Source organism: Podarcis raffonei, chromosome 11, assembly GCF_027172205.1.
Source record: "Podarcis raffonei isolate rPodRaf1 chromosome 11, rPodRaf1.pri, whole genome shotgun sequence".
In the NCBI taxonomy this organism is placed as follows: domain Eukaryota; kingdom Metazoa; phylum Chordata; class Lepidosauria; order Squamata; family Lacertidae; genus Podarcis; species Podarcis raffonei.
Genome location: NC_070612.1, coordinates 27,693,095 through 27,764,976, shown reverse-complemented (window position 1 = coordinate 27,764,976; position 71,882 = coordinate 27,693,095). Strand labels below are relative to the sequence as shown.

Below are 71,882 nucleotides of genomic sequence, written 5' to 3'. Positions count from 1 at the left end.
AAGACAGGCATTTGTTTTTTAAAAAGTAAAGTTCAGCATTTGTGACTACTGAGATGTTAACTTTGTCACTTGTGCATATTGTCACAGACTTAATCTGTTCATCCACATCTTTTTAAAAGAGAGAGCAAGCTGATATGTATTAAAAATGGTAGTTTGAGAATGGTCCATGGATATCTCCGATTGCTTTAAAGTTGTCTATGCTGTACGTCTTTTAAAAAATATGCAGTGGCTCAGTTTGCATGTAGTACTAAGTATTCGCACCTCACTGGCCATATCTAGCTAAGACAATCACCGTATCTAGCTAAGCCCAAACATTGCTACCACGACCACAACAGGAAGGAGCCAGCTGTCATTTTCAGACAATAGATAAATAGATTGATGCACAACATATGATCTTAGAAACAAAGCTTTATAAACTTGGAGCATGTATATGAGGGGTTTTATGTCGAAATCCAGCATGGAGGAATTGTTTTTACATTTCTTATTTCGTAGAAACCAGTTATGTAAAAAAACCATATTAGGCCTTGAAATAAGAGCCAGTGTGATTCAGAGTACTTGTATAGAAGGAACATGTTGTAATTCCCTTATGTTTAAAATTCTGCCTTTCCTATTTGGTAATATAGGGGTGGGAAGAAGGTGAGATTTTATTGTTTGCCTTGCTCCGATTTCATAGTGGCATGATGACAGAAAATAAAGTATGCATGTCCTCAGGAAAGCTGAGGGCTGAGCCATTTCAATGAGAATTCCAGATACACTGTGTGATGCTAGAAAAATATATATTGCCTTTCAGGTTTAAAGGCTGCAAGCAGCATTTTTAAGTCTGGATTTTCTTTCAGCTCCCTTGGTTTTATCGACATAACACTCCATGGAAAAAATTCCAAGGTGACCAAGACTTGGGGATGGAGCCATGAGGAGTTTCAGCTTCAATATATCCCATTCCTTGGTCACAAGAGCAGATGTCTGAATCCCGAAATGTGCTTTGATTGTAAACCAGGCCGGCAGTTAACTGTGGTGTTTGTTCCAGTCACCACAAAGCATTACAATGTCAATGACAGAGAGTGCTTGCTTTTTTAAAGGCTGTCGGAAAAGATGGCATTGGCCATAATTCTAGACTCAGATGCTAGAGCTTTAAATGATATCAAGATTAATATTGAGCTGGGTTACAAAAGGATATTTAGAGGAGACCACCGCAAGGCAGGAAGGGCTACTGTTTTAATAATAAACCTTATTTTTAATGGTTTCAGTTCAAAACAATGGTAAAAAGATTCTGTTCTGGTCAAACCACAGATCATGTTAAGACTTTAACAAATTACAGTCTTTCCCCATGGTTATTTAGAAAAGTGATACTGGATCTTAAGTAAAAATGTTTAGGGATTCTGCTGCCTATATGAAATGTTTCAGTTTAATAGGTTAGAACAGAAGTACAGAAATATCTACTAATGTTAATGAAACTTTTATTTAAACCATACAGAAACAAGAAAAAAAATAATTGTGCTTTATTCCAAGTTGGCTAGACTCAGTTAAAGAAATGAAAAAACCACAAACATTCTGTTGCTCTAGGGATGTTTTTTCTCTAAAGCACCTAGCATCTATTTTATTTTCTCAGATATATATCAGAGCACCTAAATAGTGCAATTGTATGCATGTCTACTGAGTTAAATGGGACTTACTCCCAAGTCGCAGGTATGGGTATATAGGATTACAGCCTAAATCTAAAATGTTCCCTTGACATTCCCCCAAGTGAAGACACTGTAAAGGTCAATGGAACATTAGGATTTAGATTCTACATTATATACTAGCTGCTTAGAAAACACAAAACAAAGCAATGGCATTATGAGTTGGGGCCGAGAATGGGATTGAGAGGAACAAATGTGTACAGAGCAAAACTTTAGAAAAGGGCTTGAGTAGAGCACCTGGAGCTTGGATGTGGGCAGTAAGGAGCCCTGGCCTGCAGCAATGTTTTAGCAAGACAATCTTAAACAGTGTTGTGGGTTTTACAAGCACAGAAATCATCCTATCAAGTGAATTGTGAAACCCAGCATGAACGAGCCCAGTCTGTGTTGTTGAGAAGTCCACCCCACATTTTCCCTGCAGTTCTAGCATATTAGAACCTGGAGGAGTACTGATTCAGGGGACATCCTTTTTATTCTGCATCCATGATTATTTGTGCTCATGATGCTATCGGGTCAGTCATACACGATTCTGTTTCAAAGATGGTTTGCCCCTACAAAAAGTTTGGAGAGATTCATTTCCAATCGGTGCCTATCCCATCACTTCCTGCTGAAATCCCACTTCTTTTTGTACCACAAATGTTCAGGTTTTTGTCCCACTTTTGCTGCGCCATAGCCCTTCCAGACACTGGCAGCATTGGGGAAGCACTGCAGAACAAACTAAAGCAGACTATATCCACCACCAACACACTACCATTGTGGCAGGAATATGGTACAGAACACATCCACGATAAGACATCAGTCTAGACCTGGTCAGGCAGCTGTGAAAGAATATTGAAGGCCTCAGTCCAAGTACTTATTTGATCCCAAAGTTCTTATAATAAAACTGCACTTTGTTTCAAACCACTTCTCTGCAATTCCCTGGGTCCGTGAAGTATCTTTTATAGCCCTAATCATGTTTATTCAGACTGCCACCTAGGATTACAATCTTAATAAACTGTTTTATTAAAAATGCTTTTAAAACAGTGGTTTTTTTTAATAGAGAAATCAAGTAAAAGCCAACTAAATAAAACCAGGTCTAGCCCTTGAACCTTATCAAAATCCATTTAATTTCCTAGAACTACAAATTCTGCGTAAGTCCTTTTAAAAAATCATATACAGGCACGCAATACATGTAAAACCTATTATATTCGCCACCTACTATCTTAAAAATATCTTAACACTGTTTATTCTAGGCCTGTTTGTTTCCTTATTGAAATACCAAGCAGCCCCATTTATACTGGCATTCCATCAGCTTTTGAAGATGCACACTGCGCATTAAAAAATACTCTCAAGAATCCTGGGAACTGTAGTTTGTGAAGTGATGGGAACTGTAGCTTCCCAGGATTCTTCTAGGTTTGTGTATGGAGGCTTTAAATGTATTGTGTGTACGCAGCCACAGTTATACACATATTCCCTTGATTTCTTGATCCAAGTCTCTTGTTTTTAATTTTCTATGTTGTTTTAATGGTATTGCTTTATTATGTATTTTAATTATGGATATTTCCACTTTAATGGTTTGTGTAACTTCATTTTTATACTCTGTAAACTGTAGCAAAGCCTATTTGGGCATTAAGTGTTACATAAATAAATGAATAAGAATACGAAAAGGTGGTTATAGGTCCGCCTGAGGGGGTTGGAAATGTAAAAGGGCTCCCACCTCTTTTCAAGCGCCGACTATAGATAGAGCTTTCACAGCACTTCAAAACACAATGGAAAAACTTCCCACACTTGGCTGTGAGTCATCAGGTACCGAGCAATATATTAAGAGATGCATGTGTGTGAGAGCTAGACTGTGGTCAGCAAAGCTAAACATGGCACAGTCGGATGTTTATCTCAGTATTCTCACCTCAAAAACCTCTTCAGAATATAAGTGAAAGGGTGAGAGGTAGACAGACATCTCAAAGTTCAGCACAAGCGGTGTCAACACATGCTCTCTGCCCTGAATTATGGGACTGAATGAACCTTGATTGCTCTGATGTGTTATCTTTTTCTGGAACAGGACGAAGGAGGGTGGGTGTGTGACTCTGTTATCCTTACCTGATCTCTCGGTGGCTGTTGATCCCATTGACAGTGGTATCTGTTATGTACTGAAGTTCTCACCCTGGGCCAGCAGGGGGATACTGTAGATAGTTTTCAGTCAGGTCCACATATGCAAATAAGGGATTGAAAGTGACGCTCAGTGATTAGTTACAGAAAGTTGTTACAGTTGCGTTCTAGTGGAGCTCTATATAAGCAGGCTGGCTGACTTCAGTTCAGTTCTGTTCTGGCCTGTGAATAAACAAGAGCTGTTTGAAGAATCGCTGTGTCATCTGATATGTTCACCCACAATTTAACAGTATCTTTCTGAGCTGACTGAATGGAATGGGTATTGGAACTACTGTTTTACAGTAGTTTCCATCCCATCTCCAGGGTCAGTTTCAGAGAACAGCATTGGCTGATGGTATTTTGGCCCCCTGCAGTTCAGTGGGCTATAAATGCAATAAAGAACAAAAAATAATAATTTGTGGTAAAAGAAATAAATAACATGTTTTGGGCTACAACTCCCACCAGCCCTAGCCAGCCGGGGCCAATGAGAGTTTTAGTTCAACACATCTGTAGGGCACCAGGTTGGAGAAGCCTGGTGTACTCCTGCCTTGAGACAGCCCTGTAAATCACCATAGAGCAGTAGTAGGAATAAGAGGTGCAGCACACATCTGTTGCGTTTTAGCTAAAGTAGTATTTAAGAGGGAGGCTTACAGCATAGCAAATATAAACACAACAATCATGGATTAAAACAAACTCTAACAAACAAGGTTTTTTTTAAAAAAAAAGCAAAGGAAAAGATTATCTTTATTAACTGTAAAAAGGAAAATGAGTATCAGCTGTAGGCTTCAAGGAGTAATTCATTTAATTTCCTGTTTTCTGTGTTGCTTGACTGTGTTAGCACGATTTTTAAGAGGAAAAGAAGGCATCTACTGTTTTGCTTTGAAGATGGTAAGGAAATTTGGGGAACTTGCATTTTTTTATATAAAAAAAAATCTGCACGTTTACAGGATGAATATATTTTGTAAAGCATGTGTCCGTTCCAAACAGTGAACTGGTTTTCAGTAGAAAGACAGGGCCAAGCAGCCTGCCTCTGGCTGTTTCTTTCTTTCTTTCCTTCCCCCTTTCCCTTCTTTGCAAGATTAAATAAAATTGTTTGTGTCCATATGCTACGCAGCAGATTCAAAATGCTACGTGGAGAGGACTTCTTGTTTGTTTAACAAGAATATTTCCAAATCTTACAGCAATCAGGATAGCAAAACCCAAATAAAGATTCAAAACCAATTATAAAACAGCAGTAAGACCAATGAAGTTTTTTTAAAAAAACAAAACATACAGGAATAAGGCAGCAGATAAAACTTAGCATGTAATGACTTTCAGCAAACATTAAAAGGCCAAGGGAAATAAAAAGGTCTTTACCTGGTACTAGAAAAGACATGGAATTGGGCAGCTGGATAGCTTACCTAGAACTCGGAGTAGTATTCCACAGGGATGAGGTGCCATGACTGAAAAGCCCATCACCTTAGCTCCCACCTGCCTCACTTCAATTAGTGGGGGCACTAGGAGGAAGCAGGTTTCTAAGGCTGACCTCAGTGAGGAGGCAGGTTTATGTGGGAAGTGATTGCTCAGGTTCCAAGCCATTCATCTGGTATCCTTCCCTGACAACTGTGGTTTTCATGCTCACCACAAAGTGGATGGGTGACAGGACCCAGCAGGGAACAGGCAGAAGAGCCTTGGCTGCCTTCAGGAGATCAAAAGATGTGTCTAGTGTTCTGGTTGCAACCATGCTTTTGCCTTGTCACTCACTCTCAACTTAACCTACATGAGCTATGTATTTTGGTCTTGTTCATTCATACCCCTTCCTCCTTTGCACACCATGAGAAAAAAGAGTTAAAGTCCCAGTTACCTGTTAGATCCAAACTCAGGAAACAGTGGTTTAGCTTAACTGTGGTTGGCAAACTAAGTTCAAACTGTGGTTTCAGATCCTGGTTTTTGTGCGATTAACTAACCTGAGTTACAATCATCCAGTCTCTTGAGTTCATACTTTACTAGAAACAGGAGCTAATTCAAAACTGAAAGTGGTTGCTTTCAGTCTTGTTCCCTCCTGTGCAAAGGAAGAGGCAAAGGCATATAAGCCCAAGGCTCATCACCACTTATTCTCATAAAACTAAATGAAAGCTTAGAGGTACATCTAAACTGGGCCTAAGAGAAAGCCAGGGACGCAGGTGGCGCTGTGGGTTAAACCACAGAGCCTAGGGCTTGCTGATCAGAAGGTTGGCGGTTCGAATCCCCGCGTCAGGGCGAGCTCCCGTTGCTCGGTCCCTGCTCCTGTCAACCTAGCAGTTTGAAAGCACGTCAAAGTGCAAGTAGATAAATGGGTAACGCTCCAGCGGGAAGGTAAACGGCGCTTCCGTGCGCTGCTCTGGTTTGCCAGAAGCAGCTTAGTCATGCTGGCCACATGACCCGCAAGCTGTATGCCGGCTCCCTCGGCCAGTAAAGCGAGATGAGCACCGCAACCCCGGAGTCGGCCATGACTGGACCTAATGGTCAGGGGTCCCTTTACCTTTGCCTTTAAGAGAAAGCCACAGACACAGAAATTGCACAATAGCCACAGGTGTGAAAGAAACCTGCTGCCCCACCTTTGCATCTGGCTCCTGGAAAAACTCACTATTTTTCAGAACTAAGTTGTGTTCCTGGAGAAAGCATATGGAGATAGGAAAGAGGCTGTCAGAAGCTGAAGAATTTCTTAAGACATGTAGGCCAACTCTTCCTTGGAGGATGGGCAGGATATTTATGTAACCGAGAGTAATAACAAATGAAAGAGGCCTGATTAACCTATCTTTTTTCTTCATAGCCAAAATCAGATTAATTTACAAGCTGTTTTACCAAAATGCTGATCACAAATATCAAATAAAGTATTAGACGTAAACCTCCCTGTGCCAAAGTATTAAAACATTAAAGAAAAACACATGTATAATAGATATAGAATTACACACTATAAATCCGTTAGATCAAAGGCTTTGGGTCTCAGTGGGGCTTGAAACCACATACTCTGGCCTCCTACATGGATCTCTGCCCACACTTATCCTGGTCAAACATACCCCTGACGATCCTTGTGAGGTTGCTACTTTACCCTGCTCTCATTATCCCTGTTTCTTTTTATAAGAAACATCCAAGCCCCCCTTTTCCAATAAGTAATCTAAGTCATTTAAAAAAACAATTACACTGAGGTGGGTGGGTTGTGGGGGTGGCAGTGGTTAGGAGAACACACATGACGAAAGCACATGTTTTTCTAATCACGAAGCGTAGCTATTGTGGAAACTGCTATTTTGGCCTTTGCAGCTGAAATGAAGGTCAAAGTTAACGTCTAACCAGCATGTTATTTGCCTAGCTGCAATTAGAAATTTAAAAAAACAAACCAGAATACAGCAAATTTGATACACAATTCTGGGTAGTGCTATACACATTTAATCTGTTCTTATTGAAAATTCCCCTTAATGCTCTATACACAAACACACACTCAATATAGGATGCCAACACCACTTTTCAGACAGGCATAACTGATATGGTGCAACCATCTCCCTTCTCCCATTTTAGAAATATGGTCACGGGTCATAGCTGTAGTAGAGCATCTAGGTCCTATAGTGGGGTAGGAGAGCTTTAAAAAAAATCAGATCTGGCAACCAACGTGCCCCTTGAGTTTCAGATAGTACATGGATAGGCAAGTCTAAAAAGCTTGGGACACCAATTTTCATGGCCCTCTACCGGCTACGATGGCTCATTTACCAGAAGTAATGTATTTAGCATCAACTCTGAAAGTGTATACTCGGTTCTGACCAAACTAAGCCTCCTTGGATGCTTTTGCTGTAGGAGTTAACGCTAAATATATAACTTCTGGTAAATGAGCCACCATAGCCACTCAAGGGCAGTGAAAAATTGTGCCCTAGGCTTTTTAGACTCGTCTACCCATGTACTATTTGAAACAAAAGAAGTGCATTGGTTGCTGGATGTGAAATGTATGGTCATTATTTTCAGCTCTCCTAACCCATTACCAGGTTCACAATCCACAGCATCTCCAGGCGGACCTGGCAGTGCCCCCTGTCTGAAAGCTTACAACACAGCTGTTAGTCAAGGCAGATAATATTGAGCTAAATAGACTAATGGTCTGACATGGTACAAGGCAGCTTCCTATGTTCCTAATTGTGCCACTTCCTTCAAAACCATCCCACTCTGGGCACTTGCTATGTGGGAGATTTTGGAAGCAGAAACTAAGCTCCCCTACCAAAAAAAGATGATGCTTCAAGGTACTGTTCACCTAAATAGGATAGTCTTGTCTTCTAATATTCCCCGGCATACAGTCATACTTTGGAAGTCAAACGGAATCTGTTCCGGAAGTCTGTTTGACTTCCAAAACATTTGAAAACCAAAGCGCGGCTTCCAACTGGCTGCAGGAAGTTCCTGCAGCCAATAAGAAGCTGTGGAAGCCCTGCTGGATGTTCAGCTTCCAAAAAGTTCGTAAACCAGAACACTCACTTCTGGGTTTGCGACGTTCAGGAGCCAAAACATTGGAGAACTAAGCTGTACGAAAATCAAGGTATGACTGTATTAGGATATTGAAATCACAAAGGCCCAAAGTTTGTGATAGTTTTTAGTTTCCCCTTACGGGTCTTTTCTTTATTTCAAAGCAGCAGCTGAGGTGGGTGTTCAGGTCTAGGACTGTGGTGTGTGTGTGTGGGGGGGGAGTTTAACTCTTTCTGCATTGCAGTCTTGACAAAAATCCCCCTCCTGAAGCTGTCATTTAGCATTGGAGAAGAGGTACCATTGTCATCAGAACATCATGACGTTAGTCCTGAACATATCCTGACTTTCTTCACTGAACATTACAGGGAGTTTAATTGATTTTCTTGTTTTGTTTTACATTGGAGACATGAGCCGAGACAGGATTGTCACTCTTTGTCATACTAAAGGCCTGTAGAGGCAAGCATTTGGCACGATAGCTGGGCAATGTTGAAAAGCTGGTATGTCATGGCTCCCACTTTGTGACAAACTGAAAATACACAGTTGCCAAAAGGCAGAAATTCAGCATGCACCTCCCTTACCACCCATATATACTTCCCAGCTCAAAAAAGCAGTAATACTACACAACTACCTGTCCTCAGATACCACAATGTAGAAAAGCATGCAGTTTAGAAGATCGAAAGGAGGGGAACAAGAAATTAATAGGTACATAACCACAGCAGGATGAATAAAACCTGTCTGGCATAGAGCATTTAAATGGAGGGGGTTATGGAAATATGAAGTTAAACTGCACAACAGCTTTTGTTGCTTCTTAGAATGTGTGCCATTTACAGTATTTTTCAAAGCCCTGGCTCCTAAAATGGTTTCCTAAAGGCATGGCAGAAGAAGGCTCTTTTTAAAGTAGAAACTATGGGAGTTTATATCCGAAAATGCCAAGCATCTCTGCAAAAATAAACTTTTCAGATGCCACATCTGTTTTCTCTCAACCCTGGCAGCGATGCGGTCATAAAGCAACATCTTGCCCTCAGAAATGTTCAGCACTTTAGAGCCAGAAGCCTGACTATGGTTCAGAAGTGTAAGGAAATTATCATAGTGACATAAGTAAACTTTGCAAAATCTGCACCCTGACCCCAAAAGCTTTTTTTAGAGCTAATTTTTTCTCCAGTTCCTTTCAGATTTTAAAGCCCTCAAACAAGTCGACAGCAGAATTATTAAAGAATTCTGATGCAAATAAATAAAAATACATGTGCAGCTAAACTATGTGATTTATTGGAGGTATCCTTGTAGCCTTCTCCATATGTATATTTACTTAGAAGCAAGTACCCATGAATTCTGTCTTTAGCCCAAAAAGTGGCTCCATATGACACTATCAGGAAATTTTGACTGTGAATTTTTTTTTAAAATAATATTTATTAAAAGTTTAAAGATTACAGAAAGAAGGAAAAAAGAGAAAGATTAAACAAAACAAATCAATACATTACAATACATAAAAAACAAAAAACAATACATCAAAACAAAAGCAAAAGCAAAAGCAATTAAAAACACATCCAATATTTCCATATCTTTGTCTTTCATTTACTTGTTTCATCGACCTCCTCACACCTCCCTTTTTTGTATTCTAGTTATTAATTATTTCAGCAAATCCTTTCCATCTTTCTCTGTTTTCTGTCATATAATTATCTTAATTTATTTTAACCTTATCTTACCATTAATACCATAAAACTTATTTGTACTTAACTCCTTATAACATTTCTACTAAAGCCATGTAATTTCATTCCAACATTTTTCTAACACTCATTAATTTTACAATATTTCTATAAATAAATTTTAAACTTTTTTCCAATCTTCTTCCACCTTCTCCCTGGTCTCGGATTCTGCCAGTCCTTTCTATCAATTCCATATGGTCCATCAACCTGGTGATCTTCTGTCCGAGGCTCTTAACTCTTTTCCATGTCCTTTCTGCAGATCTTCTTCATATTTATATATACACTTTACTTTATCTTCTGCTGATCTTGTTCTTAATTTCCTTCCTTTGGCGCTGAGGAGTAGATCTCGGGGAACCTAACAATGTCTTTATTCCTTCTCGACAGGTCAGCCCATTCTCCATAGTCAAAACTAAAGTCCAAAAGATATTTCAAGACGTGTTTCAAAATCCCTCCAAAACTGAAGGCCCCCACAACTCCAATCTCCTCCTAACCCAAATCCAGGTCCCATGTGAAAATTAGAATAATTAATTTTTTTTTAAAAAAACATCCTAATCAAGTAGTTAGGTAACTTTCCCTATGGATTTCTGGATTCTGAGTCCAAAAAGCATTCTGGTTCTTTAAGAACTGGAAGTACTCAGCTGAACTGAGACCAATAACAAGAGAGGATCGACAACTTGGATAGCAGGAATTCAGTATGTCACATCTCGTTGCATTTGTTTTGCACCAAAAAGATCTTTAAAAGCCTAGCTGTGAAAGCTCACATATTCAGTAAAGGGTTAGAGAAACAGCATGTAAGTAGTTCTCTCTGCACTGCCAAAAGCAATAAAAATGCAGTAACTGAAGATACATACCTTAATATATCTGGAAAACCACTTTAACTATAAGCAACTTCAACAATATTTTTAAAGCAATTAAATTCTAGTGAGTATGCTGCAACTTTGTAAGAATACAAGCTCACATGCTCGTTCCCAAATTTCTTTCTTGAAAAAAGCAACAGAATTAAAGCTTGTCCTTGAAGATGCTTAGGAATTCCATTTTTATATATCAAGGTAAAAATATTTCCCTGCCTATGTCTAAACCACATTTCACCACCCCGCCCCACCCAATGAAACCATTAGGCTTAATAGCTAGGCTATTTTACTAAGCAAACTAGTGAAAGATTAAGGAACAAAAGTAGGAATGTATGCTGGCTTCAGTCAAGTAGGTTATCATAAAAGTGCCTTAAGCAGCCATGGTTTTTTGTTCATGTGTCTTTCCTCTCAGCTAAGTGCATGCCCAGATTCTGCATCAATTAAGCAACAAATGGACAGCCTCTGGGGGCAACCATCCAATGATGGGCAAAGCCACAGACAAAAGTCTTAATAATTTTTCTGCCTGTTGTAGCAATTGTAATTTATTTTTATTTTATTTGTTAAATCTGTATACCGCCCTTCATGCATAAATCTCAGGGTGGTTTACAGCACAAAAATACAATATAAAAACACAAAATATATAATAAAAACAAGAACCAACCAACCACCCCCTTCCCTTCCCTTGAACACATTTAAAAGGGTATAGGATGTTAATCAGCCAAATAGGGTGAAGGTATTACAATGGTACCTCGGGTTAAGTACTTAATTCATTCCGGAGGCCCATTCTCAACCTGAAACTGTTCTTAACCTGAAGCACCACTTTAGCTAATGGGGCCTCCCGCTGCTGCTGCACCATCGGAGCACGATTTCTGTTCTCACCCTGAAGCAAAGTTCTTAACCCGAGGTACTATTTCTGGGTTAGCAGAGTCTGTAACCTGAAGCAAATGTAACCTGAAGCGTATGTAACCCGAGGTACTGCTGTATTGTATATGCAGCTAAGATGTACAAAGAACTGTCATGGGATGTTGGGTGGGAAGTCCAAAGGAATTACTTTAAGTGTATATGAATGGAAAATGAGATGAGTTTACAACAGAAAACCTATAACTAAAATGTTTTTTTAAAGGATGTTAATCAGCCAAAGGCCTGGTTGCTGGGAGGGATAGCTCAGTTGGTAGAGCATGAGCCTCTTAATCTCAGAGTCGTAGGTTCGAGCCCCATATTAGGCAAAAGATTCCTGCACTGCAGGGGGTTGTACTAGATGACCCTTGTGACCTCTTCCAACTTTAAATTCTATGGTTCTACGATTCTATGAAGAGGAAGGTTTTGGCCTGGCAGCTAAAGGTGTATAATGAAGGCACCAGGCGAACTTCCCTCGGGAGAGTACTCCACAAATGAGGAGCCCCTGCGACAAATATGCTGTGCTCTAGATGCTATAAGGGTTTCGCTTGTACTTTTACAGACATGCTGTGGACCATTAGAATAAAGCTAACAGGTCACTGGTGGTCTGTGGACCACAGTCTGGAAACCCTTGTGCTACAGCATTTCCTATTAAATAAAACATGACATTTCTTTGAAACAGAAACACATTTTACTAATCTATGACCTACCTCTGAACTGGCTAAAATTTCTGCTAAAATCTACATGTCTCTTCCTTGGTGATCATCCACAGATTTTGCTCTTTCAACCAGGACACCCAAAAATAGAAACAATACTTCACAATGCATTTCCCTCATAACTGAACTTCCTGTCTTCTCCCACAAATGAGATTACTTTTTCTAAAAAGAAATGCAACGCGTATTTTCTATTGTATTAGACAAGAACAATACTTTGCAGTAAAATGTTATGTACTAGGGAATCTGAGTAATCATTTTACTTTTCTCTCCATCACAGTCTTTAAGGGCCAGCTCTTCTATAGAAAACACTGCTCCAAATATGAAACATTTAAAATGGTGTGGTGACTTTTTCATTGGCACAAAAGAGTGCACCATTTGTGCAGTCTGATCCTATGTGTGTTTAACTTGGAAGTAAATCACACTTTCAAGTCATTTGCCCTGCAGGTAAATATTCCTAGGACTGTAGCAATACAAATACACAATTTTCTTGATCAGTCACAAATGCTTACAAAGCAGACAAAACCATGTTTGTGTTATGAATGTTGTATAAACCAAGTAATATTATCTCATCTGATGTCCCTTGCAAGATTAGACACAAATAGTTTTTGCTTTAACATATATCCTTATGATTATCATGATTTGGTGTGTGACATCTCCAGCTTTAAATAACCAAAGCAAACATTCAGGAAGTAACATGAAACTTAAATTTATTCTTGTTAGACATCCAAAATTATTGTTATAAACAACAAGATACATTAAGGATCTTTACATTCCTTAGGTTTATAAATACTCTGCAAATACATGTATATACATTATTTACAGGTTTGTTTGTACAGCTATTTGTCTACATATACAGAATACTGGAGGTAATTTAGAGAAAAATATCAGATTTGTTTGACTTGGCAAAACGAAGTCAGATGAAAAGAAAACTATCTTATATACATATGAAAACTGTTTCTTGGGAATCAGATACCATAAGATACATTGGTTAATGGCAGTTGCCATTTTGGCCAAGTAGCTTTTCAAAAATATTGTTGATATATTGGAAATTTTGAGTCAGTCCTTAGAATAGGGGACGGCAACTGATGGCCCATGGCCCTTAACCCAGTTTTGCACAGCCTATATTTCATCTAGCGTGCTGAGACCTCAAACAGGCTTCTGCGGTGTGTTGCCACTTTGTGGCACCTGGAAGCAGTGCATAAAGAGCTGCTTCGAACCTGGCAGGTACCCCACACCACGGAGGCCTCTGCAACAGCACAGAGATCAACGCTGTTTTCAAAATGCACAGCTTGCTGTAAAATACTCCCAAAGCACCTGTTTTTTTAGGCACTCACCCCCAGTCCAATAGTTGCAAACCTTGATTTATTAATGGAACTTTTGGACCAGTTGATAGCAGCTGCTCATAATTTGAAATTACAATTACTATCACCATAAAAAATTGCCAGCCTGATCTAGTAACAATTGGTGTAGTGGGGCACCATTGCTCACCTGGCTTCCCAGCATAGCAGGTCTCTGGTGCTTTCCAAGAGGGAGAGGGGAGGGGTGAGTTGCAGGCAGCTTGGTCCAGTGCAGCATGCGATAATGGAGTCAATATGACATTCCCCCTCCCACATACTGGGCCAGGCTCCCTGTGCCTCCCCCTCCCTTCTCAGCAAGCCAGTGGCCTGCTGTGTTGGGCAGCTAGAAGAGCAACAGTGCAACCTCTGCTGCTACTGGCTTGATCTAGGGCTTCCCACGCATGTAGAAGTTCCAATGTATGTACAGTGTATGTGCTTGCTTACTTACTTACTACAGTGTCAGTATGCATTGGTAACAAATGGTGGGGTGTCCCTGTTGTTTCAGTGCACTGGGCAGTTTAGTTTGAGCTTTATGCCAGGGCAATATCTCTTTATACCCAACAATGAAAGTTACTAATCTAGGGAAAAATCTAGATTATTTGGGGGTTTGATATTGAATAAATATATAAAAACAAGAAGCTAATGAAACTGCAGGGGCAGACAAAGTAAAGCGAGACAATGTCAATACTACATATTCAGTCTTGGCCTGCAGCAGGGTTTCTAACTTGACCTCTTACATGCATTGATTGATACTGTCAATCTATGTACTGACATTTTGAATGTAGGCATACTATCACAGAAGTTGGTCAAGCTTATTCTTTTCCTGATTAAGACCAAATCTGAAAATAAATTCTAATTAATGTTCCCAAGTGATCAGTTTAGTTTTTCAACTCTATAGTCATTTAAAAATGGCCAACATACACTGATCATTACCTGAAAAAACAAAATGGCAAATACCTTCTAACTGCTTGTCAGCTTACCTGTCACAAAAGACCGACATTTTCATTTTCTCTCTGTATTTGAACCACATTGGAAATCTATACAAATGCTTAAGTAGCTACTTCACATGCAACAACCAAGTTGAGCTATAACATGATTGCAGCCAAAATCAAAAGCGTCTAGCAGAAAATGGTGATGCATTTGCATATTCCAAAGTGGAATCTTAGCTTTCGGTCAACTAACCCTAAAAGGCAAGCATTATGCAGCACTTATGGTGACCTCATACGGCATTGTACAATTACTCAACAATTCTGTCTGTGCTTAACTTAGACTTTTACTGGTTCCTTATGTGACAAAAATAGCATTGGTTAAATGAATGCGCTTGTGCCTATTTGCCAATTCACATTTTTACCTCGCTTCATGTACCTACAGAATTAGTGCAAAGATTGTTCAGATTTGATGTCAGCTTCTAATCACACACATAAATATGACAACTAAAACTCTCAGGGTGATAAGCGGTTTGGTGAGCTATTTCCTTCCCCACCTGTAGAAAGTTTGAGAGTTGTCAGCTTACGCGGAGGGTGCTGAGGACTCTTACGAAGGTTATCATCCATCTGCAGAAACAACATAAACAGCAATTCATATATCTAAAGAAGATATCTATAACAAAATCTTCACAAAGATTCAGAAATGTGCTCTACAAAGCTGTTTTCTAGATATGCACTAGTGTGGTCTAACTGAGATCAAGGAGACCAGACCAATGTGAATGTTCAATAGAACTCCTCATGGATGTGATTCATCATTCCTTGATATTTTAGCTTTCAGACTGCACTTAGCAAGCCTAGTTCTTGCTTATCCATAAATGTATTTATCATATTGTGTACTACTTGACCTATCATACGTACATAAACAAGAGTCAGGACCCCTTAAATGTTACTGCGGATATGTAGGAGATGCATTTTTTGTAAAGGCGGAGACACAACTGGCATGATGTTTAACTGACTTAATCACATGGGAAGGGTCCAATGCATGGGTCTTTCTCATAGGAACTGCCTTCCCCTCTTCCAGCACAATGCCACTTCCATGGGTGAGACGCACAAAATTGGCCCCCACCTGTCTGACTGGAACATTTAAATGCTACTCTAGCTGCACAGAAGCCACTCATTGAAAAGAAGATCTCACATGACTCTAGGATAACACTTCAAAATAACTTCTTCAACACTCCTGGCAAAATCTAGCAAGGTTATCTAGCTTTAGAAAATGAGTTTAATCTGAACACAGATTAAAAGTAAAATTACAGCAATAATGAGTTGCCAGTATTTTCCAACATTATGTGAAGATGGCAACCATCTAAAAAGAGTCCATTAGGCAAGGACTGGTAAGACAGTAGTGGCTGGTGGAGCAGGATGGAGCAGTCCTCCTGACACTGGTGTTACTGCATTTCCTTGAACAGGGCTGGGGTAGTGCAGAGCAGAGGGAGAGTTGGAGCTGTGTGGATGCACAAGTGGAACCAATCCAGCACTCTTTCTGATGCACTTGCTCAGTCCTGACCTCACTGCCACCATGCCCCACCCCCGCCCGCCCAGGTAAGCTGCAGCAACACCATGCCCCACCACACGAGTTGTTACAGCTGAGAAAAATGCATTCAAGAAAACAAGGCGCTTCAGAAGCAATTGATGTAGGAATGCAAATGAATTAATTTCTGATGGAAGAAATAGAACCTGAAACAATCAAAACAAAATGTAGCCATATTATTTTTATTTGCAGGATTTTTTCAGATTATTATAGGTGGTCACATTCAAAAAGCACATTATGAACTGATGTGATGCGTGCCAATGTCCTTAAGTATCATTCATATGCTTTTGCACCTGGTAATACATTCCATGTTCCAACTCTGTACATGAGTGTTGAAATCCAGGGTTCATTCTTGATACTCCTACTGAAGTAAATATAAGCGACTTGTGTACTGCTGTCTAGCTCACCTTTGAAGAAAATGAATTTTCTAAGGTATGCAATATAATATGCATACCCTGAAACAAGTATTTCAGAGTATGTAATTGCTAAAATTAACCTGAAAATTACATGACAGTGACTAGGAAGAGGGGCCCTGATTTTAAAGCAAATGGAACCTAATGGGGAGAAATGCAGAATTATCCTTCATCCAGTGCAACCCTGCTCCTCAAATGCTTTCCTTCAAGTTAAGCCAAGGGCAACTTCAGCATCACAGCTTGGCAGAGGGAGAAAGCACTTGGGCTGACAAGCTATCGGAAAGCTGGACAGGTTTTACTCTCTTCACTCATGTGTCCCTTTTCTGATTTCCATCCTCTCTTTCAACTTGATTAGACAGAAATGGTCCAAACACATTGAACTGCCATGGTCATGCCTAATTTGATCCCTAGTTATCAACAAGAAAATCAGAAAAATACAAAAAGACAGAAACAAAAATGACCTTTTCAATTAAGTTGGATTCTTTGTTTACAAGCTGTGTGAGTTTCTGTAGATTTGCATCAACTGTGTCTTGACCTGCTGGAGTGGCACCTAAATAAGCAATGCACACAGAAACAGAAAGTTAGGAGGGACTGAAACTACATTTAGAAAGCATTTCCTTATTTTCATCAGGGAACAGAACATAAGAAGGGTCTGCTGAATCAGGTCAATGGCCCACCTAGTCCAGCAACCTGTTCTCACAGTGGCCAACCAAGTGCCAATGGGTAAGTCTGAAAAATCAATTTCACCTCCCCACCACAAACCAAATCCTCGGCTACTTCCATTCCACAGCAGAGAAAATTTTAAATGGTAAGACTTCCAGAGCCATACAGATTCAGTGCAAATATAGATATACCTCGTATGAAAATGTAACACATGTTGAAAGAGAAGCATATGGCTTACCTGACAAGTTTGATCTGAAGTAGCAAATCAGAATGTCATCACAGAAGTGACATAAATTGGGAAGCTGCTTCAAATGATCTTGTAGCTGGGTTTTGGGGAACGGTACTTTATAAAGAGGAGCAAGAAAACCAAACACAAAGGCATCAAGAGTTGTAGGCCTAGGGGTAACAAACATGGGATACGGATATCTCAAATTCTGTAAGACACTTTCTAAACAGAGAAAAATATCAAGCAAAGTGTAGCTCGTATTTAGCAAAATAACATGAGTGCTAATGTGGAATTAAACCCATGATGGAAGATTAAAAACATGTTTGACTCAACATATGGTATAGTCTTATTTTCACAACAGTTTAGTAAGATTGCGTTTTGTCATAAAATATCTCCATTAATGGGATAAAAGAGAAAGATATTCATGGCATGGCATTTTAATAGACAATGAACAAGATTCAACTGCCTGCAGGCTGCACATATAATTACAAAACAGCAGCTGCTGTCATGTCCCAAGTCTGTTTAGAGACATTAATGTTGAACACTGTCATAGTTTCAGCTGCTCCCTTGGTACAGATATACAAGAGCTGATAAATGGAATATCTGGTGATCACATGCCATCAACAAAACTCAGATTTGGTTCACAGATTACTCCAACATCTGCATTGGGATAGATTTTTATTTATTTTTTGCTTATTTGGAGCATTTGTACCCCTTTCTTCTGCCAAATAGTTCCATGCTGTTCCAGCAACATTTTGACTGAAAAACTGCACAGGCAGGTCAAATCACGTAATTATTTCCTGTGCCAGCATTACTGACTGAGCCACACTTGAAGTGGCTTCTACGACCACCACTGTGGTAATTTTTTAAAAAGAATATAAGACGAGTTCTTAGAAGGAAAACAGTGTTTGGCATGAAAGGTCAGAATCGCAGCAACAATTGAGGTGATTGACTCCTCTCTTCTGTCTGAAGTGCAGGTGGTACACAGACTGAAACAATTCAAAAATGGGTATCCTGTGGAACAGGAAGGTTGACTGCAGTACAGTATATCCAATGAGGATAAGACTCTCCCCAAAACAATGTGCCAATGTGCTCTTAGAAATAAAAATCTGTAAATAGGGCAGGCATGGTCTGGTTTTCATTATCCAAGTTTTTTTAAACAAAATAACAGTCACCAACTGTGCAGGGAACAGATCACATGGAACGAAGACATACCATGTATAGGGCAGTTAAGTTAGGTTGTTCAGCTGCAACCTATCTATTCCTCTGTAGGGTCAAGCTCCAAAAAGTCCTGATTCTTCAAGGCTGCAACAGAGGCAAGCTTTGCACAGGACTGATTGGCTGGCACCTGCGTATCTGTCACTATACCACCCGCAACGTGGGGAAAAAATGCACTTCAAACGGGGTTTTTTTTAAAAAAATTAAGCAAAAAATGATAAATAGATAAACAAACAGGGATGTGCTTTTAATTAAAAAGAAAAGAGAACAGAAATCACACTGCCTGCCTGAGGCACAAGGGAAGACTGATGGCTGATGGCTGAGCCAGCAATCAATTCCCTAGCATGCAAATGTGTCATTTCACTTGCATAGCCAGGAGCAAGCCAAGTTCACCGCTGGTGAGCTCTTGTTCATATTTTTATTTGCCTCTAGTACATTTAATTGGTCACCCTGTGGTTTGACAAGCACTAGAAGAATGACATCTGATTTTAAAACTTGAATACATACCAAAAATCTATGTTTCGTTCACAAGGAAAAAGAAAACCGGAAAGCATACACAAGTATTTTGGCATTAACACCGCATATGTTGCAAACACTGTAAACATTCTGTACTCACATGTTTCCAAAGAAAAATGGAGACGTCCCCAGTCTGTTTGATAGAAGATTCAGGCATTCCTTGGCATCTCTGTAGATCTAAAACAAACAAACATCAAAGTTTATTTGCATACCACCTTTTCTAGGAGCTCATCTCAAATTAATTTAGTACATGGATGATGCATAGCTAAGAATCTCTGTGGCACAACCCAGATTAAAAAAGGCCCAAAGCATACTACTTCAATTTAGAGTCTGAAAGATATGCACACACATAACCCCCAAATAATGAGTTCTAGCCAACAAAGTTTTATTCAAAGTAGATTCACTGAAAATTAATGGACCCAAATTAATATTGTCCATTATAGTCATACCTTGGATCCTGAACGCCCTGGAACCTGGACATTTTGGCTCCCGAATGCCGCAAACCCAGAAGTGATTGTTCCGGTTTGTGAACGTTCTTTTGAAACCCAAATGTCCGGCGGGGCTTCCGCGGCTTCTGATTGGCTGCAGGAGCTTCCTGCAGCCAATCAGAAGCCACAATTTGGTTTCTGAACGTTTTGGAAGTCAAACGGACTTCCAGAACAGATTCCGTACGACTTCCAAGGTACAACTGTAATTTCAATGGGAGTACTCTGAGTAAAATGTAGTGGCTATAACCCAATATTTGAGAAATTGTTATGTGTCCTTGGGCACACATATACATAACATGCCTGTGGCCACTCCTTTGTATGCTGGCTTATTTTTTTACTTGTTTGCAAGAGTGTCTCCCTCCAACCACCAGCATGTTCCCTATGTGACTGCGTTATTCCTGTACCCTGCTGGAATATGAGCGTCTTATGTTTGCTATCCATGTCTTGATCATCTTGTGGATTAGTTACTGCGATCTGCAATATGTGAGCTTGTCTTTGAAAACTGTTCAAAAGCTTCAGCTAGTAACAAAATGTCTTTATTTATTTATTTGTTTGTTTGTTTGTTTGTTTGTTTGTTTATTATGCCACCCTTCATTGGTTAAGATCCAGAGTAGTTTACAAAATACAGTTAAAACAATGTATTCAATTTTTAAAAACTTCATTATAACATAAAACTAATATTCAATCCATCAGAGCACTACAGCAGAAGAAGGCAGAATCAGTCCACCTGGCATAAAACACACCAGTCCCTCCCCAAAACATGAGTGAAGAGATGCCAGGCAGAAAGAATGCAAAACACTAGTTCTTTCCATCTGCATGGGTTGACAAATTTGTTAACCAGAACAATAACATAAGGCATGGGAAATTTCAAGTGGCAACTAAAATGAAGGAGAATCACGAAAGCCCTCTCCCGAAACTTCTTTTGAACCACTGGTTGATCAAGGAAGTTGTTGGACCAGTAAACTTCACTGATCCTTCCAACATTACCTTGAAGAAATCTATTGTCTCAAAAAGTATTAAAACAAGCACCATCATATTTAGCCTCCAATTCTAGTACATCTGCATCGATTATAGGCCTAAATTACTCATAAAGCAAAATATACCTGTGCTTCCACTTCAGTGAGACTGTAGAGCGGAGGCCCTCCCTTTGTCAGCAAGATCCTATTAAGGGCTTCCCCAGACATCTTTCTAGGCAGATACCAACTCAATGGAAATGGAATCCTTGAAGCAAACCATGGTTTTGTCACATTGTAGTAATTATCAGCTTCAACCCAGAAAGTGTGCAGCTATATCATGATGACAAAGAATGTTAACATTCGATAATGAACATCAGCCTCCCTGTTACTAAAAAAAATCAAACCTGTTTTTGTTTACCAATAGATTTTGGGGGATCTAATAAGCCTGTCTCAGTGTTCAAGAACCAAGTTATTTTCTCAGCAGAGTGGAAATAAAGTTAAGACTATTACAGATATGCAAACACATTTTAAATAATTAATTTTTTACATGAAAATAAGTCCCAATGAACTCAATGGGGCCTTCTTCTGAGTAGACATGAATAGGACTGCACTATACAGGTAATAAGAAAAGTCAAATTATACCAAGCATATTATTTTTAAAGAAGCAATTTATATTCAATTTAAATTATTCCTACCATGTCAGCAGTGTTTCAGAACAGTGAAAAGTAACTTGTTTAAAAAACACACATACTCTATCCATTACTCCTCTATCCATTACCTGAACTTCTGTGACATTACTGGCCTAGTCTTTACAAATAGCAGACTGCAAACTTCGCATAAAAACCTAGCACATTATGGGTAAGTCAAGGTCTAAGAAAGTCTGTGGCTGTTCTTCTCCTGCCATTTTGTATCTAGTGCAAGATCTACCCAGAAAACATTTGGTAATGAGCTATTGTACAGTGGTGCCTCGCAAGACGAAATTAATCCGTTCCACGAGTCTCTTCGTCTTGCGGTTTTTTCGTCTTGCAAAGCACGGCTATTAGCGGCTTAGCGGCTATTAGCGGCTTAGCGGCTATTAATGGCTTAGCGGCTTTAAGAAAAAGGAAACAAACTCGCAAGAACTCGCAAGACGTTTCGTCTTGCGAAGCAAGCCCATAGGGAAATTCGTCTTGCGGAACGACTCAAAAAACGGAAAACTCTTTCGTCTTGCGCGTTTTTCGTCTTGCGAGGCATTCGTCTTGCGAGGTACCACTGTATATTGCATCTGCTTGATTAGTTTAACTTTGTTTTTAGGATTTTGTGCTTTTTATATGAGCAATAGAAGCTTATCACATACAACTTTCATTAAAACCACACTAGAACTCATCTATTTCTAGGTTTCTTTGCGGAAAGAATTTCTGTATAGGAAAAATTTAGTTATGTAAGTCTTCATCTACAGAGTGAAGTAATAAAACCCAGACAGATGTTTACCACCATGTCTACTGTTTGTGAGAACAAAGCCACAGAGCAGGGGTGGGAAATCTGTGGCCTTCCTGATGATGTTGCACTCCAGCTCCTCTCAGTTCCAGCCAGCATAGCCAATAGTCAGGGATGATGGGACTGGGAGTCCAACAATGTCTGGAAGGCCCACACAGCTGTCCAAACTCTTGCTTTCAGTTTACTGAACTAACCCTATTGTCACTGAGCTCTTTAATATGAAAGCTGATTTTAAAGAGATCTGATTTTAATGGTGATTACTGACTCCTAAGACGTCTCATGGGAACACACAAGAAGTTCAAGACACATTAATTTCAATGAACTGAATAAGCATGTTATTGACTTTGGGTGGGTGGCACTGCAAAACTTTGGTCACAAACAATAACTGTATCTTACCACAGCAGGAAGTAATTTTTCTTCGAGTAGTGCAATGTACGCCAGTGTGTCTGCTCCTTCTTTTGTAGACAACTCATAATCAGCATTATATTTCTGCCAATGAAAAAGGCAATACATTAATGCAGCAAGCAGTCATATGAAACTTTCCAAAGAGAAAATAAAGCCAACAATTGAAGGTTCCTGTAAAAAGTGAATTATATATTGTTTCAAAAAACAGAAAAGCAATAAATAATAAAATTAAACACTTAACTTTTCCTCCAAGTTAATGGTTTCAATGTTTAACAATAGTGTTGACTGCTGAAGTTACAGAGGCACTTAATTCTAAGATCAATTTGCCTGAAGTCAAACTAATGGGGATATTTTAACAAAATCAACTTGCACTTTAGTTAAGGTGTGCATGCCCTTTCTATTTAAACGGCATTTAGTCATGGTGAATCCTGAAAAATGGAGTTTAAAAATGCATCTCTATTCCCCTAAAATATAAAATTTACTTGTGCTCCTGTTTGGCTCTTTTATTGTACAAACAGAATCTGAAAGAGTTGGGAATTTATGAGCTACAGTAGTGATCTCCTAGTGAATATATAGACAAGAGATCTTGTGGAATGACTCTCTATGGGATCCAAGGAGAACCTTTTCATCCTGTCCCTGATGTTGGAGCATCAGTCAAGTTGCAGCAGTGCCTGAAAGCTCTATCAGCCAAGCATTTCACCTTACACAGAAGTCTTTCTGTGCATTGCATAGGGCGCTCCATAGGAAAATCCAGCCGTCAGTTTATCGCCTGATCTTGCCTATGCAGGGTGCTGTCAACAGAAGCTGAAATTTTGCCATATTCAGGGTGAAAAGACAAGTAGCCTGTGGGATTATTTTGCAAAAAGCATTAGCTCCTGCCTGGCTATGATAGAGGGTACAGGCACTGCTGTGGCTTGTGTGGCACAACAAAGTTCTGCTTCACTGAGGTGGGGATCCACTTTACAGGTTGATTTCCAGGCACTCACATATGCTAGAAGAGAATGATTGCAGTGAGTTTTATTTATTATTTTATTTCACACTATTTATATACTGCTTGATTGTAAAAAAAAAACCAAAAACCCTCAAAGAGTTCAAGTAGTATTGAGTCTGGCTGGCAGAGTCAATTGACTGGTAGACTATAGATTTCTTGGGACACATTTTGTTTGTTCTCATACCTTAACAGGAGAGGGAGAGGTGGCAGTCAAACCCTAGCAAAGGTGTCCTCTCTCCAGAATGTTCCTTAGTCTTTGGAAACAGTTTTAAGAATTCTGCCTCAATATCCTGATTTTTCAGCTGTCATTTCCTTGATTTTCCAGTCTTCAGTGAAACTTCCAGGCTAGCCAGCAACTGAATTTCTAATGTTAAAATTAAGGAAGGGGAAAAAATTCCTTAATCAAGTGAAAGAAACATTTTATTCCCTTTTTGTAAATAAAGAAGCAAACAAAAGCACAAGTAATTTGCCCTCAAATCTCACAAAGCTTTTGAAATGAAAGTTAGAAATTCGAGAATCTTTAAAGATTTAACTTACCAGATATGAGATACTATTTATGGAAACTCACCTGCTTTCTTAAGAAGTTTAGTATTTTTGCTGGCTGAGAAATAACGGTGTCATTCAATATCAGTACTGGTACACTCCCTAAAAATAAATGATCAATCAAGATAATGCAATCAAAACAACTCTATTAGTGCTAACATAACAGGTGTTTAAATTTGCTCATGTAAGAATTCTGATCAGCTCAATATCAAGGATTGGTGCATATAAGCTTTCACTTTTGCCACTCATTTTTAAAAATTGCCTTATTTTGTAGCTTCAACATAAGAAGGCTAGGGGTGATCCTTCATCCTGCTGACATAGTTCAGATGATGCTAAGCACTGTTACTTCAGAATCATTCTGCTACACCCACATTTGATTCATAAAAGGCCTTTCACAATGCAACTGCACTCCCTTAAGCTGTTCCCTGTTCAAACATCCTAGGTCTTTCTCTGCACTAGTGCAACAAATAGCTTGGAATGTAATGCTCACTTTGAACTGACTTTCATCTGATATGATCCACTCTTGGCTTTGCACAACAGAAAGTAAAACTGGGTTCTAAGCCAGGGCTGAGGATCTTCCTATTTGTACATAGTTATGTATGTCTGTAAGGGACGCGGGTGGCACTGTGGGTAAAACCACAGAGCCTAGGACTTGCCGATCAGAAGGACGGCGGTTCGAATCCCCACGACGGGGTGAGCTCCCATTGCTCAGTCCCTACTCCTGCCAACCTAGCAGTTCGAAAGCACGTCAAAGTGCAAGTAGATAAATAGGTACTGCTCTGGTGGGAAGGAAAACGGCGTTTCCATGCGCTGCTCTGGTTCGCCAGAAGTGGCTTAGTCATGCTGGCCACATGACCCGGAAGCTGTACGCCGGCTCCCTCAGCCAGTAAAGCGAGATGAGCACCACAACCCCAGAGTCGGTCACGACTGGACCTAATGGTCAGGGGTCCCTTTACCCTTTACCTTTATGTATGTATGTAACCCAAAATTGCTGTGCAGGGAGGTAGGGGTGCTGCATACCCAGATGGTGTGACAGTGGGGCAGGGTTGGTTTGGGCACACTGGCAGGAGCACTGGACTGGAATTGTCACTGTGCCACACCACCCTCGCCACTGCCCCTTGTCCATCCCAGTACATAGCAGTGAAGCCAGATCTGTGGCACCACCCTGTCCCAGTGGCTGCTTCTAATGTAACCACTGCTTAAGATGCGACTTAAAATGCAAATATATACACGTAAAATGTTAAAGCAATACCTCTTGGTGCTCTCCACAAATGATCTATAACATTCACTTTCATTGGTGCACCACAAAACCTGGCATAAGCCTGCAATGAAAGTTACAAAATAATTAAACTCAATGTTTTATTCTTCAGAATTTTGACAACCTACCGGTAAATGTTAGGTAAATAAGCTACTTATTTGATTTATAACCTGACTCATCTCAAAAGCTCAGGGTGCACAGTCATATTATGCCACTGCCATAATCAACATTAAATGCAACACTCAACTGTCACAATTAATGGACAATTTACTATGGACTTCAATGGGATGTCAGTTGGCTATGGGGCCAAGAGGAGCTAAGACAGTGCTGGGGGAAAATCGTGCCTCTCCTGGGGTTGCTGGATTTCAACTTATGTTATCTATGATGAATAGGCTATGTTGGCTGGGACTGAAGGAAACTGGAATCCAACAACATCTTGAAGGTCACAGGTTTCTCAGTAGGAATTATGGGAAAGCATTACTAGTTTTAAAATACACTGACCTAGTTCCACCCAAGGAAATCCTTTCCACCCCCGCAGCTCATGGGTATGTAAGGTTGTTGTTGCTATTTAGTCGTTTAGTTGTGTCCGACTCTTCATGACCCCATGGACCAGAGCACGCCAGGCTCTGTACATGCAACTATTTATCTGTAAAATGCTTTTGTTTTAGCTGGATGTGACCACTAGCTGTTACATTCCACTACATGCACACAGAGCTGGAATTGGGCTGAGATCAACCTATATTGTTAATATATGCCACAAGCCCAAGTTCACACTTCATACTCAGCAAAACTATGATTTCGCTCTAAATAGTGTGGCGGCAGAAGGACCCAGTGAGGTGCGAATACTTAGTACTACATGCAAACTGAGCCACTGCATATTTTTTAAAAGACGTACAGCATAGACAACTTTAAAGCAATCGGAGATATCCATGGACCATTCTCAAACTACCATTTTTAATACATATCAGCTTGCTCTCTCTTTTAAAAAGATGTGGATGAACAGATTAAGTCTGTGACAATATGCACAAGTGACAAAGTTAACATCTCAGTAGTCACAAATGCTGAACTTTACTTTTTAAAAAACAAATGCCTGTCTTGAAGTGTTGCTGTAAGAGTGGACTCTGAAAGGAGACACAACCTATATTCATTTTCTATTCCTCCTACTCATGAAGATATGTGAAACCCAAGTGCTTAAAAAAAGATTTTAAGGATTTAAATGAAATTGTCCTTTTAGACAATATGTAAAGGTTTTCTGATGGGACATTTCTATATTATCTTTTTGGTGCTCGGTTGCACATTGGAGTACGTCCTACTTTCAAATTCCAGGGACAGGTGCATTACAGCACAATCCTATGGATTTTCACTCAGAAGCCTCACTCTGTCCAATGGAGTGACTCACGGGTAAATGTGCAACACTGCTGCAGCCACAGTCCGCTACAGCAAGCACATACACCTCCAGGATTAATTTTTTTACTGTGACATTAACTCTCGTGTACTAGCATCGACACCGTATCGGATCCATCCCATGAAGTGGGCTCTCTGATCCACAACGTTTCATACCACAGTTAAGTGCCGGATATTGCTTATTTCCAGAAAGTATACACCACTTTTGAAAGGCTCTTTAAAAAGCGGGATGGAGACTCCTTTATATATTAAAATAAAAATAAAAATGCATAAATATATATAGGTGGAAGCTTTCCCCCTTCAGCACTGGAAATGTTTGAGGCTTTCCTCCCCAGGTGCAATCCATTGTGGCGGCTCTTCACAAGCATCTCTCCGTCTCCCCCTCACACCCGAATCTGGGCCTTCGCCCGCAAACCCGTCAAACCCGCCGTTACCATGACAACGAGGCATTCCGCGTGCACGGACGGCAACCCCCAATCACCGCCCCAGCAGCTCAGCTCCATGGCGGGCGCCATATTGGACGCAGCAAACCCTTTGCCCCCACGAAGCTCCGCCCACGGCCCCGCCCTTCCCCTCCTCGCGGAGTGTTCGCCCTTCGGCATGGGCGGGGCGAAAAAGAGGCCCGAGCGGGATGCTCCGCCCTTTTTACGTTTTCTACGTGTTCCAGCGGCTGCACCGAGCGCCTCTCGCTGACTGCGCGGCCTCAGGGCTAGAGCAGCGGCGCAGATACCCAGCCCTACAACGGCTTTGATATATTTTCTTGTGGTGGTTGTGGGGCAAAGTGCAGCAGCTACAGTAGTCATATTTATTTATAATTTATCAGGGCAAAGCATTGGCGTTGAAAAACGAAGGTTTGGTAGTGCAAAACCAAAACCCAAAAAAGCCCACCTCCATGAACTTCCTAGCTGTTGTTTGGCCAAAGGGTTGATTTCAGATTAAATAAATTAAAATAGCTGCCTTCTTACTTGCTCCGTTAGTGGATCCGCACCTTGCCTTACAAATGCGTTGCAAGCAGAAAAACGCGGCATAATTCCGGCAAAGACAAATTTGGAATCCTAACCTTGTTTATTCAAAAGTAAATCTTGATCTCAGCGGGGCTTATTCCCAAATAGTTATGCAAAATTGTTATGCAACCTACACCTGACGTTAAAAAAAATGCACATTACAACTATTAAGGAACTGGGGTCTCTTGTGTCTTGTCTACCCTACTCCTAAAGTGTGGATAATAGCGTTTACTTTGGAGTAAGACCCACGGAGTTCAGTAGGGCTTCCAAATAAGGTACATAGGATTGTGACTTTCATTGCAACTAAGGATGCAATCCTTGGTAAGGCTGCTACAAAGAGACTCTTATGTTCTTAGCCCCCCCACCTCCAGCCCATAAAGATATTTTTTTCTCTTGTATTTATGCCAAGTGACACAGTTACTGAGATCACCTGAGATGTGCCATGCTTTAGGGTTGCCACCTGATTGCTCCGTATTTTAATGTAAAATCCTATGTCCTGTATTGATAGTTTTGTCCTGTATTTCAGGTCTCTCTCTGCCAAGTTAGGGACCCTCTCCAAATGCATGTTCGTGTATTTAAGTTCTAGGTAGCCAAAAACAGACAGATTTTATTTTTATTTTTTATTTATTTAATTTATATACCACCCTATACCTGGAGGTCTCAGGGCAGTCCCCCCCCCCGAGATTTACAAATTCATGTGTATGTGTGCGTGTGACAAATTTAAGAGGGGCATCCTGATAGGCTGCAATAGATTGTAATGGATTGTTCTGAAGTCACTTCAGCACCAGATGAAGAAAAAAAAAATCATCCACCCTACCCTGTCCTGTATTTTGCCAGAACAAAGGTGGCAACCCTTCATGGTTTCTATGTTAAAATACACACCTGCACCATTCTAAAATTTCCCCAATTGCAGCTCCCAGTAGTTTGCTAACAAAAGAAGCATTTTAAGTCTTCATGCACCATTCCCACCTGCTGCCAGGCGTATGTATTTTGTCCCTGTATTTTGTGGTATTCATGTCTGCAAGTACAATACATCCTCATTTGTAAAGTACTTTCACACAGCCCAGAATTAGCTCAATTGGGCTACTATAGAAACAGCAATGCACTCATCTTGAAAGCACTTTACTCAATAGGCATTCTGAGATAACAGGTGGTGTAAACTTTATTTATATGTTATTAAAGCTGTGAGGCTTTTAATTTCAAGTCTCATTATTTCATCTTTAAGAATCTAATATTCAGAAAGGTTTTGGAAACCTTTTTGAGGCACTTTGTAAACAGATGCAAAATTCTTTGCTGCACAACTAATTTTCAAGTTCTCTTTGTTTTCACAATGGGTCGTTCGCTCAGAATGGAAACTGCTATTTTTAAGAGAGAATATTTGGACAAATTAATGTTTATTGCACCTGGAGGCAGAAGGAAAAGTATTTCAGAAGCACAAATATTCCTTGTGCCACATTGTATTGAGTCAGTGTTACCAACAGTTAAGGGTTTTTATGGAGAGTTTATAGACTTTACAGAGAGACTTGAAATATTTTGTGGTTTCAGTAAAACCCCTTTTCCTGGAGTCAGAGATTTAGTAAGATTTATTTTTCACCTAAACCCTTGCCCACCATGGATATAGAAACTTCAGGGCTTCAGAAGTGAGACAACCGAAGAACACCCAAAAATATCCAGCTGTTTTTCACATTTCTGTTGAATTAAATAAACACATGCTTGACAATTACAAGCTAAGCTTTGCATGTATCTTTGTGGATTGTTTCCAAACACAGAACTTCATATACATGTCAGAAAAAGTAACAGAAGCAACCTAAAAGACTATGGGGATTAAAAAGCAGGGGAGTCCTGTTGATCTAGTACGGTATGTCAAAACACAGGAAAGCTCAGCAACAATTGATGTGATGCTACAGCAATAACAGGATAAAAAATAAGACAAATTGTTAGATGGCATTGGCCATGATACAGGCTGAAAAATGACATATAAATACAAAATGACAACACAAAATACATAATAAAACAAGAACAAAAGCCAATAACCTCACTCCCACAAACATGTTTAATGTTCACTGTTCAATGAGCCAAAGGCCTGGTTATAGAGATTATGTTCCCACAACATTGAAATCGAAGTATGTACTTTCTAGAGAGAAAGGACTGAAAATTCTGGGTAACTTTCTTTGAATTTTTGCAGCATTAATACTCATATAGGAAAAAGTGATGTAAAAAGTCCCAAATCAGTGATTTGAGTATTGCTACCTTATCTAAGCAGTAAAGAATGCCTCTGCTAAAATCATCTTTTTCCAAAACTCTGCCATGTCACTTCTCTTCCTAACCCTCTCTGCACTGTCTTTTTGATATATTACACATCCAACTCTGCATATTACTCTGCATATGCAGACTTCTTAGCTTTTTATGCCTGCCTAAGGCTGAAGTCCTATACACAGTTACCTAGGAGTAAATCTGTGTAGATATGTATATGGTTGCTCTGTAAATTTCTGCTTTCATGTCTGCCACACTCTTGTCCTTTATATTCTATCTCTCCAGTAAGGCTCGTCTACTGCGTTTCTTCCAGTTCTTCCATTGTAACAATGCCTCATTTTGGTAACCAAGCCACCCTACTTTTTTCAAAAAATACAATACAATAAGCCTTTGCCCTTGAAGATTTAGTTGCCCAACACTTTTCTGACACAAGTATTAATGTTTCCTAGTGTGGTCCAATCAGAAATTTTAAAATATATTTATGAACATATTACAAGTATTAATGCTTACATCAGAAAAATTACAACGTGAATTAAGCTGTAGTTAGGCCTGCCTAAGGAGGAACTCTGTTGCTGCTAAATTCAGTGTGACAACATCTAGCACATTGTTTGCACAGTAGAAGCGATAATACTATACACTTACAGAACCAATAAACGGGTAAATAGCTTGTAAATAACAAGACAGAAGTACTGTTTCTGGGGGGCAGGCAGGTGTGGGGGACACTCTGGACCTGAATGGGGTGACTGTGCCACTAAAGGACTACGTGTTCAACCTTGGAGTCATTTAGGACTCACAGCTGTCCATGGAAGCACAGGTCAATTCTGGGTACAGGGCAGCTGTCTACCAGCTCCAACTTGTACAACAGCTAAGACCCTACCTACCTGAGCCCTGTCTCGCCAGAGTAATACATGCTCTGGTTTTCTCCCACTTGGACTATTGCAATGTGTTCTACTTTTGAAGGTGACAACTAATCCAGAATGCACCAGCTGGACTTGAGACTGGGAGTGGCTGCCAGAACCATACAACAGCAGTTCTAAAATATCTACATTGGCTTCCAATACATTTCCAAGCACAATTCAAAGTATTGGCCCTGACCTTGAAAGCCCTAAATGGCCTTGGCCCTGTATTCCTGAAGGAGCATCTCAACCCCAGACACTGAGGTCCAGCTCCCAGGGCCTTCTGGCAGTTCTGTCCCTACAATAAATGAAGTAACAAGGAATCAGGCCTTCTCAGAAGTTGCACCCACCCTGCTGAATGCCCTCTCTTCAGATGTCAAATAGATAAACAACTATATGACATTTGGAAGGCATCTGAAGGCAGCCCTGTACAGGGAAGTTTTTCATGTTTGAGGTTTTATTGTGTTTTTAATATTTTGTTGAGAGCTGCCTAAAGTGGCTGGGGCAACCTAGCCAGATGGGCAGTACACAAATAAAATAATAATTAATAATAATAATAAACATGGTAGCAGTAGAAAAGCACTGGTAAGCATGTGAATGTTGGCTCGCAGGCCATAGGTTTTGCAAACACTAAGAAATAAGCAACATTTGTAGTGCTTTGCAAAACTTTTTGAGCATGGTCAGAAGTGATTTTAGGGTAATGTGACTGGTTTGGCCACTGGGCGTGCCAAATTTTAGAGTTGCACAGGGCGCCGCTCAAATTTGAGAGCCCAAAGTGTGCCATTGGCATGGTGGATGTATACAACAATCAGCTCACTAGAAGCTATCAGCCAATATGCAACAGTTACCACATAACCAAATAGTAATGTGATTAGGCTGTTAGTTGCTTATTTAAAATGGTGCAGGTCTCTTGCATTCAGAGTCGTAGATTCAATTCCTGGTATCTCTAGCTGAATGCTATATATGGTAATCAGTAGGGGGCTAAGTGAACCAATGGCCTGACTCAATATGAAGTAGTTTCTTATGCTGTGACTTCCAACAGGATGATGCGAGTGTAAATGTTCAGGGATTGCTGCTGCATAGCTGTGATCTTCATCTCACTTGATTCACTGAAGTCATAGAGGGGGTTTGATCCAGAGTAAGTTATTTGAGAATGGCAGATTTGGTTCCTTCCTAAAAATACTGACTCAGAACCGTTTTTGAAATACAGTGGGTCTTCTGTGCTGTTTATGAACAAATGGTAAAACCTGACTGAATCAGTGAGTCAATTTTTCGTAGCTTGGAATATGAACGAGCCACTGACATTTTCTTAAGTAAAAATCAACAGCAATGGACAATTTTTCTATAGGTCAAGCATGCAGAAGTCTGTTGATTAAATAAAAAGGAGGAAAAACTAATATTTTAAGAGTTGAGCTGAAACTCAAAAATATGTTTTTTTAACCTTACAGTTATATGTGGCTTAAAAACATTTTACAAAAGAAAATAGTTAATGTCTCAGAAATTATCTATATGTACTTTAGACACAGGCAGACTAAGACTTTGTGTTAATGGATGATTAATAATAATAATAATTGAGAGAACTTCACAGTAAGAGAACTTCAGGGGTGCCAACTTGAATAAAATATTGGGGGGGGGCAAGTAAGCCCCTCCCGGCATAATTGACCACAAGACATGGCACACACATACCATGTGAGTGACAATGCTCATCAACTTTAGGGGCAGCCCTCTGAAATATTTTATGGGGGGATGAAGGGACGCCTTAGGAGTTGGCTCATATGTCAGCACCACCTAATAATCAAGATGGCACCATTTCTAGCATGAAAACTTCTATGTTTCGAAAACAAACAATGACATTCAAGGCACTAGAACAAAACACGAGAAAAGCAACCAGGGCACTTCCAGAATGCTTGTTTATTAGGGATTAGTAGACTTCATACTTGCAATTTTTTTTACAGTATCCACGTGAGATCATTCCAGCAACAAAATTTCCACATTTAATCCTGATTTTCCATTTCTGAAGGGAAGGCCAATGTGTAAAGAAAAAGCTTGTTAACAACAACTTTGCAGAGTAAGCCTGCATAGTGACCGCAACAAATCAAACTTGGTAACCAAATCAGAACAAAAATGTGGAAAATTTGATTTGAAAGAAAGTAGAGCCAATCCAGTGCAGTGGTTAGAGTGCTGGACTAGGACACCAGGGTTCAAATCCCCACTCAAGATGGCCTCATTGCCATCTTGCAGCCTCAACTACCTCATAGGGCTGTGGCGATGCTAAAATATTATTATTATTATTATTATTATTATTATTATTATTTATAATAATTTTATTAATTTAATAATATAATAAATTTATTAATTTATTATTAATAAATTTATACTCCACTCATCTGGCTGGATATCCCCAGCCACTTTGGGCGGCTTCCAACAAAATATTAAAATACAATAGTCCGTCAACCATTAAAAGCTTCCCTAAACAGGGCTGCCTTCAGATGTCTTCTAAAAGTCTGGTAGTTGTTTTTCTCTTTGATATCTGGTGGGAGGGCGTTCCTCAAGGGAGAACCACGTGCGCCACCTCGAGCACCTCACAGGGAAGGTGGGAATGATGGACGTATAATAAAAACAAATATAAATAAAGCAAAGAAATGCCATTTTATATATGCACAACCATATTTTTTTCCCATTTACAATGATCACAGCATCAAGATCGACAGATAGGTATGAGATTTGGAGAAGGACTTTGCGCCCAGGCTGCTCCCAGAGTGCCTGAGCGTGTTGTCCCTATTATTTGGCACAAACTTATTGGGACTGGATGGAAGTTGGGAGAGCTTGGAGGCTTCTTCGCGCTTTCCCGGCCCTCTGCAAAGATTCCTAAGCGCCTCCTCCCGGTCCTGAGGCAGCGCGCGCCTGGCCCGTCGCAGCCAATGGCCCGCGGCCCCGGTCCCTTTCGCTCCGCCCCTCGCAGCCCGGCTTAGGGTCTGCCTGCTCTCCCATTTAAACAGCTCCGGTCGGGGCTGCTGCAGTTCAGTGAGCCGGTGTCCGAGCAACAGGTAGGAGCCTCCAGAGCGCGGAGCGCCTCCATGCCTTTCTCCTAAAGAACAGATCTCCGCGCGCATCTCTTTCTCTATCCGAGGCGAGCCTCGAGTGAACAGCAGCAGCAGCTTCTCAGCCACAGGTTTTGGGCATCTCTCTCCCTTCGCTGGACTGCTGGGCAGGATGAACAAGCGCAAAGCCGCCTTCCTCCTCTTGCAGATTGCCCTGCAGCTTTGCCCCGGCGGGGCCACTCACGCTCAGCCTCCTTCTCCTCAAGGTAAGAAGCAACAGTCCCAGCTTGGAGGCGTCCAAAAAGTGTGTGTGTGGGGGGGGGAGCCTCTCGTTTCCCTCGACGGAGCTGAACTTTACAGAAGGCAAGGATAGGGGAATAGGTGGCCGACGGTGGAATTCCCACCAGGATTAAGGGAGCGTTTCTTGTCCAGAGGCAGGAGATTTGATGGGAAACATATGGCAGCAACTTGCAGCCTCTGGTGGGGTGCCCCAAATCCATCTCTTGAGGCAAAAGAAAAGGAGCAGCTGGAGTTTAAGCAGACTTGACAAAAGAGGTTAGTTTTTAAAGCCACCTTTGTAATGGGTGATGGTAACTGCGCTGTTATGAAACCGTAAGTTTAAGGAGTTCCTTTAGAACTGAATTTTTGATAAAGCAAAATCAGAATCACTGGATGCTTTTCTTTTGAAGGGATTTGTTTAGAATAAGGATAGTAAAGACCTTTTTAAAAAAAGTTTGATGCTTGTATATGTGGAAACACATTCCACAGATTCTTGAGACTCTCAAACCTTCAAAAAGATCTGTAGGAGCACAAGGGGGTACTTTTATCTTGATTTACCTCTGCTCTTTTCCTACTCTCTTGCCTAGGAATGGAAACATCTGTTGCTTTAATATTTACAGTATGTAGAGTTCTAGCCTGTTTGAGTAGCAATGATGTGAATACAGTATCAGATATTATTTTTTCATTAATATATATTAATGAAATAATATATATTAATAGATATGCCACTTTACCTTGTAAAGACAAAACAACAAATCAAATCAAAAATTGAACAAACTAGCAATGAAAAACAGTGCAGCACAAGCAAAAGAACAACAAAAGTTGCAATAATAACAACCGGGGTCAACAAAAACAAACAAAAGCCTGACCAGGATCAAATAAATCAACTTCAATTTAGCTTAAATGCTACTTGAAAGAGCCAGGGTTATATGAAATCATATATTTGTTGCATCGACACATCATAATAAACTATGTTCTTTGTAAGAGAAAGAAGCCTAGTTGAGCCGTGAACTCTCATTCTTCACCCCCTCCTTCTCCTCTCCTGATGCAACTGCAAGGAGATCAGAATCTTGTGCTTCTTATTTTGTTTCACCACAGTTAAGTCTTGTGCTGTAACCTTAAACTGTGGTTAATCTCAACTATTGTTTGTTGAAATATGGTAGTTTTATAACTTAAGGTTTGAAATTAATTTGTTTCAGACAAATCGGCTAAGTCAGTTTGTCATATTCAGATAGCATGACAAACTGCAGATAATCAAAAATGGAAGTGAAAGCTTCTGAACTCCTTGTGAAGTGTGTGTGTGTGTGTGTGTATGTGCAAGCCAAATGCTCACCTGAATTCAGCCAAATGTCTGAATTCAGCCAGAGCCTGATCCTGGTGGGCTTCATTGGGGTGGCAATTCCACATAAAGTCAGCACCACACCTGTAAAATCCTTGCTAGACATATTATGAACCTCATTCAGTAAGAGTATCTGCAGCCTCTAAATTATAGCTATCAGGATTCTTTGGGGTGTGTGCACTAATTTAAATGTGCTTCAGAAATTTGGTGTGTACACAGCCCTAAACATGCTAGTGATTAAATTCCATTAAACTTGGGATTTTATCTAGTGACAGAAGACAGCTTGATGCAGCAGAGGCTTCTGTTAGCAGAAAAGGTAAGGAATGTGATTTTTACATATTCACCCTCAACAGCTGCAGCCCTCATCTGTTCCCAATCTGCTCCCAGGGGTTGGGAGACTTGCTGGAACAGTATAAGGAGCTGCCAGGGAAGGGTGAATTAGTGAAAATAGTTTGCCTCCCCATTCCAGTGTCAAAACCCCACTGTTGGGTCAAAGAGCCTTTAATAAGCAGAGGGACAGCCTTAGATACATTCAATGTAATTTACCTCTGATTAGGATGGTGATCCTGGAGATACTTTATTATTGATTCCAGATGGGGATAATTATTCAGCTTTGAATTGGCATTCATTACTGTATATGATTTGATTTAAACAGTAGTGTCTCATACGTTGCTGTGTTGTTAATATTACAAGGACAATAGCATAGTAGTGTTCTTGAAAATGGGGATGAACAGTTTTTGTAGCTGATACCTGTTTGCAGATCACATTTTTATGGTTTTGATTTTCCCATGTAGGCACAATGCCCCGCTGGTGCTAATTACCTTTGCAGAAAGGGCATGTTTTTAAATACAAGCTGTTTAGTGGGCTGTGTGATGATAGATTGTGAAGACACTAAAGAATCATTCGTTCGAGATTAATCAGTTAATCAACTGAACCACCTTGACTCCTTTCATGCATTACCCAAAGGCTGTAGGTATGAGTAAGAATGAAATCTAAAATAAATGGAATGCAATGGAAAAGAATCTCTTTCATGCTTCTCAAGCGGAATTATTTCAATGAGTAGAATGTTGAATATGTTGTGAAGATGCATGTAGGTTATTTTTTTTTGGAGCTGTATTATATCTATTAACCTAATGTATGCCTCCCTAGAACTGTAGAGTTGGAAGGGACCCCGAGGGTCATCTAGTCCAACCCCTGCAATGCAGGAACCTCAGCTGAAGCATTCATGACAGATGGCTATCCGACCTCTGTTTAAAAACATCCAAGGAAGGAGAGGCTCCCATGGGAGCCTGCTGAACAGCTCTTATTGTCAGAAAGTTTTTCTGAATGTTTAGTCGGAATCTCCTTTCTTATAACTCGAAGCCATTGGTACGAGTCCTACCCTCCAGAGCAGGAGAAAACAAGCATGCTCCTCCCCCCATGTGACAGTTCTTAAAATACTTAAAGATGGCTATCATATCTCCTCTTTTCCAGGCTAAACATACCCAGCTCCTTCAGGTGCTCCTCATAAGGCTTAGTTTCCAGACCCTTTATCATCTTGGTTGCCCTTTGCACATTTTCCAGCTTGTCAGCATCCTTCTTAAATCATGGTGCCCAGAATTGGACACAGTATTCCAAGTGTGGTTTGACTAAGGCAGAATAGGTAAAGGGACCCCTGACCGTTAGGTCCAGTCACGGACGACTCTGGGGTTGTGGTGCTCATCTCGCTTTACTGGCTGAGGGAGCCGGCGTACAGCTTCCGGGTCATGTGGCCAGCATGACTAAGCCGCTTCTGGCGAACCAGAGCAGTGCATGGAAATGCCGTTTACCTTCCCGCCGGAGCGGTACCTATTTATCTACTTGCACTTTGACGTGTTTTCGAACTGCTAGGTTGGCAGGAGCAGGGACCGAGCAACGGGAGCTCGCCCCGTCGCAGGAATTCGAACCACCAACCTTCTGATCGGCAAGCCCTAGGCTCTATGGTTTGGACTAAGGCAGAATAGAGTAGTACTATTACTTCCCTTGATGCAGCCTAGAATAGCATCAGCTTATTTTGCTGCTGCATCACACTGTTGACTCACGTTAAGCTTGTGGTCACCCACTCACTGGATTAAGGATGATTTATAAATATTGCAGAGCAATTTTAAGCCCCTAATCCACTGGCTGGAGGGGGTTAGTATGGAGCAAAGATTTGGGGCCGGGTGGGGGGAAATATCAGAGAAAAACAATATGCCTATGACCAACTGCAAAACCATGACCAAAGAGAATAATGAATGAATTGAGGGAAACACTTCAAAAGTTTGGTTATAAAATTACATTGTTTTTATTATAAAGTTAACTTTTGAAGCCTATTATACTATTTTTTTCCAAGAAATTAAGGGTGCGTGCATAGCAAATATATACAAGACTTGAAACAACAGTATTACAAGCCCTAACATCTATCTAAAAATGTATGCAGTCAGGGTTTTCCCATTGATTTTCCTGAACTGTAGCTGCCTTCTCACCATTCTGGGGCTGCATTGCTTTAACTTCACTTGAATTGGGGGGGGGGGAATATGGTGTTCTAACAGAACAGATGTGGGAAAGATGGTTTTGTTTTGATTCAGGAGACTTAGACTCCCCCCCCCACTAAGAATCTGAAAAAGCTATCATTGGCCATATTGTGAGTGTGCCCACAGTCCTCAAAGAAGTTTGCAACAGTAATATTGTCCACTGTGAAGGGATTTCAGTTTTGTCTAAATTGCTTCATTATGGTTTCCTAAATTTAAGTACAGGTGGTTGCTAGTGAAACACAAGATGAGACTGCAGTCCCTACATATCTGGGAGTAACGTACCTTAATTAAACTCAATAGGATTTACTTTAGAGACCTGCACTGTTAATAGAGCAGGAAAGTGAGCAAAATGTGAGTAGAAACAGAAGGTGGAAACAGGACAGGAAAATATTTAAAGACAAAGTACAAAGTTTAAAGGACTCCATTTTGAAGGCACTGGAATGACATAAACTGTCAGGAGCATTATTCCAAAGGAATCTGTACCTTTTATTTAACAAAAGCTCCTTAAAATCATAAAGAGCCTTTGGAAATATATACTTTGTTAGAGAATAATGATCCAATGAAATGACATTATTTCATAAAGGGGTAATCCCACTATAGCGAAGCAGTGCAGTCCTATACATGCCTACCCAGAAGTTAGTCCCATTGAGTTTGCTGGGGCTTACTCCCATGTAAGTGAGTAAAGAGTTGCAGTCTGAGGTCCTTTGTTATTTTCCTTTGAAATCAATGAGCATTAAAAGTTGTGTGGGTTGTGCTTTTAAGTTTCCAATGCATCATGGTCCCTCATAAACTACACTTGGAAAAGCTAGCCACCCCACACACCCCCTATTTTGAGTTGGAGGCTCATCATTCTGGAAAAGTTTGAGAATCTGTTTCTAAAGCTACCAGTCTGCGTCCAGGTGGCTGTTGGAGTGCATGAACAATTGGTTTAATTCACTCTGGGAAGTCATGCATTCTGTGTACACTTGCAGGCTAATAAGCTTTTGTAGATGTTCAGCCCTTCTGTGATAATTAACCTCTGTGAATGTCAGCAGTTAGTTCTTCAAATAAGCACTGCTAAGTGTGTGGCTTCAGAAGACCATTTACCCAAAGGCAATTTAACATGGCGTCCATTTAAATCCACTTAGTAAATTGGTTATCTGTAAGAAGCTACCAACTGATGGAAATAATTTTACCACTTCTCAGATTTTCAGTCAGTGTAGATATGTTAAATAATCCACACCACATGGCAGGATTATTACATTGTGGTAATTTAGCACTCTGCTATTGTATAAATCTAGGCAACAATTTTCCATCTTCATAGGACTGAAACCAGGGGCCTGGTCTCGCACATCCTGGTGAAGATACAGGATAGTTAAGGAATAATCACATTCTACCACACACGTAAACATAGTGTGTGCAACAGGTGCTCTATTTCAGGTATGAGGAACACATGACCGTCCAGATACCTTTGGATGACAACACCCATCATCCCTAACCGTTCTGGCTGAGGCTGATGGGAGCTGGAGTCTAACAGCATCTGAAAAGCTACAGGTTCTCCACCCCTGTTCTAAATGGAAGCCAATGAAAGCTCTTTTGGAGAAGGAATCCCAGAAACCTTTCGACAATGTGCACACTTCCATGTGAAGCGCTTGTATTTCATAATGTTATCATATGTGTGATGTAAGAGAGGGGAATGTGCAAGCCAGCAGCACAAAGACTTGCATAAATCTCCAAATAGTATCTAACCATTTGCTTGTATCCCAGGGCCCTTTGCCTCTTCTCAACTTTTCCTCTTCTTTCTCTCTAGTTGGTAAATCAAAAAGCCAAGACCTTGTTTTTGCTTCTAAATGTGTGTGCTCTGCTGTTTTATCATTCTTTACAAATATCTGACCTTTGTTCCCCACTGTCTCTTTATATGGCACTTTTAATAAGCAAATAGTTTTATAACCTTGTCTATTCAGTGATCTCTCACTTCAGCAAAATACCATCCAGCAGAACTGTGCTCTTTAGCTAAATCCAGAGTGTCTCCACCCAGAGCCAGAAATAAGTCCTGTCTGCTGTGAAAAATGTACCACCTACAGGGTAAGCTTGCAGGCAACAGTATCCACACTGTAGCTTGTATATGAGTACAGTTTGGTCAGGGAGCTAGCACCATGTTAATTCCTGAAAAAACAAAGTTTAATTTGATTCTTGGCTTCTATAAAGTCACATGAGTTTAATTCAAAGAGCTGTATATCCAGAAGGAACACATTTTAATTTGACTACAATTAGTAAGGTCATTAGACTTAAACTTCTTTTCAGATCAGACTTGAAGCAATCTAACAAATAAATTATTGCAATCAATTAAGCAACAAGCATAAAATAAGCATAGCCGCTTATGATGTATAAATGTTTTCCATCTTCCTGATGTACTTTTCACCAGGAGATTGGTGATATGTCTCTTAACACTCTTTATTCTTTCAACACAGTTGGGTTAGTGAAGGGAGATTTTAAATAACACTAATAATCATTGGAAATTTATTGATTTATTTGTATCTGTAGCCACCTCCATCTCAAATACTCAGACCATGAAAAAGAAAAAGCTTTCCTTTTAGCGAAACAGAATAAAATCTCACCTCTTTAAAAGCCAGCCCAAGGAGGAATTTCTTGTAAGTTCTTCTGAAAGAATAGATGACTGATTTGTAGTGAGTCAGACCATAAATCTTTCTTGTTTGGTACTACAGGTGAAACTGTCCACAGCTTCAAGGTGTTCCCAAACAGGCCACCTGAAAGATACTGTACTGTACTTGTAACAGAAGATGCATGGGATTTAATCTGCGACCTTCCACAAGCAAACCATGTGGTTACCACTCACTGAGCTATGACTCACACCAACTAAGGTGGCTTGAGGCAGTTTGAATCTGCAGCTGCAGAGCTCCATTTCTCTCATTGAACTAAATCGGCCCTTAAATGCTCAGGTTGGCATTTGGGCAAGGGGAAATGCAAAGTTGGGGGTGATACTGGTGGTGAAATGGAATTTCCTGGAGGAGGACGTAGCTGATTGGCCAGAAACTGAAACAGGAGCATTCCTGGTTTTGTTTGTTTTTATTTATTTTTCATGGTACAGAAAATACATTTTGAGTAAACAACAAACAACTTATCCTAATAAAATTACAGGCTTCTGTCATGCTACAGGAGCTTTCCTGTTGAAAGGACGAACTGCACAATTTTATTGAAGTCCCACTTGTATATTATTTATAATAATCTACTTAGTGAAATCCTTCTTATCTCTTTATAGTTTTTGATCTTCTTTCTGCACCCAACCAGAGGCTAGTAAAAACCTTCTTGCAACAGACACTGGCCGATCCTACACTGAATGAAATTTACCTGCTGTCGACATTCAGACTGCAACCCAAAAGCACAGCTGTTGTATTTGGGCTATATTCCTCCACTGAAAACAGAAAATATTTTGAATTCACAGTTATGGGACGGGTGAATAAAGGTAAGTCCTACAAAAGTCGGTTGGGTGGGTGTGAAAGCAATGAATAAATGTTATTTTATTGGGCATATTCTCAAGAAGGTCTCTCACACAAATCTTCTACAATTAGCTTACATTTTTTGGTGAAGCTTTAATTCATTTAATTAATGTTTACTCCTGGAATTGTTTTTACCGTCCTCTTAAACACCACCTGAATACTTCTGTGCTGCTTAATATCCTTCTTAAATTCTGGTGCTCAGAGTTTATTGCAGTATTGGAAGTCTTATCAGTACTGAGACTAGGAATGAAAGCTAATGTAAATATAATTCCAACACTTTGCTACTGATTTTTATTGCCTACTTGCATACTCATTGCATTCCACGCTTCAGAGAAGTACGAGAATTAGCTTATGGCAACATCCTGTCTCTGTGTTCTTGAACAGCCTTGATTCCCCATGTTGGGAGATGGGGGCTGGCATCTTTCTGCCAACAAACTTCCCACTGGCAGTGATGAATGGTTCTCAAAGAACCAAGTCAAAGGTTTTTCTTTCTTCCTTTTTCCCCTTTGGGAAATCACTGTTTCAAATTACTGAGGAATTTGATAGATACACGCACATGCTGCATTCAGCATATGAAAGATGGGAACTTAATTTAGTTGATCCCGAAGTTTAGCTTTGACTGTGCAAGATAAACATTCCTGTTGCAAAGGCCTTATAAAATCAGCCACATGACAGAAAATGCTCTTGGCTGAGTGGAATGCGCTTGTTTAGAGCCATAGCACTGACTTGTGTGGAACTCTGCCATGCTATGGTAAATTCATGAATGTACAGCATGAAAAACGTGTGGTGTTATCTACAAAGGGAGGAATGGTTGTGCAATTAGAATAAACCTACTAACTAAAATTGCATGCTAACCAATTACAGAAACGTTTAGTTAAATTGCCTTTAAATTGGGGCTGCAACTCGTTAGTGATTGGTTAGGCTAAGAGATTTAAAAACTTTTCATTGACTAAAAGGTGAGTCTTTTAAAATGCATTTGGTTGGATCAAGGGCAGGTCTATACAAGTAAACCCCACTGAGTTAAATGGAACTTAATCCCAAGTAAGCATGCACAGGATTGCAGGCTAACATTGCAATCCTGTATATGTCTGCTCAGAGTGAGCCCCATTGAAGCCAGTGGCGCTTACTCCCGGGCAAGTGGGTGTAGGATTGCTGCTTAAAGAGGTAGTCTGGGGTTGTTTCTAGAGCCAATATTGTCATTTGAAGCCCAGGTGACCTCAGTAGCAAGCGTGCCTATTTCCAATTCATTCACTACCCACAACTGCATCTGGACTGCAGTACCCCAGCCACAGTACTACATGCTCCTTTAACCTCATTTGTAGCTCTACATGGGACTGCCCTTGAAGATGTTCCAGAAGTTGCAGCAGCTGCAGAATGTAGCTGCTAGATTAATAAATGCCACAACAAAATAGGATATTACACAGATCCTTAAAGAGCTGCACAGGATCCTGATTTGCTACAAGGACTACCTACTTTCAAAGTATAAATCCCTATATTTGAAGCCCAAATATTTGAAGGAGTGTCTCCCATTATCTGCTGTCCCATGCAATAAGGTCTGTAGGAGAGGCCCTTCTAGTGTTTCTATTGGTGTGCATGGTCCATTCTACAGTCAAGCAATTCATGGCTTTCTATCTGTTGTGGCGCCCTAGTTATGGAACTCAGTTCCACTGAAGATACATTTCCCCCACTCTATCCTTCCTATGTCAAGTGAAGACCCATTTGCTTCTTCAAGCTGTGGGAGATAGGAAGAGTATGTAAGGTAGTCTGACTTCTGTTGTAATTATATTCTACTGAAATTCCTTTTTCTGCTTTTAATTTTGATGTTTTGATATGTTATGTTTTATTGGAATAGTTGTATAGCACCCTGGTAACCTTCAGATTGAAGGGTGGTTTAGAAATGTGACAACAACAGCAGCAGCAGCAGCAGCAACAACAACAACAATAAATAATTGTTATAAAGAAGTTTGTTATAAATCAGCAAATAAAGAACATGTGTCTTGCTTTAGAACAAAATGTTAGTCATATAAAAATTAATGCAAATATAATCTGAGAGCTAATGAACTGAGCTTGAACCCTGGGAGTACAGAGGAACTGTGGGTTGGTGATTCCCATGTCCAGAAGATTGGCCAGTTGCCTATTTTCAATGGGGTTGCACTTACTCTGGAAAAACACATTCAGGGTTTGTGGGGGCCCCTGGATCCATCTTTGTTGCTGGAAGCTCAGGTAGCCTCAGTTGCTAGGAGTGCCTTTTACCAGCTCTAGCTGTTACGTCAACTATGGTGATTCTTGGGCAGAGATAGTCTGGCCATTATAATGCACCATTTGTGGCCCACCAAGCCAGGTGCAGCCCAGCAGTAATTTATAGAACTCTTCTAAATCTCTGAAAGTCACAAATTATGCACTCTTGATGGGATTCTCTTGAAAACATAGAACCAAATAAACATAAGTCTTAGAGGTCTCTGAAAGTCTTTGTGGGCTATGCAAGTCTCTGAAAGAAGCAATGGGTCAGATTCTTATCTGGTGAAAACAAGCCGTAAAGCTTTGTTTTATGATGTCCAACGCTGCCAAAGTGGTCCGCGAACAGACGTGGTGAACAGTGATTCCGGATATACCCACTGTTTCGTGGAATTCTTCTTCAGCACAGCAGAAGGACACAGAAATGTTTCATAAGCCCATCTATATGGTGAATGGAATTGTATAACAATTGCTATGGTTACTTACAGCAGTAATTTATGGCAGCTCAGCAGGGACATGACTATCTGAGTTGTGTGGTCTGACTGCCAGGGGTGCTTACTGGCCAATGCCTGTTGCCATTGCCAGGGGCAATATTTTCAAAATTCATGTTTGCTGCTTTTTAGTATGACAGAACAGTTTTATACCAATATATCTACATATGCACTCAAGGAACCCTTAAAAAATACAAGAGTTTGGTACTTTTTTCCCTCTGTGTGATGTTTTGGTATTCCAGAACATTCCTCTCCCCGCCATCTCTTTTCACTTGTTTCCCTTAGGATTGTAACATATTAAAGCAGAATCCGCTTGCAATCTGGCCTTCTCGGTTTCATAACTGCATTGTCCTTCATGATGATTTCACTCTCGCTCTCCTAAAAGAGAAGACGAATTCTCTTGGAACAGGGGTTTCCAAACTGGTTGTGGACCACCAGTGGTCCATCAGTTTCACTTTAAAATTAATATTTATTTTAAATTGTATTTTATTGCTTCTTTTACTTCTGTGGTATTTTACTGTATTATAAAAAAGAAACTATAAAAATAAAGTTACAAATCTACAGCATATAGCACAGTGCATTGCAATTGCTACAACAGGTTGAAAAATCATTAAGTGGTCCACCAAAACCAGTAGCAATTTTCAAGTTGTCCTTCCTAGGGCAAGTGGGTGAGGAGCTTGGGAACCACTGCCTTAGAAAGCAGGCTAAAAGCTGCTTGTGATAAGTTTAATTTCATTGCCTCCATTGCCACATAACATCTAAAGGAAGTACAGTGGTATCTCGGGTTACAAACACTTCGGGTTACAGACTCTGCTAACCCGGAAGTAGTACCTTGGGTTAAGAACTTTACCTCAGGATAACAGAAATCTTGCACTGGCAGCACGGCAGCAGCATGAGGCCCCATTAGCTAAAGTGGTACCTCAGGTTAAGAACGGACTTCTGGAATGAATTAAGTTCATAACCAGAGGTACCACTGTAGCTGCAATTTAGGGATTAGGAATTTAGGGATTATTCTGCAACCAGCCTTCACCACTACATTGGTACAAGTATAAACAATTCATGGTGGTTCAGGGGTAATGCTATAGTTCTGTTAATAAGGAATGAATAAATTCTTGGCTATCGCATTAAAGGCCTTCACTAAAATGCTGCTCTGCGATTTATCAATTGACTACTGAATTTGTAATTTACTATTGAATTTAATGCATTAAAATATTAAAACTGCATCCTTTTCATTCTTCTCAAACCATAAGGACTTGTTTTTTTAAAAAAGTGAAGAAATGAAAGTATTTTTTAACCAAGTCAATGGTGTTCCAGAAGTGGACAGTGATCACAAAAACATATGCTAATCCATCAAAATATATGCTGCAGACTCCCCAGATACATCCATGTCTACTTTTCCCCCTCTCCTGACCTTCTCACCTGGATATACACTCAGAGAAAAGACTGCCCATCTTTTAAAAATAGCATTTTCTTTAAAAGTTGTGTGTGCTCACTTAACAACCGCTCTTTGAAGCCTATTCAGATATCCAACAGGATTTCTGCTATCCTAAATTGAAACTTTTTTTTACTGCCTTTCATAAGCAAAGCAGCAGGGACTCTGGTTTTCTCCACAGTGAAAATGACTGAAGTCTTCATTGTCCATTGGCACCATTAAATTCAAACTTTTCCTGCAGTGGAAGGGTGCAGCAACACAGATGGTTTAAATATAATAAGGTCTTTGGTCCGTCCTAGCAAGCATTTCCCTCTCTGCTCTCTCCAAAAAAAGTATTCCACCCCCTCAGATGAACCTTGATCTTCCATCCAATCCAGCTGCCCTCCGGCAATCCTGTCTCATGGCCATTTGGCCAATTGTGAGCTCTTTCACCCCTTTCCTTTATCTATCTTTCTCTCATTCTCTGCTGGATTTATCCAGTCTTGCTCCAGATGCAGGATCTTTCTTATAGGGCTTGCCAGATTCAAAGCTGGAGAATGCTCACATATATTTAAATCTGCAGTAGAGATTCCTCTTGTCTGTTGCATCTCAGGTCCTGACAGCACATGGCTGCACAGGAGATCACTGGTAGCTTTGTTCCTGGGGCAAATAATGCAAGGGGGAGGGTTTATTTTTACAAGGATTACAGTACACAGAGAAAGGGCTAAATCCCTCCCTTCCTCTTATCATAGTCCTTTTTCTTCCCTCAGTTGCTTTTATTTTCGAAGGGGGGAAAAACCCAAGGCATGTTCAGTGTTCTTCTAATGTGGTTGCCACTTACATAGCAGCTTTTAGTAGATAAAATGCTCTATGGTCTTAACTTTTGTACCTTTGCTTAACAAACCATCAGGGCAGATCTAATCCATGAGATAGTGGGGCCAGTTCCTAAAAAGGAAACTGGACTTGATATCTCACAAATTACATCTAGTTTGGTCCTGAGGGAGCAAATTTGGAGCTACATTAAAGGGCAAGAAATTATAAGTTGTTCAGTTGCTGCATATAATTTAGCATGGGGAGAGGTACTTTCTGGAGTTTTCTTTCCAGATGTCTTTAGCCAACTCTGCTGCAGTCCTTACTTATTTCTGCTTTAATAATATGAAACGGAATCTGAGAACCAGAAACTAATTCAGGGCCACATACAAAACAGAACTGAGCTCCTACACCTTCATGATTTATTGAAGATCATTTCTATACCACTTAATATATAAGAATAGATCTAAATGGTTTTTAACATACTAGGAAACACAAAATTGCTTCTTTTAATCCTCACCATCATTAAAATTTCTATCTTGCCCTTCCTCTCCAAGGACCCCCAGGGTTGCAAACACTAAAGTGGTAAAAGAGCACAATTAAAATGAAAACCCATTGAAAAAATGTAAAAATATACAATGAAACAAACAATTAAAAGTACAGAAATGCCTGGAACTGTAGAGATGGAAGGGACCATGAGGATAATCTAGGCCAACACTCTGCAATGCAGAAATTTTTCACCCGATGTTGTAGCATGCATAAAAGGACCAGTTTCATGGATTGGGGAAAGGCATGGGCAAAATATGTCTTCAAAAGATGTCTCAAGCAGATGACTGATAGATAAAAGTTGTGTAGAAGGAGGAACCCTGTTGAAATTCCTTCTTCCACACAACTTCTAAAGGTGCAGGAGGCCCTTCCTCTTTTTGCATCTGTGATCATGGAGAGAGCTGGAGCTGACGGGTGCCCCCCTCCCTTTGTTAGCTATTTTATTTTTATCTGCATCTAGGACAATACTCCACATGGTATATGCATTTACAAGTGATTTGTTAACTAGAGCTGTCGCAACAGACACGATCGAACCAAGAAAAGCTGAGCTGGCTTTCCTTAACTTTCCGCAAACTTCCTGCTCCATTGGCAGAGGTTTCACTGTGTACCAATTATACTGTGTTCTTGCCTTACAATAATGTTATTTTGTTCTAGTTTCCCTTCGGTATTTGAGGAGCGATGGGAAGTTAAATGCTGTGATCTTCAGCAACGTGCCACTGGCAGATGGGAAGCGCCGCTCAGTCCTCCTCAGGCTAAGCGGACTGCAACGTGGCTCCAGCAAAGCGGAATTGTACGTGGACTGTGTGCAGATGGATTCCATTCAAGATCTGCCTAAAGCCTTTTCAGGACTGTCACAAAGCTCAGAGGCAGTGGAGTTACGAACACTGCAGAAAAAAGCACAGGTGAGCAGCTGTAGAGGAGTGATGGAGTCTTCATGCAGAAGCTCCTCTCATGTCAGGGTGCTTGCTGATTGGGTGGAGACACATGCACTTCATTTGTCAGGCGCAGGATGGAGAGGGAGCAGGGGAGATTCATGAGTTATCAGTCAAGTTCTTCCCCTCAGTCCTCTTGGAGAGAGATTCGTGAGTATAACCTTCCCTTGCAATTGAAGAGCTCTGTGGCACTACCAGAGAACTTCTTATATATATGAAAGGAGACCAGTTAGGGTTGCTAACGCGGGTGGCGCTGTGGGTTAAACCACAGAGCCTAGGACTTGCTGATCAGAAGGTCAGCGGTTATCCCTGCAATGGAGTGAGCTCCCGTTGCTCTGTCCCAGCTCTTGCCAACCTAGCAGTTCGAAAGTACGCCAGTGCAAGTAGATAAATAGGTACTACTACAGCAGGGAAGGTAAATGGCATTTCCGTGTGCTCTGGTTTCTGTCACGGTGTCCCGTTGCACCAGAGGCAGTTTAGTCATGCTGGCCACATGATCTGGAAAGCTGTCTGTGGACAAACACTGGCTCCCTCATCCTGAGAGCGAAATGAGCGCCGCAACCCCACAGTCGCCTTTGACTGGACTTAACCGTCCAGGGGTCCTTTACTTTTACCTAACTTTTTTTTAACCAGAGAACTTCTTACATATATGAAAAGAGACCAATTAGGGTTGCTAACTTTTATGTTCAACAACTCTGGCATCTCAAACTGAGCCTGTCTCTCTGTGTACTTTTATGAGGAAAACCAACTTCTCTTTTAGTTAATTGACTTAAAGTTACGCTGAAATCTAGGCATGTGCTGTATTCCTTTTGCCTCTGATACAAAGCAACTTTAATTTATTTTTGATAAAAATCAGTGATTCCCATGAAAGAAAGTGAACTCTCCTTCCTTTTTAAGCAGAGGTTGGATGGCCACCTGCCACCTGAGATTCCTGCACTGCAGGGGGTTGGACTAGATGACCCTTGGGTCCCTTCCAACTCTACAGTTCTATGATTCTATGTGCAAAGTACCCCATTGTGCTTTAAAAAAAGATGCAACGGATAGAAAGCGGGGGGGGGGGGGAGGATACCAGTGGCACATAGATTTTTTTCCCTGGTTTGGCACTTACTATAACCTGCCTTTGATCAAGTGATCATCATTATAATTAAAGAATGCACATAGAGACATGCCCCTAAATCTGCACAACCCAGCAGCCCTTCATTCTCTGGCTGATGGATGGGATCATAATGTTCATGTGTGCATTCTTTTAGCTCTGCAGTCCCAAGAGGAGCCAAGTGTTCCTTCTGGCAGGAAGTGAAGAATCAATTTCTTTGCAGTTGCTTATTTTATGGCTGATGGGTGGTGCAAAGTTGGTCAAGGTCCTAGTGTCTCAAGATCCTGATGGCAGAGGCCAAAGCTCTATAGCCCCATTCTATCCTGACAACAGGCCAGCCAGATGAAATTCCGTCTTGGACAATAATCTGGCTGGCCTGTACCTTTTAAGGCAGCCTTCTTTAACCTTGGGCCTCCAGATATTGGATTGCAAGTCCTCTGACCATTGGGCTAAGATGGTTGATGGGAGTTCTAGTCCATCAATACCTGGAGGCACAAGGTCAAAGAACTCTGCCCTAAGTGCAGCTACCTAATCTCTGCTTGGTAAAGATACCAATATTTTAAGATACAGGGCACATGTAAGTTTTCTTAGCTGGTCATAACCAAAATGCATATCCTTCAGGTTCTTTGGAAGCAACTTTTCCTATGATTGTTACAGCAAGAACATATTCATTCATACAACATATAGATGCACCTATTACTGGTGTCCGCATTAGTAGCATTTGTATGTCATCTCCTAACAAAAAGTTCTTGCAGCTGCCTGTTGTGTTTGTGAAGGTCATGAAAGGCATTTGAACTGTTGTGAGCTTTCGAAAGGAAAAGCTGGGATACCTCTTCCTAATGTTATGCCCCCAAATCTCTTTTGTCATTGCAGGACACTTTGGAGGAACTGAAGCTAGTAGTAAAAGGGTCATTGTCCCAAGTAGCTGGCCTCCAGGACTGTTTTCTTCCACAGATTGAGCCAGCAGTTCAATATCCAGGTAGTTTTTATATTACAAAATAAATGTACTTGGCCATATGTAATATTGTATTCAGAGCATAACCAGGTTTCCTAGTGACTATTTTTATCCTAGCTGTACTGCACGAGGAAGCAAAGATATACCATCCTTCCAAGAAAGTCTCCTGTAACTAAGCAGTAGAGTTGCCACGTCTTGCCCTTGACACCAGATGTTGTACTTTAATTCTCCGATTGACGTATGAGAAAAAGGCAAGGAATTGCAACTACAGCACACATGGCAGATAGCCATCCAACCTCTGCTTAAAAAGGAAGGAGAGTCCATCATCTTTCATGGAAGTCTGTTCCAGTGTTGAGCAGTTCTTACTGTCAGACAGTTCTTTCTGATTTTTATTCGAAATCTCCTTTCTTGTAACTTGAATCCATTGGTTCGGATCCTAGCCTCTAAACCAGGCGAAAACAAGCTCACTCCATCTACCTTGCAACAGCTCTTGAGATATTTGAAGATGGCTATTGTATCTCCTCTCAGTCTCCTCTGTACCAGGCCAAACATAAACAGCGCCTTCGACTTGTTGTTCCTTAGGCAACTGCCTTAGGAAATATATTAAATCCAAACCAGAAATATTAAACAAACAGCAAAACACAAACCCGCATGGATAGTCAGTAGAGTTTCACCCAAGTTTCAGGAGGCGGAAATTTAAAAGAAGAGAGTTATCTGAGGAAAACCTGTTATTGGAATTTCACTTAACTCCATTTTATGAATAGTTTTAGGAGGCTATTTTTGCTCAGTCCCAGAACCCTGGCAAGGTGTTCATCTTTTTCAAAAGTTTTGAAACTCAGCATGAACTCCCCACCTGCATTTAAGCATTTTTTGCTGCTTTTGTTTTATTTTTTAAAGAGGGAAATCAATGCAAAAAGAGCTGGAAAACTGCACCAAGGATGTTGGGGGAGTTGGATTTGTGACGTTGCATCCACCAGCCAATCAGGCCTGTGCAAAGATAGACCTTTGACAGCACTGCTTTCCTCTGAGTTTAATCTTGGACAGGTCTGCATACAATGTGGCAAATACCACTTCATAGCAGCTCGATCTCTCGGTGTCTATCTGTTGGCTGGCTTTCTTTTCCCTGTCCTCCTTTTCTGAAGACTGGCAGCATGGCAGCAGGGGCTTGTAATAATCGCCACTGGATAAGGATGGGAAGTGACTTGAAGGAGGGGCACCAGAGCCTTTTGTCTCTATGCCAACAAGGTATGAAGTCATGCAAAGAAGAAGCTCATCCTCCTTTCAGGGTAGATGCGTATGTTCTTAGAAAAGCATTGACTTGGCTCGCATTGTTCTAGGGGCATGTTTTCTAGCCTTTTTCTAGTAAACCTGTTCAGCAGATATCAAAGTGGTGGCCAGAAACAATTTAAACTAGATCGCTTTAGCATATGTTGGGGAGAAAATCATATCATCAGTGCATGGGCGTTTTTGTGTTTTGTGTATTAGCTGAAATGAAGTCATCGGTGGTTGATCTTGGGAGAGCTGATGTGTCTTGGATTTCAGTGCACAGAATTCTGTAGCAGCTGCCTTTCTTCTGTCTAGGAGAGCTCTGCACTTTAAGACTGCTGCATCAAACATCAATGCCACACAGGGGCCTCGTGTGCATGTGCTCATGTGTGTACGATGCCCACTCTTGCTTGCTTGCTTGCTTGCTGTGAGGAATGTCAGTGCAACACCAGTGTTTCTTTCAACAACTTTAATTGTGTGCACGTGGAGGGGGGAGGATGACATGTCAGTGTTCCCACCATTGCCATGTGTTGATCGTTCCCTCCGTGCATGTATTCATTTGTTTATTTGGGTATTTCTATGCTGCCTTTCGTGGGTGGCGCTGTGGGTTAAAGCACAGAGCTTAGGACTTGCAGATCAGAAGATAGGCGGTTTGAATCCCTGCGACGGGGTGAGCTCCTGTTGCTCGGTCCCTGCTCCTGCCAACCTAGCAGTTCGAAAGCACGTAGATAAATAGGTACTACCACTCCGGCAGGAAGGTAAACAGCGTTTCCATGCGCTGCTCTGGTTCGCCAGAAGCGGCTTAGTCATGCTGGCCACATGACCCGGAAGCTGTACGCCGGCTCCCACAGCCAATAAAACGAGATGAGCGCCGCAACCCCAGAGTCGTCCGCGACTGGACCTAATGGTCAGGGGTCCCTTTACCTTTACCTTACACTGCCTTTCAGGGACACACAGTCCTCTCAAGGCGGGCCACGCTTTATTATACAGAGTGTCATTGATGAGTGGCATTGTCATTGGTGGATGGTGACATCATTTCCAGTTTTGCTGCCATCTGCATGTGTAAGGATGATGTTGGTAATGCTTGATCCATGAATGACTTGCTAACACATTTAAGTGATCACTTGATTCTGTAGAGGTTGAGCTGGCCCTTAAAGCTGCAATGCAGTCCTTGAACTACTAGACCAAGGCTGCTTGGGTAAGCCTCAGTCGAACAGTGGGACTTATTTCCAAAGAAGCATGCATAAGACAGGGCTGCATGGCTGCAAAACTAATAATAAACTAGCTGGAAATAAGTCTTATTGAAACTAGTGGAATCTCAGAGTAAACATGCGTAGAGACAGATGGTAAGTTTGCTGAGGTCCAAATTCTAGGCAATTGTGAACTTTTATGAAGTACTTTGGAGGTTAGATAAGTGTCAATACTGTTGGGTTTCTGAACTTCTGCATTACACTTTTTCATAACTTTCATTTTATTATAGGTGTCTCTACAAGTGACTTTAACAGGCAGTTATTAGGTCACATGATGCAAATGAACCAAATACTGGGTGATGTGAAAGATCTTCTCCGACAGCAGGTATAAGACATGTTTATATAACACTTACTTTGCTGACCACTAGCTAAATGGGTATCTTATTATTTCTGCTGAAGTTTCACCCACAATTATTATTATTATTTATTCAATTTATATACCAACCTTTATCCAAAGATCCCAGGGCAGTGTACAACATTAAAAACACACTACAATTGAGACTTCTGGGCAAACTTCTTTCCTTTACATTAAGAAATAGGTAATGAAATAGTCCACTGCAATTTAAGAGAGAGACTTGGTTGTTTTTGGATGTGCATGGCATAGTTCATTCCTGAATCATACCACTGGCCTCCATGGATTAAATTCTAAGAAAGAACGTGTCTGAGAGCATGAAGGATATGCTTAACTTTATAAAGTTATTTATGAATGGTGATGGCCTGAGCCTGCACACTTTTCCAGACTTGGGAAAATCATGAAGACTCCTGGAGCTGATTTAGTGATATGTGAAGGCAATTAAATGAGGCAAGGCTGAGCGCAGGCATGTGTCTACAGTTCACTCCAAAAACATTTAAAGCCCAAATTAAAGTTTAAGCCTTGCATTATTATTTTTGTTTGAAGGCCGATGGGATTTTTGAGCTGCGGTGAACATTATCTGCTCTAAGTAGTTCAGCTGAAGATAGCAGGAGGTTAAAATATGAAATCATAACTGTTTACATGGAGATGACTTGTCATAAGGTCCAGTATGGACAATTGTGCCAAAAACAGTACCAAGTAACTGTTTTGAAAAATTAGGCAGTATTATTGGTTAGGTTGTATAATGTTCATTGTCTGGTTTTTCTGTAATAGTCATAGTGGCAATTCAAGAAAAACAAGCCTGATGAATGTATTAATTTTATATAATTCAAAGGTTAAAGAAACAACATTTTTGAGGAACACAATAGCTGAATGTCAAGCATGTGGTAAGCACTTTTGTATTTCCAAAACCAAATCATCAAATCGAAAAAGCAATATTTGTTGTGCTTAGCCCACACCAGTTGTGAACACTTTCCTTGAAGTAAGGTCTACTGAATTTCATAGGAGTTCCAAGTAGACATAGAGGGAAATTCAACATGCTTAGGTGTTTGTTCCATCAGGGTGAGCATTTTGGCTCTCCTATTCCCCCCCCCACATTTCCAGGGGTTCTCCTTATTCCCCCCTGAGCTAATATCATGGGGGGAAAGCCTTGCTGAACAAGTGGAAGTCCTTGTGCAGAGCTTTTGCTGGTGGGACTCAATAGTTGAGTTTTTAACTGACTGGTTGGCAGATTAAAACAATATACCATCCTGTTCTATGCATGCTTACTCAGAAATAGTTGCCACTCCTCCATTGTCTCCCGAGACAGACAGATTTGTCAACCAACCATTCAGTGAGGCTTACCCCCAGGTAATTGTGCATAGAACAGAGCTTAAATGACTGAAAGTAAAAAGATGCTTCATATTCTTCTGAATATACTGATCGCCTGAACACCAAACAGAAAATAACCCAGCTCTAGGTAGTTTGTTTTCTGCATATCTCAACAGAGAACATGACTGTCAGCACAAACAACAAATAGTATTTCAGCACCTTTGAACATTAAAATTTATTACGGCATAAGATTTCATGGAATTTATTCCACAGGAATGGAATAATGCCAAAGTAAATTTGTTAGCCTTTCATATTTTTTTTGTTTTGTTTTAGGGTGCTGCAAAACTATCAGCCCATTGCTCTTAAACAGAAAACAAGAGAAGTCATGAATACAACCTTGAAATGCCTTGTCCCATGCAGAATTCAGAGCCACACCTTTCAGATTCCCTACACAGTTATTACTTTCATGTAGAAAATTGTACCTTGATTTTTTTTGTGCACTGTTGTGAAACAAACATACATGTATACCTCCACCCCTGGACAGGCAGTGGGAGGCAGGGCTGGCATCAAAAGTCAGTATTGTTGAGCGCCTGATGGGGCCAGCATCACAGATGGTGTGACCCCCAGATCCCTATAGCCCTTTTCCTCATTCCCTTGCTATTGCAGCTTGCTTATCTGGCCTCTCTAAGCATAAGAGCAGTGGCAAGAGCAAAGAGGATTGGCAACTTTCACTTGGTTTGCAGGCTCCTTCCGGTCAGATTGCACTTGGAGGGAGTTGGGCACTGGTGACACACTCACTACACACAGCCTGCACCAAGGTCTTCACCGAATCTGGAGCCAACAATGGTAGTGTGGTGGTTACTGTAGTCTGTGCAAGAAGCAAAATAGATACATGTTGTGTTCTTCACACAATTAACTCAGAAGATATCCAACCCAACTGGAGGATTGATCCACTGCCATGCGTGGTACAAATGTTCAACATTTACCTCAGGATTTACTGATCAGCAGTTGATTACTAAAATAAATAAATAAATTGCTCTACCTCCAATCACAGGTTTGGGAGCTGGAAATTTCCCCACACCATCCCCACCGCCCCCTAAGCCCAAATGTGAAGCCAACACTTGTTTCCGAGGGGTGCGATGCATGGACACGGCAGATGGATTTCAGTGTGGGCCTTGTCCTGAAGGCTTCACTGGAAATGGAGTTATATGCACAGATGTTGATGAGGTAAAATGTTGTTTAAAAGCACCCATGCACAGCCCAGTGAGAAAGGAGAGGTTCAGCCTATGAATTCTGGAGCTAGAGAAATCCAAGATGTCTCATCAATTGATGACCAAGGGTAAATAAATTCCTGGTGCTCAGAGTGAGTCCCTTTTCTCCTGGTATTACATTAGAAAATGAGTGGGCAACCTGTGGTGCAGGGACCACATGCAGCCCTCAAGCTGGTTTAACATGGCCTGGGGGGCTATCTGGGGGGCTTTCCTTCCTCCCATTCTATCTCTATTGCAAGAGTAAGAGAGAGACAAGGGTGCGGGGGCAGGAGAAAAAGATGATAAAGAAGTAGGGAGAAAGGTAGAGGAAATACACCATGTTTACTAAAGCCATGACTGCTCTTACTATAAATTACTGTTATTATAACCCCTACCCACTGCTAGTTCTGCCCCATGCCCATTTCTTGTGAGGTTACGTTAACCCTCTAGAGAAAAAAGCTTGCCTACTCCAGTGTAAGAAGTATTTGTTAGAACATAGGCTTCCAGCAAATGTCCAAATGAACTCTTAACTTTGCTGGTTGAAACCTATATAATTAGTACATTGAATCACTTTGATGGTTTGCCTTTTAGTGCCGGTATAATCCATGCTTCCCAGGGGTGAGATGTGTGAATACAGCTCCAGGTTTCAGATGTGAGGCCTGCCCATCAGGATACAGCGGGCAAACCATTCAAGGAGTGGGAATCAACTCTGCCAAAAATAACAAACAGGTGTGTGATCTCATTGCAATCCATCAAAAGCTAGTAAAAGTCTAGCTCTGTATCTGTTTATGGGTGCACTGCACAGCTGAATGTATTTCTCTTAAAGATCTTAACAGATATGTCTGTAAAAAATGTCTGCACCACTTCCGAATGTATGGCAAAATAATGCTGGCCTAACTAAAGGCAGTATTAATAGGTTTGTTCATGGACAGAGATGTGGCTTTTCTGGAAAAAGATTCCCATGATTTGCACTGGAAATTTTTCAGTTTGCATTAGAAAACTTGCCATACTTTAGCACACTTCTTTGACTTGAAACTGCCAAACATGCCAAATATTGTCTTTGCAACTGGCATCCATTCATTGTTACTATCGAACTTCTAAAATGGAATGTTTTCCATTACATCAGCTCAGCAGCTACAGCAGAGATTAGTTGACCTATCTACTACTCAAAGGACCTTTTGCTGTGCTTTTTAGACTATTTCACAATTGCATTAACACCATATTAAAAAAACAAACCAATAAATTTTAACAGATTTATGCTAATTATTTTATACTTTAATAACTGACTCACTGTACCTAACTTGTTTTTGTTTTTATTGTGTTAGATCTGCTTGGACGTAGATGAATGCCAGAACAATGGAAACGGGGGCTGTGTTCCCAATTCCCAGTGTGTAAACACTGTGGTAAGCACATGGTTATGTCAGATTGTCATTCTGCATGTTTGAGGAGCTGTCCCAAAACAAGGGGACAGTTCACGCAAACCACCGTTAAGTGATTATAAACTCAGTGGCACAACATCCACTTGAATGCCAACCACATAACAATTGTGTGAAGCCAGCAGATAGTTATGTAATCCCGTTCTGGTCCCCTTCCACTTCATGACATTATCCAGTGTGTTCCTTTTCTGCCATCTGTGAAAAAGGGAATTCCAATTCATGTGGTTGCAACAAGAAAGACATATTATACTAACCAGATACATTAACAAGAAAAACAGTTTCCCTGTGCAAACCAAGAGAGACATAGGAAACTTCCTTATATGAGCTCAGATTCTTTGTCCATCCAGCCGGATATTGGTTATTCTGACAGCTAGCAGCCCCTCAGCATTTTCAGCCTCTGCTACTGAGTCTTTTTCCCTGGGAGATGCTAGGGATTGACCCCAGGATCTTCTGGGAGCAAACAATGTGCTCTGCCACATGTCTCTCAAGTGCCCAAGGATGTGCCTTGGTGGGTGTTATACTAGGTCTGCGTTTACCTTTTTTGCATAAAGTTCTCAGTAAGAGATTTAAAAAATCTGTGCAGACTTTAATGAAGTGCCTTTTGGAACCTCAAGAAACTCAAAGTGGGCCATGGGTATTACACGGTCCCTCCCCCCTGCCCCACTGTAAATTTCTCCCTCTCTTCTTATCCACAGGTTTATTCATTTATTCATTAAGTATTTATAACCCACACATTTATAAAAATATATCAAGGCAGTATACAGCATATTGGAATAGACTCCCTGTGCTTGGCTTCCAAAATTAAACAAATCAGTGACACCACTGTTGTGAGAAAGTTTTCTTATCTTGAAGCAACAAACAGAAAGACACTTTAATCAATTAATTGTTTAGGTCCACCAATTTACATTTTGTGGAAGGATTAAAAAGTTACCTTCAATTAATCAGGTGGCAAATCTTTTAAAATATGCATTATTGTTAATACTTTTTTTTAAAGGGGGTCTATTAAAACATTACTTTTTTAAAAAAGGAAAAGAAAGAAGTGTAGATGTGTTAAAACATTCTCTCTCTCAGAGGAAAGAATACCTCTTTTTAAATTGTTCCTCCTACAATACGTGCACGGACCATTCACAAACAGTGCCTGACTGGCTTTATGTTATTGTTTGCTTTCATCAAAGGGCTCGTTCCGCTGTGGGACATGCAAACCAGGTTTTACTGGAGACCAGGTCAGGGGATGCAGGCCTGAAAGGAGCTGCAGGAATCAAGCTCTGAACCCTTGCAGTATCCATGCACAGTGTGCTGAAGTGCGGCAAGGAGACATCTCATGTATTGTAAGTTGATGATCTCACAGATTTGTTTTAACTTGATCCCTGTTTTGACATTCTTCAGTAAAATCTGTAATTCATTTTTTTTAATGTATTGTGTTATCCTTTGGGGGTGAGTCATATTTCTCAATATCAAAAAAATTGCAATTAATTTGACAATATGCTCTAAGCAAGACATCATAGCTACGTACTAATTATTTGTATTTTTAGTAGAATGCAATTACACTGCCCTGCTTGGAGCATATTGTGGGTCTTCTAATTCCATATCCGACAGCACTTGTGTATGTCTGTAGAATGACTTCCTCAGCCTGGCTTTATTTTGTAACACTTTTGCTCGTAGTGTGGTATTGGCTGGGCTGGCGATGGCTTTGTGTGCGGAAAAGATATCGATATTGATGGCTATCCTGATGAAGAACTTTCATGCTCAGCTGAGAGTTGCAGAAAGGTAAGATCTAAGAGGGCAGGCACCTGATCTCTCATGTCTTCTTCATTTTAAATCACAGCACAGGGAAGTGCACAGGAGGGTGAGAAAGAGAGCAAACATGAATCAGCAACGTATTGCCTATGGACACACATGGTCTTCCCTGACACCAGCACTACTTTGCTTATGAAATTAGACTTGGAGAAATTAATTCTTCCCTCCCCAGCTGCTCTTTCCAGGATGGTCACTTGTCAACTAGGTTTTTCAAAAAGCAAAAACACTTCTTCAAGCTTTAAATGCTGGTGGGGAGGGGTTAAATGAATGTGCATGCAGGTGTATGGCTTCATCATGTGCATGATGCCCATAATAGTTTTGGCAGTTTGCAAATCTGCCCACAGCTTGCAACCCATGATCAAAAGCATGGGTTCTAGATCGCCACCTTGTTTTCCCCCCATAGGACAATTGCAAGGTGGTTCCAAACTCTGGACAAGAAGATGCTGATGGAGATGGAATTGGAGATGCCTGTGATGATGATGCCGATGGGGATGGTATTCCAAATGATCAGGTACTGGTTATAGATATTATTTATCTGTGTAATTTACACCCCTCCCATACTCAAGTAGCAGGATCGTAAGCATCAGCCTTTATATCAAGCCCCTGCACAGCCTCTAGTGCATCAATGGCCTTTTGCCATTTACTTAGATCAACACAACAACAAACAACCTATGGTTACGTGAAACGTACTCAATAAACACACAAGACGTAACCGGCTGTACTTTTGAATAAATATTCATTGTATTTAATTGTAGATTTCAACAGAAGACTCATAAAGTTCAACAAAAAAAGCAGAAGACCCAGTGGATCAGTTCATTCTCCAGTCCATGCATAAGGTCCATACATGTAATAGTATCTATTTCACCTGTCTGTTCAAAGAGTCCAACAATCCACATGAAGGGTGGTTACAGTTCCACAGAATCCTTTCACAGAGTCTAAGACAACAATTTCTGGAATATTAGCCTTGTTTCGCCATCCTAGGCTTCATCAGTAGAACAGGCTCATATGTAATATTACAGGATAGTGGATCTTATAGCATAGTAGTGGTCTTCTGATTTTTTTTGTTGAACTTTATGAGACTTCCGTTGAAATCTACAATTTGATGCAATGAATAGTATACCTTATTTATTCAAAAGAACAGCCGGTTATGTCTTGTGTGTTTATTGATTATTTACTTAGATCAAACGGGTCTATCTGTATGCAGGACTTGATTAGACATGTAGAATGGTAACAGATATCGGTGGGGGAACGTTTCAGTCTCCCAGGACATGGTACAGCAGACCTTGTAAGAGCCGCCAGGCATCATCATCAACAACAAAGTTTCAAATGGAGATTCCCTGTGTGAACCCACTGAGCTGAATTCATCTGCAAATTCATCACTTGCAAAAGCAAAGTCAGCAGAGAGTGATGATGAGTGCTGCTGCTCCAGAGAGACTGTAGCCCAGAGCACTTTGCCTTTCTCTGTTTCAGGACAACTGTGTACTGGCTTCTAACGTTAACCAGAGAAACAGCGACCAAGATATCTTTGGTGATGCTTGTGACAATTGCCGTATGGTCTTAAACAATGACCAGCGAGACACGGACGGAGATGGCAAAGGTGATGCCTGTGATGATGACATGGATGGAGATGGTGAGTACATTTTGCCTGTTAGATACCCTCTCTGTTCTGCGCTTGAAACTGGCACAGAAGGGACCTAGCATCAAAGCTTGCATTTTCAACATTGAGTTTTTAAGCATCTGTAGCACATTCTTAGGCCCCACTTACTCAATATAGCTCTCAGAGCCCCAAAGAGCTGCTTCTGAAGGCTAGGAGGCAGCAACGACATCAATGAGGTCCCTTAGTCACAAATGACAATTAACAAAGCCCTCTTCAGCTCCTGTCCTATCTATTGTCATTGTGACAATTGTGATCTTTGTGGTGAGTTAATCTTTTCTTTTTATATGTGGAGAATGAGCTTTTATTTACCACAGCCAATTCACCTGCAACCACTGCAACAAAACATCTTTACTATACTGTTTACTAGGTTTGGCTATAGCTTGTAACTGCGCTGTGGGTTAAACCACTGAGCCTAGGGCTTGCCGATCAGAAGGTTGGCGGTTCGAATTCCCACGACGGGTGAGCTCTCGTATCTCGGTCCCTGCTCCTGCCAACCTAGCAGTTCGAAAGCACATCAAAGTGCAAGTAGATAAATAGGTATACTTCCAGCGGGAAGGTAAACGGTGTTTCCATGCGCTGCTCTGTTTCGCCAGAAGCGGCTTAGTCATGCTCGCCACATGACCCGGAAGCTGTATGCCGGCTCCCTCGGCCAATAAAGCGAGATGAGTGCTGCAACCCCAGAGTCGGCCACGACTGGACCTAATGGTCAGGGGTCCCTTTACCTCTACGTTTTATAACCCAGTAGCTGTGGTATTTTAGATGTTTTACAAAAGCAGCCAGACACACTTGTATCATTAAATAAAAGTAGCAAGATATCATTTGTCTATTTATTTATTTTAATAACCCCTATACATGTAAAGTAACAGTAACAATAGCTGGTTCCTGTTTAAGACTGGCTTACGTTTTCTGTTGTAAGGTTGCTGTACCTTTAACTGCCAGTTACAGAGATTTATATAAGGCTGGCTGGTAAAGAGAAGTTCCTAGCACTATTTAACCTATATGGCAATTACTCAGTTGATCCCACCGCCAGGTACTATGGGCTTCACCTGGTTTCCCTCAAGCCAGACTAGCAGGCAGATCTCATTCTGATCAGCTTCAGAAGCGCCTTGCTGAATTCTCCTTGCTGTTCATTGCCCTCATGGCCAATCTTTGGCTTAAGCCAGTGATTCAGCTCTTGGGGGGCAAATTATACTACCAGGCTTTTCTTTCACCTCGATAACCTCTTTTCCATCTTGCTTCAGCTCCAGAGTCTAGACTTTAGCCTTCTCCCTCAGCTTATTCTCAGCTAGTCTCATCCTAAGTCATCTTCTTCATTCTTGTCTTCCTCTTCTTCATCTCTTTGCTCTTCTTTCTCTCTCTCAACAGTAGTAGAATAGGCCTATTTATCTTCCAGCCACCCTGTCCCTTCAACACATCAGATTTGAGTGGCATATAAGTCTCCCCCTCATCAGGCCATTTTTGCCATACAGTGATTTACCAAGAATTCCTATCTAGCCACTCAGAACTGCAATTTTACAATCTTCTCCTTAAGAATCTAGTCCCACCCCCCAGTCTTATGTAAGTAAATAAAAACCAACTGCCAGTCACCAACAGATATCTAGGACATCAAATTTAACCCTTTACATGACCCCATATACATAGACATTGTATCTAAACCCAACCCTGTTCTAGTAAACATTTTTTATTGGTTTTTTTAAACCACTTCTCCACAATCCTCATTACTACTGTTGTTTTGTATCCTTCCTCTTTTCCAAAGAGCTCAGAATTATATGTGGGACTATCCCATTTCATCCTGAGGCAAGACCTTTGAGGCAGATTTGGCACAGAGATCCCAACAAGCCCAAGATATCCCAGTGGATCTCATGGCCAAGTAGCAATTTGCAACAAGGTCTTCCTTGGTCCACATCTCATCTGCTACCCATTATGTCACGCTGATGCTTTGTTTCTGGCCTTATGAGTTGCTAGAGCGCTGCAAAGCCAGCATTGATTTTGTGTCATCGTTTCATTCAGGTATTAAGAACGTTTTGGACAACTGTCAGAGGGTCCCCAATCGGGAACAGAAAGACAGAGATAATGATGGTGTGGGTGATGCTTGTGACAGCTGCCCAGATATTAGCAACCCAAACCAGGTGAGCAACAGCAGGAAAAAAAGCCATAGGCCAGAATAGGCAACCTGTGACCCTCCAGATAATTTTAGACTATAATTCCCATCATCCTTGGCTATTGGCCAGCCTGACTGGGGCAAATGGGAGTTGGGGTCCAACAACATCTGCATGGCACCAGGATGGGGAATCAAAGTCTTTGGTTCTTAGTGGAAGCAAAAATGGAACTGTCAATTTAAGATTATGAAAATTTCAAGTGTGGTGTTCCAGTTCCATTGTGGCAAGAAATATTTAGAAAGAAAGAAAAGTACAGCTCTGTTAAACTTTAGTATGAACTATAATAACTACGGTAATGCTGCAGTTATTGTTTTCCTGTATGACACAAGTCTTGATCTGACATTTAATCAATCCATGCATAAAGGTGTCCAGAAAACCCAAAAGGTTTGCTACCTCAGCCTGACTGGTAGCAGGTGTCTAAGAATCTCTGGAAGTGGCTTTTTCCCAGTTCTGTACCTGACAGTCATTATTTGAAGGTGTCAGATCGAACATGGGACTTCCTCCTTTCAAAACATGTTCTCCACTCCTGAGCCCTCATTTGTGCAAATCTCTGAGATAAAGCCCAATGCCAATAAATGTTCTCACTGAATAAATAGCCATAGGGATTAAATGTCAATCTTCTTTAATTGCAAAAGCAAGCAAACAAAGAAACTGAAAAGGATTTTATGCACGGGGAGATCTCTCTAAGGATAAATAATCTGTGCCTATATAATACAGAATTGTATGGACAGCTGGGGTCCAATCCATCTTTCCATCTTTTCAGATATTAATCCCCTGCTAATACAGACTATTGAAAGATCTGTGTTGAATTTTAATGACTTCCAGCAATGTAATTTTATATTTTCCCCTCTCTGCAATTTAGTAATTTAATCTTGTTCTATTTCTGTTTACAGTCAGATATTGATAATGATCTGGTAGGAGATTCCTGTGACACCAATCAAGACAGGTAGGGTAAATCTTAACCAGAATCAAATTCATCCTTGTTATGATGCTGCTGGGAGGTATTTAACTAACCTGCCCCATCACTGCAAATATTTATGCTTGTGTAATGGGACATGCCTGCACCCTCTCTCAATCTGCTCCTGATGTAGGGGGCATGTGTCAGGGGGGAAACATTCCCCTGCACAAGCAGATATCCTTGACATGACGAAACATTCACTTTGTTGGATTCCATCCACTAATTTCACTGAAATTGCACCTAGTCTCTACCAAGGTAAAAGTTTAGCTTAAATTATTTTCAATACACTGTACTCATTATTGGAACCAATGCAGATTTACAATCTATTTCCACAAATCGTCTCTCTTCATATATGTTAAAAGCACCCTCACAGGCTGAGGCGGATAGCGATTAAACTTTCTCATAAGCAGTTCACCTCCCCAAGTTACTATTTGCCCAGCTATGGAATAGAGAGGTGTGGGGATGTCCTTTGAGAAAATAGCTTAGGAGAAAGAGTTAACCACACCCCAGCACTGCCAGGCTCACCCCCTACCTAGCTATTCCTTCTTTAATTAATGCCGTTATTTAAAGCAGAAGAGCAATAAAGCTCATTTCAATAACAACTGCATGATGGTGTATAGAAAACAGGTTTTTGTGTGCCAAAAGTGCATGGAAACAAACACAGCAAAAGACCATTTGGGCTTTACTTCATACAAGTAAAATAAGCAAATATTGTCAGAAGGGTTGAAATCATTTGCTGGATCCCTCCATTCTCAGTAATACATCAAGGATGGTAGTCATTATAAACCTAACTGCGGGAATTACTTCCCTTATGGCTAAAGACCTCAATTCAGGCTGCTGAGTGTTTACCAGTGTTAGGACAGGAATAAACACCAGTGTTTCCCTTCATGTCTAGTTCCAGCTTGTAGTAACCTCAGATATATTCTGGTTAGAGAAGATTCAAGAAGTTCCCTGAGATCATGTGAATATCTCCAATTGTTTCCTCAAATAAGGTGGTTTTGTCTCCTAGTACTGTCACAACATACCTTCATTAGAGGCCTTCCAGTGTAACAATGGATACAGGAAAACAAACAAGCATTCCTTGTCGGTAGTACAAGAAGTAGTAGCCAACACTCCTATTACTTAGAAAGATAGAAATAGGAACTAACACAGGGTGTTTTTGCTTTTACCCCCTTCTTTACTCCCAGCGATGGGGATGGACACCAAGACAGCACCGACAACTGTCCCACAGTCATTAACAGTTCCCAACTAGACACCGATAAGGATGGGCTGGGGGATGAGTGTGATGACGACGACGACAATGATGGAATTCCAGACCTTGTTCCTCCAGGCCCAGATAATTGCCGGCTTGTTCCTAATCCAGGACAAGAAGATGACAACAGTATGGCAGACATTTCTTATTCTTTCTCTTTTTACCTCCGTTTTCTTTTTAATGCACAACTAGTAATTTCGTTGTCCCTGAGAGGGGGCAATGACAATAAAGATATTATTATTATTATTATTATATGGTGACGATATGGTGCCTTCTAATCCTCAAAGGAAGCTGATGATTTCCTTTGATTATAAGGAACCTATATTTTCCAGAACTGAGCTTTGCTTTGACCTTGAATAAGTGTCAACCAAGGGATTGGCTCTTCTGGATCGAATCCAGAAGGGACCTACAACTAATTAGAAACACCACATTTCCCCCTTGGTATCCACTCTTGAAAACAGAGCATTTTAGAGCTAGTTTTGTGACTAGAGCTAGTTTTCTTACCAGCTTCCTTAAGAAATGCCTTTATTGAGCTTTATTGGCTGGAACAATAATGAGCTGGAACAATTACATTGAATGAGAATTGAATATAATTGATGATTATAAGGTGCAAGGGCCATTTTATCCATAGTAGGAGCAGAAAGTTTTCCGCTTGTGCAGACAGTCCTGTGTGTCTCAGCTTCTTTTGCAGAGCAGAGGCCTGTCTGTCAAACCAGACTCTACCACAAGTGTGAACAATTTCATGCAGGTTACAAAAGGCCATGAGAGGGCAGTGGTGGTAAGCTTTGGTATGAAGCACATTAAGTCAAGGCTACATGCTCTTAGTGAAGCCCAATAAAATTAAGATGTAAAGACCAAACAACACCTGTAATTGTATAAATGGGTATAAGTTGCACCCGTTTATTTTTGGGTGACTCATTCAGAGTAACCACAGTTCCCCGATTTTATCCACAAACATGGTTAGAACCCACATTTTATACATCAGTATGCACTTCAAGTGTAACCCACAGGGAACATGGGCTCTTCCCATGCTTCTTGTCTGAAGTACCAGGGCAGTGGTTCACCAGCTGCTACACCTTTGCTTTGTTCACTTCATAGCAAGGCAGCTTCTTCTTCTCACCTATTTTCACCTATTTATAGCAGTTAATGAAACCTGAAATGGATTCAGTTCATAACCTGGCTTCAACCAGAGTCTCCTAAAGTGATGTACACCTCTGTTTAATTCAGTCCTCAGGATTGCTTACACATCGCTCAAATGCTTCTCTTTAGTTTTATCTCTTGGTACCTGGCCATTACTAGGGTTGCTCCACCCCTCCTCCCTTTCATTGTTAGAGGCAATCAGAAATTGGGCCTGATGCAATTCCTGCATATCTATGAGCTTGGCAAATGAACATAAGTATTTGTTTCCCCTGTTAACTGCTGCTGAAACAGCTGTTTTGTGAAAACGGCTATCAAATCACATCCTTTGGGTGTTGTGTTCATGTGTCCAGGTGATGGAGTTGGTGATATCTGTGAATCAGATTTTGATCAAGACACAGTGATAGATAGGATTGACGTTTGTCCTGAGAATGCAGAGATCACCCTGACAGATTTCAGGGCTTATCAGACTGTCGTCCTGGATCCAGAAGGGGATGCTCAGATTGACCCTAACTGGGTGGTTCTGAACCAGGTAAAACATTTTTTAATATCTAAAAGCTTCCAGGAATGATAGGCAGAAACGAGCAACTAAGACTTCTCTCAAAACTTGGAAGAATAAGGGTGTTAATGTTGAAATGGGGGGGTGGGGGTTGCAGGGGTGGTACTTACTGGAGGAAAACAATCTGGATATTTTTGGCAAAGAACATAAATGTGCTGGACTCACAAGGTGACACATGGATGAGCATTGATAATGAAAGTGGTCTTTATCAATCATCTTGGGCATGGCTTAATAAAACATCCTTAGACTAGCTTCATGAATTATATTGCTTATGTTTCATAGGGCATGGAGATTGTGCAGACCATGAATAGTGATCCTGGACTTGCTGTAGGTATGTGAGGTTGTGTTTTTTTTGTAGACACTCACACAGCAGCTCACAAGCAGAAATGGATTATAACTATTTGCTCAAAAGATGCATACAGTGGTACCTCGGGTTAAGTACTTAATTCATTCCGGAGGTCCGTTCTTAACCTGAAACTGTTCTTAACCTGAAGCACCACTTTAGCTAATGGCACCTCCCACTGCTGCCACGCCACCGGGGCACAATTTCTGTTCTCATCCTGAAGGAAAGTTCTTAACCCAAGGTACTATTTCTGGGTTAGTGGAGTCTGTAACCTGAAGCTTATGTAACCTGAAGCGTATGTAACCCGAGGTATAGTGATCCCCAATGTGCAGCCTTCATCCAGCTTCAGGATGCTTTGGTCTATAGCCTAGTGCTAGAAGCATTAAATCCCACATAAAATCTCCAGCATTTCTGGTTAAAGCAGGGGTTGGGCACTGCAGGCCTGGGGTCTAGAGCAGTTGATTGGACCTTTTACATCTAAAGGAAGAACAAGTATCGAGTTTTACACTTATAATTGGTTTGGACTTGATGTGTATACCTATACATTTGAACAGGTTACACAGCTTTCAACGGAGTTGATTTTGAAGGCACTTTCTTTGTCAACACGGCAACGGATGATGACTACGCCGGCTTCATTTTTGGTTATCAAGACAGTTCCAGCTTTTATGTGGTGATGTGGAAACAGACTGAGCAGACCTATTGGCAGGCAACTCCATTTAGAGCTGTTGCAGAACCTGGGATTCAGCTGAAGGTACAGGCTTGAGCCAAAATGACCCAAATCTCATTAATGCTGTCATCTAGCGTTGCGCTAAGATGGAACTGGCAGGGCGTTTGTATGATGTGGTTTCTAACGTTCGTTTATTTGGATGTGTGCGCCTGGTTCCATTACAGAATGGGGAAAGAATTAAAACTTCTGGTTTTTCTCATAATACTCGGAGAAATGTTATTGTTATTAAAGGAGATTTCTTATTTTTGACTTGTCTTTGTACTTGTGTTCTGTGTAGGCTGTTAAATCAAAAACTGGGCCTGGAGAACACCTCAGGAATTCACTTTGGCACACAGGGGACACTAATGATCAAGTCAGACTGCTTTGGAAAGACCCTCGAAATGTAGGCTGGAAGGATAAAGTTTCCTATCGCTGGTTCTTGCAGCACAGACCTCAGGTTGGGTATATTAGGTAAGGCAAAGCAGGATACAATGCAATTCTAAGTGAACATCTATTGTGGTCTATGTGTATACTTAAAAATGCAATACTGTCGTACCTTGGTTTTCAAACAGCTTAGTTCTTGAACGCTGCAAACCCAGAAGTGCTGTTCTGGTTTGTGTACTATTTTTGGAAGCCGAACGTCCAACTGGACTTCCAATTGGCTGCAGGAACTTCCTGCAGCCAATTAGAAGCAGTGCTTTGGTTTCCTAACGTTTTGGAAGTTGAACGGACTTCCGGAACAGATTCCATTCGACTTCTAAGGTACGACTGTACAGTATGTGAAAGCAAAAAACAAACTTCTGTTTCACAATACACGCTGCCATACGTTTGTGTATAAATGTAGCTCTAATGATGGTAATGCGTTTGCTTTTTATTTTATTTTATTGGTTTTCAGTTTTTGCCCAGTACCTGAATAGTCTGTTGCAACTATTAAATATTGTATGTAGAACATGCTATCCACCCCAAGCCTTCATTCGGGATATACGCCTAATTAAAGTTCTGCTTACTTTGCTTTAAGCAACAGTGCCATTCTGCTGCCTGAAATACGTTAATGTGAATTATACTCACAGACTAGGAGACGAGTTGTAAAAAATCTGGCATGTTGTCTTCCTGCTGTCAGAAATTATTACCAAGCAAGACTCTCAGCAAGCTCATTTCCCCATCAAACTAAGGCTGAGTTCACACATATTGGTAACCACAACATTTGGCTTTTCACCCCAATCACGGTGCTTTTCACTAGGAACTTATTAACACATCCAGCTGCAAGTCTTCCATGTCTGTTTCATGATATCATAACATGAATCAGCTCCAGGTTCCTATCTTTTTTAAAAAGAGAGATGTTTCCATATTTTGGCAATTTATATGCTTAGTTATTTTCACCTTTAAGCGGTGTACAAGTAACTCTACAATAAAGAAAAAAAGCAGTAAAACTGCAAAATAAGAATTCATAGGTGTGTGTGTGTGTGTGTGTTTGTAACAATGCTCACCAATACAAAGTACCTTTTCCCTTTTTCTGCTCATGGCAGCCATTTTGTGCTGCCACTCACAGCACTTTTATCTATCTATATCTATATATGAGTACCAGCACCTCACTTTAAAAAAGAAAAGAAAACAACCCACTGTGTGCAGAGAATCAGGATACATCTATCTTTATTTGTTTCACTTTCAAAGGGCAAGGTTTTATGAAGGTTCTGAACTGGTGGCGGATTCTGGAGTGACCATAGACACTACCATGCGCGGAGGAAGGCTTGGTGTTTTCTGCTTCTCTCAGGAAAACATTATTTGGTCCAATCTGAAGTATCGCTGCAATGGTAACATTTCCCCACATCCTCCTCCTGCCTAATCAAATAGGCAGCTGTAAAGAGGAAAGCTGTTTTAGGGAAGTTGCATGAATGACTTTGCAGATAAGGCATTGCTATGCTTTCCAAATCTGCAATGTGACTTAGCAGGTCTCTGGGCTGCTCAGGTGTGAGTACAGCTGATAACTCAACTGCTGTGTAAATGTCAGTTGCTTGCAGAAGACCCTTTGGAGATCTAAAAAGTGTGCAATTAATCATGGTAAAAACACCAGTAATCTTTGCACAATACTGAGCATTTTGGAAATATTGAAATAAGAATCTTGGGAGAAAAACATCATCAAGAAGTAACAGGTGCATCCATTGACTCACATTATTTCCTTTAGGTAGTCATATTCCCGCTGTTACTTGGGCCACAAAATAGGGAACAATTGATCAACGGAGGAGCCTTCAGGTGCAGGCTTTGCTGTTCAGATCTTAGTCATAGAAACTGTTCAGCTAACAAAAGTGTACAGCCATGGACAGTTAAAGTTGCAATCTTAATATGCAGGCTTACTTGGCAGGAAGGCCATTGAATTCAGTGGGATGTAAATCCTTCCTTACATCTGTGGCTTCTTGCATTAGACAAGTCCAGCTTTAAGCAGAGAGACATGTAGACTTGAGCAGTTCTGCTTGCCTTGGCAAGTGTGATGCCACACTCTGGCACCTATGATGAGTGACTTGCCTTCTTTCTAACTTCAAAATTGCAGAGGTCGGGTAAGATTTTGTCCTGGCAGTTTGCATGCGAAGGCGCCTGGGAGTTGCTTGCCAGATGCACAGCCAAGGTGTCTGGAAATCTTGGCCATGCAGAATCATACTGGCAAAAAGCTACAAGCTTGTCCTGTTCAGGGACAGGGAAGGTGGGTGAGTGAGGTAAGGATGAACTTCTGCCTGAAGGCACCCAGGGCACTTTAGGAAAGGCTGGGGGCACTTGCCCCCAAAAAGGAGGCATGGAGGATCGCTGAATTTTGCACATTTTCTTGCTTAGGACTGGACTTGGGCCATGTAAGAAGCTGAACCATTTTGACCCCTGCAGATGCAACATGGGTAATAATAGCCTAGGAGTTCACAATACTGGCCTTACGGTGTGCTTTCCCCCCTGTAGAGACCACACTCATATTTAATTAAGCCATCTGCAAAACAGAACCTCTAAAAAAAAAGTTACAGCTGTGTGTAATAAGCAGGCACCAGCTCTTAACCTGAACTTAGAAAATAAAATGTTCATGAGTTTCATACCAAGAGTAAAGACTAATCGTGTGTCTTCTGTTTCTTGTTTTTAGATACTATCCCAGAGGACTTCCAAGAATTTCAGGCTCAGCAATATGGAGTTGGAGATATTTAAGAATACAAGCTGCTTTGGCAAACAATAAAGCAATGTATATTAAATTCTTATACGGCTTTTTTTTGGTGCAAGTCCACACTACGCTTGTCATTATTGGTGTAAAGATAGCACACCATAGATAGAATAGGGTGTGGGGCCATTTAGGGTTGAATTTCTTTTTTAAAGTTAAAACCTTTAGGGTACAGCTCATTGTTTTGTTCCTGTAAATCAGGGGTGGGGAATCTTCTTTATGAGACGGGGCCACATTCTCTCATGGGGTGTCTTCTGGGGACCATATGCTGGACGCAAAAGTGGATGGAGCAACGCATGCGCTTCTTCCTTCTGCACAGTATGGCAGCCTTCCAGCCACAGCAGTTTCAATAAGCAGCCACCTACTGTCATCTCTCTCCGTCCAGGTAAGCCGGAGGCATTGTAGCAGTTCAGGGACACAATTCAGCCAGGCAGAAGCACAGAGCAAGGCTGGTGTGAAGTGTGGCTTTGTGAGAGGTCATGTGGTCTTGTGAAAGTCTTGAGGAGGCTGCATTTGGCTCTGAGGTTCCCCCCTTGTTATGTACTGAGCTGAATCCTAGAACAATAGGATCCAGAGTGCAGCAGTCTGATTGGTCTGCAGGTGCCACCCAATCCAGGTCCAGGTGGAAGTAAATCAGCGACCTGACCGGCCTGCAGGAGCAGCCAATCAGGCTCCTGGATGAAGCGAATCTGAAACCTGATTGGCCTACAGGAGCAGCCCGGAATTAGCCAATCACGCGGGGCCCATTGTGTAAATAATGTATATATAGCTAGACGTTTTGGGGAAAGTTTCATTCATTGCTACTATGAGCTGAATAAAGAGCATGAAATTCACACTCGACTCTTGAGTATATTTCACCCCTCCTGCTGTAAATAAACAGAAATAAATTGGCTAATTACATGTCACACAAAAGGGTGTGCTGAAAGCTTTCTCATTGCTTTCTTTATAACAAACAAAAACGGTGCTTATAAGGCAGAAGTATAGAACAGAGCGGGTACTTCACCCATTTTCCCCACTCCAAATTTACTCTCATGGTTTCCTTCCTCCTCCTTCCCCTCAACAGCATCTTAGTCATGTGTTGCAAGCGCATAATTGAAGTTGAGCTGGGGGCAGGGAATT

The 71,882-nt window shown here is 40.9% G+C and overlaps 2 protein-coding genes across 6 annotated transcripts; one reads left to right on the top strand and one right to left on the bottom strand.

The window, feature by feature from the left end:
* Positions 1-14,121: 14,121 nt before the first annotated feature.
* Positions 14,122-27,385, bottom strand: MTX3 (metaxin 3). Of its 4 annotated transcripts, none has more exons than XM_053407847.1 (9): positions 27,265-27,385; positions 25,421-25,490; positions 24,194-24,270; positions 22,626-22,718; positions 20,901-21,083; positions 19,410-19,486; positions 17,588-17,745; positions 17,148-17,236; positions 14,122-15,312 (listed from the first exon to the last, which is right to left on the bottom strand). In XM_053407847.1, exons 1-9 carry the CDS (start codon positions 27,343-27,345, stop codon positions 15,202-15,204), a joined length of 939 nt encoding a protein of 312 aa, XP_053263822.1. In that variant the 5' UTR covers positions 27,346-27,385; the 3' UTR covers positions 14,122-15,201. The 4 variants fall into 4 exon arrangements, with proteins under 4 accessions (XP_053263822.1, XP_053263824.1, XP_053263823.1 ...); XM_053407849.1 differs by lacking the exon at positions 27,265-27,385 and adding an exon at positions 27,104-27,223; XM_053407848.1 differs by lacking the exon at positions 20,901-21,083.
* A 6,576-nt stretch (positions 27,386-33,961) lies between these two features.
* On the top strand, positions 33,962-70,803 carry THBS4 (thrombospondin 4). 2 transcript variants are annotated; one of them, XM_053407839.1, is made up of 22 exons: positions 33,962-34,290; positions 41,433-41,636; positions 47,818-48,065; positions 50,062-50,167; positions 52,890-52,984; positions 53,847-53,898; positions 55,377-55,549; positions 56,164-56,301; positions 56,898-56,975; positions 58,184-58,336; positions 58,671-58,775; positions 59,209-59,316; positions 60,276-60,435; positions 62,473-62,591; positions 63,515-63,567; positions 64,767-64,960; positions 66,322-66,500; positions 66,810-66,858; positions 67,425-67,621; positions 67,875-68,047; positions 69,248-69,387; positions 70,692-70,803. In XM_053407839.1, exons 1-22 carry the CDS (start codon positions 34,197-34,199, stop codon positions 70,751-70,753), a joined length of 2,880 nt encoding a protein of 959 aa, XP_053263814.1. In that variant the 5' UTR covers positions 33,962-34,196; the 3' UTR covers positions 70,754-70,803. The 2 variants fall into 2 exon arrangements, with proteins under 2 accessions (XP_053263814.1, XP_053263812.1); XM_053407837.1 differs by lacking the exon at positions 33,962-34,290 and adding an exon at positions 34,410-34,579.
* Positions 70,804-71,882: the final 1,079 nt, after the last annotated feature.

What these genes read in the sequence shown, in the direction of transcription:
- MTX3 (XM_053407847.1), bottom strand. Translation starts at nt 27,345, where the DNA reads ATGGCGCCCGCCATGGAGCTGAGCTGCTGGGGCGGTGATTGGGGGTTG. An exon ending in TTTGTGGAGAGCACCAAGAG is followed by an intron (nt 24,271 to 25,420) that starts GTATTGCTTTAA and finishes ATTTATTTTTAG; the next exon opens with GGAGTGTACCAGTACTGATA. An exon ending in AATCCAACTTAATTGAAAAG is followed by an intron (nt 15,313 to 17,147) that starts GTCATTTTTGTT and finishes TTGTTTCTGCAG; the next exon opens with ATGGATGATAACCTTCGTAA.
- THBS4 (XM_053407837.1), top strand. Translation starts at nt 34,471, where the DNA reads ATGGGAAACATATGGCAGCAACTTGCAGCCTCTGGTGGGGTGCCCCAA. An exon ending in AAGGAGACATCTCATGTATT is followed by an intron (nt 58,337 to 58,670) that starts GTAAGTTGATGA and finishes TTTTGCTCGTAG; the next exon opens with TGTGGTATTGGCTGGGCTGG. An exon ending in TGATGACATGGATGGAGATG is followed by an intron (nt 60,436 to 62,472) that starts GTGAGTACATTT and finishes CGTTTCATTCAG; the next exon opens with GTATTAAGAACGTTTTGGAC.